General features: G+C 38.9%; 5 protein-coding genes across 11 annotated transcripts; 3 read left to right on the top strand and 2 right to left on the bottom strand.

Moving 5' to 3' along the window:
• Positions 1 to 9,886: 9,886 nt before the first annotated feature.
• LOC126383635 (cilia- and flagella-associated protein 69-like) lies at positions 9,887 to 24,622 on the bottom strand. 2 transcript variants are annotated; one of them, XM_050034207.1, is made up of 23 exons: positions 24,280 to 24,622; positions 22,935 to 22,994; positions 22,788 to 22,853; positions 22,304 to 22,413; positions 22,141 to 22,217; positions 20,989 to 21,159; positions 19,714 to 19,866; positions 19,300 to 19,474; positions 18,906 to 19,029; positions 18,718 to 18,766; positions 18,500 to 18,621; positions 18,184 to 18,415; positions 17,752 to 17,907; positions 17,546 to 17,661; positions 16,995 to 17,113; positions 16,106 to 16,187; positions 15,806 to 15,998; positions 14,959 to 15,096; positions 14,235 to 14,311; positions 13,667 to 13,864; positions 13,237 to 13,323; positions 13,054 to 13,137; positions 9,887 to 10,392 (listed from the first exon to the last, which is right to left on the bottom strand). In XM_050034207.1, the coding sequence occupies exons 1-23, from the start codon at positions 24,352 to 24,354 to the stop codon at positions 10,279 to 10,281; spliced, it is 2,778 nt and encodes a 925-aa protein (XP_049890164.1). In that variant the 5' UTR covers positions 24,355 to 24,622; the 3' UTR covers positions 9,887 to 10,278. The 2 variants fall into 2 exon arrangements, with proteins under 2 accessions (XP_049890164.1, XP_049890165.1); XM_050034208.1 differs by having other exon boundaries at positions 21,061 to 21,159.
• Positions 24,623 to 24,718: 96 nt separating this feature from the next.
• Positions 24,719 to 36,710, top strand: LOC126383636 (lysine-specific histone demethylase 2). Its single transcript, XM_050034209.1, has 21 exons — positions 24,719 to 24,894; positions 25,194 to 25,336; positions 26,790 to 26,911; positions 27,007 to 27,096; positions 27,232 to 27,343; positions 27,990 to 28,103; positions 28,187 to 28,225; positions 28,421 to 28,613; positions 29,496 to 29,680; positions 29,826 to 29,996; positions 30,343 to 30,417; positions 30,535 to 30,669; positions 30,819 to 30,990; positions 31,480 to 31,607; positions 32,833 to 32,964; positions 33,088 to 33,162; positions 33,312 to 33,428; positions 33,574 to 33,699; positions 34,355 to 34,477; positions 35,047 to 35,199; positions 35,640 to 36,710. Exons 1-21 carry the CDS (start codon positions 24,879 to 24,881, stop codon positions 35,721 to 35,723), a joined length of 2,505 nt encoding a protein of 834 aa, XP_049890166.1. The 5' UTR covers positions 24,719 to 24,878; the 3' UTR covers positions 35,724 to 36,710.
• A 135-nt stretch (positions 36,711 to 36,845) lies between these two features.
• On the bottom strand, positions 36,846 to 44,100 carry tekt1 (tektin 1). Of its 3 annotated transcripts, none has more exons than XM_050034214.1 (8): positions 43,402 to 44,100; positions 39,687 to 39,875; positions 39,418 to 39,583; positions 39,053 to 39,181; positions 38,787 to 38,924; positions 38,368 to 38,593; positions 37,707 to 37,903; positions 36,846 to 37,295 (listed from the first exon to the last, which is right to left on the bottom strand). In XM_050034214.1, exons 2-8 carry the CDS (start codon positions 39,850 to 39,852, stop codon positions 37,136 to 37,138), a joined length of 1,182 nt encoding a protein of 393 aa, XP_049890171.1. In that variant the 5' UTR covers positions 39,853 to 39,875; positions 43,402 to 44,100; the 3' UTR covers positions 36,846 to 37,135. The 3 variants fall into 3 exon arrangements, with proteins under 3 accessions (XP_049890171.1, XP_049890170.1, XP_049890172.1); XM_050034213.1 differs by lacking the exon at positions 43,402 to 44,100 and adding an exon at positions 40,957 to 41,052; XM_050034215.1 differs by lacking the exon at positions 43,402 to 44,100 and adding an exon at positions 40,957 to 41,052 and having other exon boundaries at positions 39,053 to 39,157.
• On the top strand, positions 42,610 to 53,765 carry LOC126383637 (nucleolar protein dao-5-like). 3 transcript variants are annotated; one of them, XM_050034211.1, is made up of 18 exons: positions 42,610 to 42,769; positions 44,696 to 44,815; positions 44,904 to 45,005; positions 45,099 to 45,251; positions 45,344 to 45,490; positions 46,892 to 47,020; positions 47,153 to 47,278; positions 47,364 to 47,465; positions 47,561 to 47,713; positions 47,804 to 47,950; positions 49,362 to 49,490; positions 49,624 to 49,749; positions 50,035 to 50,187; positions 50,278 to 50,424; positions 50,859 to 51,011; positions 52,483 to 52,602; positions 52,994 to 53,143; positions 53,229 to 53,765. In XM_050034211.1, exons 1-18 carry the CDS (start codon positions 42,718 to 42,720, stop codon positions 53,297 to 53,299), a joined length of 2,280 nt encoding a protein of 759 aa, XP_049890168.1. In that variant the 5' UTR covers positions 42,610 to 42,717; the 3' UTR covers positions 53,300 to 53,765. The 3 variants fall into 3 exon arrangements, with proteins under 3 accessions (XP_049890168.1, XP_049890167.1, XP_049890169.1); XM_050034210.1 differs by having other exon boundaries at positions 50,859 to 51,017; XM_050034212.1 differs by lacking the exon at positions 47,364 to 47,465 and having other exon boundaries at positions 50,859 to 51,017.
• Positions 53,766 to 56,727: 2,962 nt separating this feature from the next.
• Positions 56,728 to 69,052, top strand: LOC126384136 (probable C-mannosyltransferase DPY19L4). Of its 2 annotated transcripts, none has more exons than XM_050035073.1 (19): positions 56,728 to 57,098; positions 57,242 to 57,418; positions 59,121 to 59,242; positions 59,335 to 59,425; positions 59,583 to 59,704; positions 60,592 to 60,737; positions 61,044 to 61,167; positions 61,268 to 61,402; positions 62,886 to 63,017; positions 63,254 to 63,355; positions 63,460 to 63,533; positions 64,296 to 64,454; positions 64,604 to 64,723; positions 64,842 to 64,962; positions 65,147 to 65,203; positions 65,299 to 65,381; positions 65,464 to 65,596; positions 66,390 to 66,548; positions 67,860 to 69,052. In XM_050035073.1, exons 1-19 carry the CDS (start codon positions 57,008 to 57,010, stop codon positions 68,022 to 68,024), a joined length of 2,313 nt encoding a protein of 770 aa, XP_049891030.1. In that variant the 5' UTR covers positions 56,728 to 57,007; the 3' UTR covers positions 68,025 to 69,052. The 2 variants fall into 2 exon arrangements, with proteins under 2 accessions (XP_049891030.1, XP_049891029.1); XM_050035072.1 differs by having other exon boundaries at positions 59,118 to 59,242.
• Positions 69,053 to 69,788: the final 736 nt, after the last annotated feature.

Here is a 69,788-nt window from a genome sequence, read left to right as displayed (position 1 = left end):
TATTAATATCAGTGTACATTTTTGGTTCAGACCAAAAATCTTTGATTCTACTTTCAGACTACCCGAAGGTCTTAACATTCACACCTCTAGTCTGCTACAGCAGTAGACCTCCAGCTGTACTTACAGACAAGTACATTGTGGTGAGAATTAATTTATTCATAAGGCTAAAGCAAACTGACAGACATTGTGTGGCTGATCACTGCTATCTTTAAGCCTTCATAGTGTTACACTAGAGTTTGCTATTGCTGCTGGCTATTCAAGTTGACCTACCCTTGTAAGATTTTGGTTTGGCATTTGAATACCACGTATTCAATGCAATCCGATCAAGCTGTCAGAATTTGCTGTTGATTCTTTTGCTCTTTGTTCTTTGTAATTTATCACAGCGTGCCACCAGCCCTGTGAAACCTTGAGAACTTACGTGAGAACTGTCTGTAACTGCCGTGCATTTCAGCCTAGAAAGAGATAGAGCACAGTGTGCTACCAGCCCTGTGAAGTTTTGTACCTCACTGTTATTGCCCAAGTTTCAGCTTGAGTTAACTTTAAGATACAACACTATCTGTTTCTGCCATGCATTCCAGTTAGTGCATGTTGTAATCCTTGCAAGCAAATTTACCGTCCTAAATTCCTACCCTAATCTTTCATGCCTGCTTGTGTTTTAGCTACCCCTCCTCCTCCCCCACAGTGAAGGCCTGCACATTCTTTTGTTTGGCTTGTGTACTTATAAGTTACACTTAAAGGTGTCTGCCATGCAACACCATAGCCAACCACACATTTGATTTTTGTACAAAGACAACCTGTTTTAGTCTCACCTTCCTTTCTAGAACCTAACAATGGAGAACCCCTGTTTAGAACAGTTTATCTCTTCCATTACACAGAGCCCAAACCCTGGCTGTCCTGAACTCATCAGCAGGTTGAGTCTCAGTGAGTGCAGCAAAGAAATAAACTCTCTACTCAGTGACAATTGTGGTGCACAGACTGCATCCAATGGTTCATTGTTAAAATGCTCTGAAACCAGATTTGATTTGGCCATCATGTAGTTCTCTGTTGTCAGCCATTTTGTTTGTAGGCCAAACGGCCCTTTGATTACTGATACAAACTGATCAAGTGTTCTTAACGAAGATACCGACACCAGCTGAGGCTTTTACGGCTCTCCTGTGAGCAGTGCAGTTATGACCAAACCACACAAATCCATCCATTTCCGGTAGACAGCAGGATAGATGGGTCTAATTCAAACAAATGAAACCTGGCTCAAGTGAGTGAAGCAGTACTTTTCAGTTCACAGTTATGTGATGTCCATCCATCAACATTCCATTGAACTAAACGAAACTGTAGTAAGTATTTCTATTTTATACAACTTATATTTCCCCTTTATCACATTTCAGAGGGAAGAATTGAACCTTTTACTCTTAATTTTTCAGCCAAATACGTTTCTTTTGAGATTCAGATTTTACAAAAAAAGTTTTAGACTACCCCAAATTTTGCTTGTAATTCCAGCCAGTTTGAACATTGAAATACAACCCATATGTAAATATACATATAATATTTATGTCTTTAAAAGGAGTATGGTTACAGTTTTGTCGTTAATACGAATGTAATGTGTTAAATTCAGGGGTTTTACTTGTAATGAGGTATTTGTACAGTGTGGTATTTCCACTTGTACTTTCACCAGTGGTACTATATGATACATATTTCTTTGCTTCAATTTTTTTAATTGATATTGATTCACAAATCTGTTAAGCTCCTGAAGTTTGCAGACGACACCACCCTGATTTGGCTCATCTCTGGTGGGAATGAGTCCACCTACAGTTTGAAATCATTCATCTCAACCCAAAAAGCAAACACCTCTCTAATACTGTATATAGGAAGAGATGCAGAAAAGAAAGTAAAATAACTATATCGTCTTTCTATTCTTCTTTTAAGGCTACATTTTACACAGTATATTGCAGTGCTGAAGGTTTCTCACAGGGAAAATAAAGTTTGATCATTCATAACAAGCAGAGCCTGGTGCCTGGGAGGATCCATTTGCTGCCAGAATAAGGGGTCAATCAGCTCCTCAGTCGTGGATCATTAGATTTTTTATTTATGGAGACAGACTCTCAAACCTTTCCCAAATAAGGTAATGGTGTTTGGATTATATTAATCCAGGATCCAGTTTCTCACTGGAAATCTTCACCTCTTATTTACTACATTTTTTGAGTTTTTAGTTCCTTTTTTTTGTTTGTTTTGGAAACACTATAAAACGATACTGTTATTCTGATGACCCGACATGATACCAGTATACTTTAAGTTTCTCAGATAAAGCTGAATAAAGTATTTGAAAACAGCCAGAAAAAACGTTTAGAATAAACAAATGATTCACAGCTCACATGTCCTCTTCCTGTCTGTCAGCCCCCAGCAGAGAGGAATTAGTAAAACCAACATCAGTGACAGTTCCCACAGTGTCACATCTCCTCCTCTGGCTGCTGTCTGGCTGATGGAGGCCGATAAATCTAGAGGCTGTTTAGAAAAACTGAAAAATAAGAAACAAGACTTAAAAACTGTTAATTAAACTCCTTGCCCTTATCGCTTGTAGCAAGAATTAATGTTCTTAAATTAAATATAATGCCCAAACTTCTGTATTTGTTTCAGAACATCCCATTGCCACCTCCTATTAATTTATTCCCACTCCTAATCCCATTGCCACCTCCTATTAATTTATTCCCACTCCTAAAAAAAATTTTTGTACGTTTTTTGTGGAATAATAGACGACCGAGGCTACTTTTATCACTCTTGTACCTACCGTATGATCGTGGAGGCCTCAGGTGCCCCAATCCACTTTGGTATTATTGGGCAGCTCAACTGAAGACTATGATGCATTATTTTACAGATAAGTCCCTCCCACTGTGGATGAATATTGAAAACTGCTCAGTCCCTCTCCCTCTCCCTCAGTACATATACTCAGCAAAAGTCAAAATGCTGAAAAAAAAGACCAAAAATCCTATAGTCAGAAATATGATTATAATTTGGTATCAGGTTAAGAAGTATTTAGGTGAATCCTCCTCTCTGCCACGCTTCAGCCCGATATGGGGTAACCAATTTTTCCCTCCAGGCAGAGCAGACCCTGGTTTTAGGAAGTGGGCCGAAAAAGGTTTGAAGACAATAGGGGATCTCATGGGATCAGATGGTGGGATTTTGATGTCATTTGAGGAGTTGATTGCCAGGTATGACATTCCAAACAAACATCAATTTAAATATCTACAGGTGAGAAACTTTATTAGATCATCTCAAAACCAGTGTTTGTCGATCCCCCCGTTGTCCACTTTGGAAACGGAAATGAAAAAAGATTGCTTTGGAAAGGGAATTATCTCCAAACTATATAACATGTTAGCAGAGGGTTCCTCTGAGTCTTCTTTACGGAAACTTAACGCCTGGAGGGAAGATTTACAGGAGGACTTGCCCTCCGAGGACTGGGAAAAAGCGTGTGCTGAAGCACAAACACAAACTACCAATACTCGCCTCAAAGTACTGCAATATAATTGGCTAATGAGAACATATGTGACGCCAGAAAAGCTTAATAAGTATAATGATGCCATCCCAGACCTGTGTTTCAGGTGTGGAGAGGAGAAGGGGACGTTCTTCCACTGTATCTGGGAATGCAATAAAGTCCAACAGTTCTGGTGGTAGATTAAACAAGCTTTAGAGACTATACTAGGTATAAAATTAGTTCTTGACCCTAAACTATTTATTCTAGGTTTATATCCTGATAGACATCATATGTCTAGAAAAATAATTACTGCCCTGGATTTATGTTTACTGCTTGCAAAAAGAGTCATGGCACTCTCATGGAGGAGTACCAGTAAACCAAAATTCATTAACTGGATTAAGGAAATATCCACACCTTTACCTATGGAGAAGATTACTTACATCATAAAGGGGAAACTATCACTATTTCAAAACATTTGGGGTCCTTTTATGGAATATATGGAGAGTGTGGATTTAAGTAATGTGGGGAATGAAGCGGACGAGGCGTAGTTTTCAGTAGTCCTTTGCAGTGTCCTAAAATAATTTCTTTTCTTTTGATACTTGATTTCTTTATTCCGTGTGAATTGTACATCTGAGTTTGTACTTTTGAACCATGCACAATAGTGAAATAATTTGGGCTAACTCTTGATAATATAGATAGAGAAACCTTTGTTGTTATGGTTGATGTTGTTTTTTTATACTTGTACTTTCATCTAAGTGTTGCTCTATGTTATCTCATAACCTGACCTGCAAAGAAGGACGATTTGAATGCTGGACAATAATTTAGCTGCTCCTGACGTCCCCTTTGATGTGAGAGCACTCTTATCTCTGTATATTTATGTACTTTGGAAACATTTTGAAAACTCAATAAAGATAATGTTGGAGAAAAACTGTTAATTAATGTGACACAGAGGAAAGTAGGCACCAACACTGGCCCAAATAATTTAACTTTTTTGTTTTTTTGTTCATAGTTAGTTAGGCTATTTGAGGTGAATTGGTGAATTCTGAGAGCCAAGTTATGATGGCAGAATATGCCTATTTCAACATCTTTGTGCTTTTTATGTGTGAAAAAGAATTCTCAGTACCATGAGCACCAAAGAAGACTGTAATTCATTCAGATTTACCAGTCCTTCAGAAATGTTCCACATGGATGAAGCCTGAGAGCTTGAGAGCTGATTCAATATCACAAAAAAAAGAAAAAGAAAAAAACTTGAAAACAACAGTATATAGAGATCTGCACAGAGATGTGAGCATTTTTATTAGAGAATTATATCAATTTACAAAATTTTTTATTAAACAAAGTAAATTATTTGAATGTCTTTCGGTGGCACTTTACATTTACACACATTTCCTTTATTAAATTCGGGTACAAACATGAAATTTTAATTAAGCAAAATGAAGATGCTCTGATGAAAACAGCTTTCTCTAAAGCTGATGATTAAAGTCTGCTTCATAAATAATAACTTAAAAAGGGTGATGCTGCTTGAGGATTTAATTTGTATTCATAACATTCACATGTTAAAGTACAACAAATGTTATTTATTTTGAAGGAAAAGTGCGTGTTTGTGACTAATACCAAGAAATATAACAAGCCATATGCTGAGAGAATTCCTTACATAATTATTTTATTAGATTTTCTGTTTTTTTTGGTGCTTTTCTACAGTATAAAATGCAGGAAATGATAACTGCTGCAGGTCAAACTATCATGCTGAAATCTTTGTCGACAAACAATATGCGCATTTCTTACATTAACATTCAATCACTGATGAAATTAAAGGCAACCTGCAGAAAATATGCAGAGTGGTTAAACTACAGGCCCATTTATATTTGCTTATAAATGTTGAGATTGCAAAAAAATTGTAAATTGCTTGACCATATGACACATCTTCCTACTGGGACTGAACAGTGACTCACATTTTCCTGCTGGGACACTTAAATTTTCCATCAAGCAACACCACAAACACATTAACTCTCTCCACGTCCTCCATCACAAACCTTCTGCGACATACAAACAATCTGTCACATAAACCGCCCACAGAGCTGCAGGTCTGCGGCTGAGTATTTATCACTGATCTCAGGCTGTGTTGTGCTTCAGATGGACCCTCTCTGTCATCTGCCTGGTGCTGTACAGTGACACTCCCATCCCCAGTGTGGCCATCGTCATGGCGATGGGATCGATGAGACTGTTCTGTGGCTGCATGCGGACCTCGCCTGAGACCTGCCTCTGCAGACAGGATGGGCAGAAAGACAAACACAGACAGACAGACACTCAGTAGTTACACACACACCAGTCTGATCAGAGAACAGTTGAAGCTGACGCCACATTAAAGCCACAATGTGTGTAATTTAATATGATTACGGCAGATTTTGAAGTATTTTGTTTTTTGAAATAGCCTATGTGATGATTCAGGTCAAATTTGGTGTTCAGTGGTTTGGATCTTGGGATGGAGGGCTTCTAAGGGTGTGTGCACCACTTTGGTCCAGACTGAAATATCCCACCTAATGAATGGATTACCATGAAATTTTGAACAGACATCATCCTGAGACCCTGTGTCCTCATATGAGGACATCACATGATGGGTTTACCTGACCGTTATACTTCATTCTACTTAGAATTCTACTTAGAATGAAGTATAAGTATAATACTTAACTTAATACTAAACCTGTTGTCCTTGTTTGTGGACACTTTTTTGTCCTCTAGTGGTAGTAGGAGCACAGTACACTAGTCCATGTAAAAACAAGATGACAGCCGTCTCTGCCTGATCACATTTTATGCTTGAAACTTGTTTATTTATGATTAATGATAATAATGTTTGTGGTTTGATATGGCCACAAATTTTACCAATTTTAGCAACAGTAACAAGCTAGGACTCTGTTAATTAGGAAGTACTCATTTGAGGACATTGGAACTTAATTATTAATGACAATATTTAGTTTTCTATAGTTATCAGATTCTACTGATCCCAAATAGCTAGGAGAAAATAAAAATGCATACAAAACTCCAGGTCTCAGGAGGATATACATTTTTCCCCTCAGGATTCATTGTAATAACTTTGGTGACTTTCCATCTGGTGACATCATCAGGTCAAAAATGGAATTTTCCCAATACTTCATGACAAAATACCTGCAAAACTAATGACATTCCTATCAGCCTTGGCTGTTCTTTGTGTTTAGTTCTTATTAGCAAACGTTAGCATGCTAGCATAAAAAACAAAAATAGTGAACATGATAAAACATTATACCTGCTAAACATCAGTATGTTAGCATTGTCATAGCGAGGTTGTAAGCATGGCTGCAACCTCATCTCGTGAATAAAATCACACAAATTAAAAAAAATGAAAATTGAATTTCCTCTTGAGGGACTAATAAAGGAGTGCTTTCTTTTTTCTTTCTAAATGTTGCCATTGTACATCTCTGCAAACCACACGTACATTACATTCATACGTTATTATGTAGTGGACATGTTGAAACTCTAAGTATCAACAGTGCTGTGGTAAAAGTATGGTGGGGTTTAGGCACAAAAAACACTTGGTTCTGTGGTAAGGAAAAGCTCATTTGGGTTTTAAAGATATTGTTTTGATGGCATAATGACGTCTGTAGAAACCATCGATGTCTCTGTAAAAACCTGTGACTGGGCTGTAGCATGGTGGTGTTAGTATTTAGCTCAAAGCACTGCTGTGCATTAAGTGCAGCCTCACAGAGCTGGTAGAGTTGCTGTAGAGTCAGTCTGATTCATGCTATAATTGGCACCAAAGTGAAAAATGTTACAATTCTGCACTTAGTGGCTTTAAATTGCCGAAAATTGTTATGATGTTTATGTGCCTTTCATGATCTTTCAACAAGCTTATAAAGCTTTTAAAGCCTTTAAAGACCTATGCTCCCCAAATGGTGTATTTCCTCCACACAAGGCTGAATCTGAACAGATTATATAACGTAACCTCCTGAGATGAGCTGCACCAGCTCACTGTAAAATATTAATATACTTATCCAACATTTGTGCTCTCTAGATTAGAATGACTTATAATATGACATATTTCTCTGTGTAAATAATTTTCCAGTTGTGGAGACCAGTCAAATAAAATATAAAGACAGAAATAATACTTCTGTGCTCCCACCTGGAGGAGACGGAAGTATCCTGGTGTCAGTCGCCCCAGTCTGATGATCATTTCTGCTGCTGAAGCTCCTCAGACCAAACAACGACCTCCTGCAGGGGAAGAAACTGTCTTCAATCCTTCAATAGTTATTATGTCTAATAGTTAGTTCTTCATATCAGTTTTTCCCAAACTTTTTGGTTTTCCGACCCCTTAGAACAAAGCTGTTTCTACATGTAACCTGCTGTCACAGCTGTGAGCGCTTCAAGCAAACAGTGAATTTCTACTCTCAGATTATTCTATATTGATACTTTTTTATATATCTGAAGATTAAAACTATCCTGTATTTTGCTGAGGTAAAATCTGATAAAAAAAAAAAAATGGTAATTTTTCTTTCCCATTTATGATCTTGTGACCTCTGAGATTCATCTCAAGACCCTGTGGGAGTAACTCAACTAGGGTGTCTACAGGTATCAGACACTTAAATTTAATGCCTTTTCAAGATAATATATAATCACAGATAATGAATATGAAGGTAAGTGTGTAGTCCAGCACAGAGCATAGACTGTGTAAATAGAGGAGGCAGGTTTTATGTAGGAATATGATTATTAGAGTGAGTTAAATTAATCTACATTTTTCCAACAGGTAAGTATAAAGTAAAAGACATGATTAAGTTAGTGATAGCTTGAATCAGAAATGTGGACTTTCATGCAGAAGAGATTGACTTATTTTGACAAAAAGAAATACAAAGATGGATAAATGAGATTGTATTATTTTTTTTGTCACAATTTTTCAGTGACTTTTAAGGCATAATATTCATATAATTAAATTTAAGACATTTTAACACTTAAGAACCTGCAGACACCCTTTACCTGACCCATGAAACCACTGATCTTAAAAAAACATGTATATTTCTGGACATTTCACTGTCTATTTTATCTGCAAATAATCTGGAGTTAATTGAGCTACATCACAGAGAACTTTGTCTCTGGAAAAAAAAAAGTTTTTCCAAATTTAACCTTTTCGCTCAGGCGATAAATGCAATTGTTATTCAAGAAATGTTATATTTTAACTTGCTTTTCATCACAAGTCATCTCTTTCATAAGAGATATTCTTTTTATAACTTCTGGAGTAACCAAACAGCCTTTCCACACATTGAGGTTGCATGTAGAATCTACTGTCACCAGAAAAATACCATGAAATACAATTTTTATTCCTTAGTGTTTAGTCATGTTAATGTTTATCACCTGTAAGTACAGACAGAGGCAAATGATTTTTTTTTCACACAATTCTTAAACACAACAAAGTCATTACAGCTCCACTCAAGCAAAAGCTGTTAGAAAAATATCCCTTTCTCACTGTTGAAACCTGAAATTTTTAAGTGTTTAAAAATCTAAAAAATTATCTGTTATTTGTATGTATTTAGATGTCTTAAGAATGTAAATATAAAACTGAGTTAAATAGAAAATACTTTGAAGTCGTACCAAAAAACCAAAGAGCTTCTGAAACACCACCAGTAAAACAAAGTCTGTCTCGAAGTTTGACGGTAATGGGTCCCCAGGGAGTTGACAAGCATCCATCAACGCTCACCCTCACCTTTAACGACAGCTGCAGCAGCTCAGCGTCCACAGACAGACAGACAGACCGCATGTGAAGCCCCTCAGCAGCCTGAACAAACAGCAGCAGCCTGTCGTACTGAAGAGGCTCCTGTGTGTCCCCGCTCTTTTGTACAGTGTGACCGTGCCAGTCTGATGGGGCTCAACACACACTCACAAAGCTGCATGAAAAGCTTCGGCCTGTCAGAGATGATTTGGTCATCCAGCCAGTGAAATGGGTGAGAGCAGTGAGAGAAGAAGAGGCTCTGTGCAGCATGTTGCATGCTTGAGGGAACATGTGTGTTAATGCACTGCAGTGACTTATGTAACTAAAAAACACCATAGAAAAAACCCTTTTTATAAACTGCCCTAAATGGACCTTCTGGGTGGCACAAACACAAAGTAACTTTTGACATGAGCTTTAACCTTTACTGGACATAATTACTTTTTATGTTAAAGTGATGTAGTGGTTGCTATTTTGAGATTACATAAGGTCTTAGTTTCCATGATGCCACATTGATTGTTGTCACTGTTCATGTTGCTCTACTTGTTACATAAACAAAGCATGTTGAAGAATTAATGCATAGAATGATCTGAATGTTGTGGAAAAAGACAGTTGACAAATCAAATTCTTTAACTTTGTAATGTTTTATTTAGTCAATATTTTTTTGAGTTTTAACAGCTGCACTGTGACTCAGACATACTGAAATAAGACATGTTAGGCCACAAAGGCCTGTCAGTTCAATGTACTCTGTGTGTGTGTGTGTGTGTGTGTGTGTTTGTAAGGAGGATTGGAGGTGGACTAGACTACAAGGTGCTGATTGTGCACATCAAGTGACCTCATGTCTGCCTTTGCTGCCAAAGTCAAATGAAAACACGTCAGTATCTACAGACTCTGGGAATGAATTAGAAGCTATTAGAAATACGGGATTCGTGATAAGCACATTACCGTGCTGCAATGTTTATTTTGTTTTGAGTGTACATCAAAGTCTATAAGATTAAATAAAGGTACAAAAACAATGAAAGACTGGTATTTAACATCAGTCTTTAAACGATACAGTGCTGAAGTATTTTGAGTCCTGTGTTGTGGTTCACACTTCCTCCTGACCTGCAGCCTTGATGGGAGCTCTGGCCAGCCTTAGTTTCACTCCTGCAGGGCCTGAAGCACCTGTTCTCTCTACAGACATCACCTGCCCGATGAAATGCTGAAACACAAAGTAAAACACCAGCATGTGTAATTCATCAGTGAGTATGTCTCCTTGTTGTTCTGCACAGCTCTGCATCACCAGCTGGTGTGTTAAGACCTTGTAGATACATTAGAAATAATGTCACTTCCAGCTGTAAGAGGATTTAAAGGAACAGTTCACCCCAAATCAAAAATACATATTTTTCCTCTTAGCTGTAGTGCTATTTATCAGTCTAGACTGTTTTGGTGTGAGTTGCAGTGTGTTGGAGATATCAGCCGTACAGATGTCTGCCTTCTCTCCAATATCATGGAACTAGATGGCACTCAGCTTGTGGTGCTCAAAGCGCCAAAAAAATAAATTTGAAAGCCTAAAAGCAATGTCTCTTTTTAGAAATCATGACCTGGTTACTCAAGATAGTCCACAGACCTTGTTGTGAGCAGTTTCACAGGTGTCTGGCAGTAACATACCTATACAGCGGAGTAGAGACTAATTTATGGACTGAAGATTTGGAGACAAAGAAGACTCGCCAAGGGTGAGTGTCCATGCGCCATAGTGCTCCACGCCGCAACATAACGGCTTACCGGCGACAGAGAAGTCCGACTCCAGGTCTAGTAATTTCCTCTTTCATTGGCGTCATGACTGCCCAGTAGTACCTGGACAACCGAGGCACACAGGCACACAGGTATGTGGCGTGTCAGAGGAGAAACGAGCTCTCTCTCTGTGTGGCAGGTAACGGCCCACAAACCTCACCGCACTTTAGGGACTGTTCGTTACTTATGAAGGGACCACCGCACTTTAGGGACTGTTCGTTACTTATGAAGGGACTGTCAGGGGAGGAGGTTGGCTGGTTTTATTTTATTTATTTATTTTATTTTGATCCCCCCCTATGTTAATCACTTATTGATGCTGTTTTTGAAGTATGAATAAGTAATTTATTCCATTAAAATATCATTGATGTATTATAGGGAAGTGATTTATCTTTTTATAAATGACAAAAGGCACATCTGCCTCATTTTTGCTGTGGTATTGTGATACTACTCAGAACCGTGATACTTTCACTGGTATCGTACCGTGGGTCCCAATTTTGGTACCGTGACAACACTAGATGTCACAACCAGTCGCGCAGTGAGGCGGCTCGGGTGCCGCTTAAAAAAGTGTTCCCCCACTTTTGGGAGTGGGGGAACACTGCTCTCTCAGAGGCCCAAAGTGTTCCCCTACTTCTAATTTTACAAATTAAGCACTGGTTATTAGTTCGGCTAAGATAAGTCTGCAAAGGTATTGTCACTGCCATTGGTTTGCCTGATATTAAAATAAGACGGAGCTAGCTAACGTGTGCGCGTGTGTGCATGCATAATTGAGCTACAATTCTTAGAAATGTTTTAGCTTAATATTTGGACAACCACCGTCATTACAATAAATTAAATCTGTAGTCATTTAATACTCACAGGCCTACATTCAGCAGGCCTATATTTTGTGCTAGAGTGACGCTATGTCATATGAAACATTAACCATGAAAATTAACCATGTCATGTTAGCTTGTCGGTAAGGGGGGTAAATAGTGCTCCAAATTTAGGCTAACGTTTAGCATGGAAAACAGGGCACAAGCAAGGGGTCCCTTGTTCTCTTACTTCAAGATACCTGAATGAAAATGTTTTCGTATGATAAGCGTTACCCCTTTACAGACACATCCACTTCACTCTAATCCCTTGCAGTTTTGTGCAAAACCCACGCGGTTATTTTGCGTGCGGTATTTATGTAATTTCGCCTATTCTATTTTATTATTCCTGCATATTGGGGTCCTTAAACAGTCTTACAGTTAGATAATTTGGGGCTGACTGGAAAGCTGTGACTCTTGTGGAGTCACTGAGCCCCATGTATTCATGTGTGTGCCATATGTTTACACTCTTGCCTCATAATAGTCATCATTGCAGTAATTTCACTGTATAAGGTGAGCTGTTTTTGATATTTTATACAGGTGAATCGAATTGAATGCCTGCTATTGACGATGCAATAAAACATCCATCGGTTAAAAGTAATTAATACTCTGAGTAGTTTTTGAGAAGAGTACTTTGTACTTTTACTTTAGTATTTTTTAAACACCAGTACTTTTACTTGTAATTGAGTACAATTTAGGCAATGTAACAGTACTTGTACTTGAGTACAAATTTTCAGTACTCTTTCCACCTCTGCCAATATCACCAAGACTTGGAAACTCACACCAAAACAATTTAGAGTGAAAGTAGCACTACAGGTAGGAGGAAAAAATAGGCTATGTATTTTTTTTATTTTGGGGTGAACTGTCTGAAGTGAACTGAAGTACATTTTTCACAGCCTCAGCACACAAAATTAACATATTAGCAATACTTACTTCCTCAATGATGATTACTTCTTCAATGATTACTTCCCCCAAGTGCTGAGATTTCTGGCTCTTTTGTGAACCGGACACAACAAAGTCCCCCAAATTACACTGCAACTCATTTTGATGAAGTGGATGTGCACTGCCTAAGATATTTTTGCAATTCCTCCTTTCTGCCAGTAGAGGTCAGTAAAAGTCTGATTACTTCTTGACAGGAAAAAAGAGATTGAACTAACTTGCTCAATATACTGCTGGTTTTATATCCTATAGCCAAAATGACTGACAGTGTCTTAACATATCAATGTTGAGTGTCAGAGAGAGACCTTTTTATGAAGAACTGCAGCATCTTCATGCTTTGGTTTGGGTCTGGATGATTCAGTGTATTTCTCCCTCTGTGCTTTCACTTCCTGTGCAGGCAGAAAAACATAAAATCATTCTTCTTTAAAGTGATTCTTTGGAACAGCAGTAATGACTTGAGGTTGTAACTGCAAATGCTTAACATAAACCTTCAGGATCTCATGATTTGAAGTCCTGGAAACGTAACTGTCCCATGACTTGGCTGTGAGCTCCTGCTGCTTCCAGCGAGACTTTATCTGCAACACAAAGGCAAATAAGCGTGAGTCAGAGAGCAAATTATGAAAACAAGATGTCTGCTGTGTCTATATGGAGTCCCAGAGACAAATTACTCTCGGTGACAATATCTAGCAATGTAAATTTACTAGAAAGCAACAAAAAAAATGCTTAGAAGCTTATGCAAAAATACCCTACAGATGGTGTGCAAGATTTTTTCCAATCAAGTTTGTGTGGTAGTTCACGAAAACAAAAAGGATTCCTGAAAACACAGCATATTGCCCACAGCCAAACACATCTTCAGCTGACTTTCACACACTTTGTTTGGGTTTAGTCTTTGTGATCACTGAATTAAACCCTCTGCACCTCTGTGTACACGAGCTCCTCCTTGTCGATGTCATCCTTCTCCAGCTGCTCCAGAATGCTGTTTTGTTCTGCTACAACCCTGCTCGCCGTATCCTTTGAGACCTTATGGACTGTACTCAGAGCCTCCTCATCAGGGGTGATCGGCCTCACACCTTCCAGACTCAGCTCCCTGCTGATCTCTTCCCAAACCTCACTGACCTACAGACAGAAGCTTCAATGCGTATTGTGTTTTGTATTAAAATTACCCTTTAACATGTTTGGAGGGGATATGTTGATAATTTTATAATTTAAATAAACACCAAAGAACATTTTGTTACATATTTGTCTCTGTGGCACTGACACTATCTCTATTTGACTCATTTTACTTCTTAAAGTAACACATACACTACTTTTTTTAGCTCTGCTGTCAAAACTTAAAGCTCGTAGGTAGAGAAGTTAAATGTGATTACAATATCTTATCTATCAAATTATTCTGATGGTGTAAAAATCCTGATGGAAACTGGTACTAGTACAACAGATTTCATATCTAGCACTGACATTTTCTTTGCTTAATAGACTGTGGTTCTACCTTGAAGTCCAGATATCTCCTGATGATGCTCAGGGTCACATAATCTTTTCCTGACAATCCAGGAAGGCCCTGAAATCCTGCCAAAGTAACATATGGTTATTTTTTACAGCATAGTGTTGCAAGAAAATTATTCTCTCTTCCTGAGTAAAGCTTTCATAAGTGCAAGTGTGAATGAATCCATTGGTTTTAATATTTCAACATGCTACTGTATATCTTGTCTGTGTTTATTGGGGTTATTGTGATTGGTCTCTAACATTTTTTTTTTGCTGCTCTCTTGGCCAGGACTCCCTTGATGAAGAGATTGCTGAGCTCAGCAGGACTTACCTGGTAAAAAATAACTTAGATAAAATAAATTTTAAAAAGTTCAGCATATATCGCTTTTTGAAAATGTACTATAGCCTAATGCTAATTTTGACTAGCCTCGACTGTCATACTTTCCTGTTTATATCATTATTGTATTTTGCACTATAGTACTTCATAACTTAATAGATAATGAATCATATATTGACCTGCATGTCAAAACCACATCCACAGAGTATGAAAAGATTGATCAAGACATTTTAGCTAAAATTAGACTGTAAATGGTATAACAGCAAAAGCTTTGTACATCTACCACACATCCAAGACTATATAATAAAAACAGCATTATCTACATATTAACAGATGTATTGTTTGAATAAGTGACACTGTATTTACTGGTGTAACTCTTAAAAATCTGCTTTACCAAGTTTGCAGAAGATGAGGTAAATCTTTGACCGCAGGTTTTCTGAAAGCTCCAGCACTGCTGCACTTGGTGTTGTTGCAGGATATGACAGCTGAGTGTCCTCCTGGTGGTAATGACTGAGGATCGGCCTCTGGGGATCTCAAGGTCAAAAGTGAAAAAGCAGATAAGAGGAAAAGACATATGAATATCAGTTTTATTGTGAAAAAACTAAACAGTGTCACTGTAACTTTTAGAAACTTTGAGGTTTTATCAAACAGGATAAAACAGTGAAGAAAAAATGTGCTAATTTTGTCGTACTGCTATTAGCAGATCCTTTGGTTGGTGTGTGTTGGGCCCCTAACTGACAGTATTACACACTTTGTCCTTCACTTTCTACAGTGTTGCAAGAAGAGAAACCACCTGACATCCTTAAAACCGTTCAGCGAATGGCTGATGCCTGCTGATCAGTTTGACAAACCAAAACCTACCTGAAACATCCCAGCCTCACTGCTCTGCAAACTGCCACATAGTGTTTAAACTCAATTCCTGTCACTGCCTCCGCCTTCATCAGTCAGCCTGACCCATGGCTGTTACCTTGTCACATTGTCAGTCACCTTACCTGATCCATATCTTAGACTCCCTTTTTACTTTTTCTTTTTAAAAACAGAATGACTACGTTAGGGAATGAGAGGAAAGTTAAGGGCTGATATTTACTCACAGTCACACCTGTTGGTCTCATGTTCAGACACTCACTGTGATGATGTGACGGATAAGTGACTGCCATATTTTATAGATGTAAACACGTTTATGTACTTCCTCAAAGTCTTGTCATTGATCATTGCTGTTTAAAGTCTAGCTTCAGACTGACCTGTGATCCCTCCGTGTCTGGTTCGGCTGACTTTCAGCTCCTCCTCCTCGTCCCTCCACAGCTGCAGCAGGAGTCTGGGAGCCGTCTGACCGCCAACGTCCCTCCAGCTCAGGATGTGAGACACAGTGTTTGGGTTTTCACATAACTCCAGCAGGGTGGCAAGGACAATGCAGTGTACGCATCTGGGGCTTGACTGTGTGAGAGAGAGATGCCCAAAGTATTCAATATCAGTGCTTTACATTTAAGTGCATGTGGACACACAAATAGAATAAAGACAGGGGAAGTCAATCAGCTACTTACCCTGAGTAAATCCAACACAAGAGACGCCCCACCTTTAGCCAAAAAATAATCTTCTGTGGTGTAGCAGCCCACAATACAAGACCTGATGGGACACAAACTTAAGTCAGTTGTGGGGAATCAGTCAGTAAGTTTGTTCACGAAATTCTACAAAACCCTATAGTTACACTTCATGTGTTTTGGGCTGAAAAAGTATAAAGTGTAGAAAGGTATAAAAGGTGTCATGATGACCTAAATGATAGAGGTCAAGAGTTCAAGAGGTTCTTAATGTAATATTAGAGTAAGAGCTTCATATGTTCTTTACTTTAATTTGGTTAATTGAGGGTGAAGTTAATTATGATACAAGTTTTTCTAGATAAAAGAAAAACTTTACCCACAAAATGACCATTTATATATCAATTCCTCACCACGTGTTACATTGAATTTATGGAAAAAGTTTGCTTTCTCACAGGCCTTCACAGTGAACAAAGAATCCAAAAAGGTGAACATTCTTGATGAATTGAAATAAACAGGGTATGTATTTCAACTCGTGCAGTTTTCTTCATGAATTCAAGGTAACACTCGATGGGTTTTTGATATACAAATGATAATTTTGTGGATAAAGTATTTCTGTAAATACAAGTTAAAAAAACAAAAAAACAAAAACAAAACATCATTCATCCCCCTCTTAAATAAACTGCACTTTTGTTTGAAAAATAAAAATGAAGATAAGAAAAAACACCAAAGACATGATCTCTGTGTCCTCAACAATAACTACATGCCTGAATGCGACCAAGACTCGTTATGGATTAGATTGAAATCTGATTCCTGAAAACATGAGGACACAAGGCCAGTGTAACAGCCAGTTAATACATCAATCAGTCAAAGGATGCTGAGATTTAGCTGAACTGACCGCACACAGTCCACTGTGGAGAGGATGAGCTTATTGTGTCCCAGACCATTGTAGAAATTGTTGCAGCCTTTCCTCAGGAAGTGAACTGCCATCTCAACTCCCTCTGATCCAAACAGCTCCTGTGGAACAACACAACAGGACTGTCAGCACGGCGATATTGTACAAAACTTTAACTGAAAATGTAATGTTGTGATTCAAGCATCATATTATTTAGTATTTAAAATTGCAAGAAAATGGAATAACAGTATGTAATAATAATTTTTTTTTTCACTTGAAATGCTAAAGCAAAAACATATTATTTATGAATGTGTTTCTATGTTTTGTGTTTAGAATTTGTAACTGTCTTTCTTTTGCACTAATCTTAACAGGTATTGTTTTATTTCTTAATGGACAAAAACTTGTCCATCTTTCAAACTAATCTGAAAGATGCTACGATCACATAAAAGTCATATAGAGGCTTTAAGTTAAACTTCTTGGCTGTCCACAGTGACTTCTGTAATTCAACAGGTTGTAACAAAGTGTTTTTGTCAGGGTCATCAGCTCAGTCTTACCTTTCTATGCATGTCACTCTCACACAGCGCTGAAAGTATCAGTTGAATATCTGACTTTATCTCCAGGGTGACTTCATCCTCCTCATCAGGACTTGCTTCCATCTGCATCAAAATCCCTGAGAAAATAAACCACATATGTCTGTAGTGACCATGTTTATTAATAAAAATGTTTCTGCTGATGTTGTGCAAGTTTTAATTAAATTTACCCAAGAGCTGGTTGATAACTCCTTGATCACAAAGGTCCTCATTGACTAAGTCTTCACCTGAAGACGTCACAGATCTCAGCACTCTGATACAATGTCGCATCTGAGGCTTCTTACTGCCTCTTCCCCCTGAACTGTGACTCTGACCAAAGAAAGGATCTGGAGGAAAGATAATAAGTATCCTGTTGTTTCTGGAGGACTGTAACAACACAACAATTTATCATAGTTTCTTCTTTTGAAAACCTGTTAAATAATTACTTCTAACTATGTTACATTTTTGTTTTTAGCTGATCCACATTATCTAAGGGTGAGTGTGTAGGGACTCAGTGTTTTGTTCAAGGGCACTCTGACAGGTCCCATGGATGTTGGTGTTTGACCTCTGACCTTTCAGATACAGGACTGGCTCTCCGAAGCCATGTTTCGCAGCATCCTTACCTTGTGCAACACACCAGTCCAGCAGGAGCAGCAGACAGGAGTTTCCCTGACAAGTTATATAGTCATCCAACATGAGCGGAGCGATTGTGGAGAGTGTGGCTAGCGCCTGCAGCTGGAGCTCCTCCTGCTGGACAGGGGACCACTGACGTGAAGCTGAGTGCCGCTCAGATGAGGATGCAGGCGGACTCACAAGCGTCAGAAGAGCAGGCGTAACTCTTTCCTCCTTATACAGCTAGGAGAAGAAAACATGGAGGGTGTCACATTTAGACTCTTCGTGACAATTACTCAAACAATATGAACTGAGTGTGCGAATGACCTGCAGGGCAGCTGAGTCCTTTGACATTATAACCAACAGATTCAACAGCAGCTTCTTCATTTGAAAATCTTCGTTATTGTAGGTAAGCTTGAGGTTGCGGACCAGGGGGTTCTGACTTTTCACTGCAACATAAATGAAGCATTTTGTTGTCAGGAATACTGATAAATAACTCAAATTTAAAAATGAAACAGTGATGTATAAGGAAAGAGTGGCCTCACGCTCTGGAAAGGTGACCAAAGCTACGAGCTGTTTGGCAAATAAACTCTCCTGAAAATTAGAAACACACGTCAAGCAAACATTGTGGAACAAGTGAAACATTTTGCAAACCTTCTAAATATAGCAGTTATGAGTCTTAAAGAGCAGCAGCATTGTGTTTCCATTATACAGTTACCTATCCTGCACTCACATTAATCAGAGAGTTGAGATTTTCAGTGATGAGAGTTGTGATCACGAGCAGATCATTTCTGAGTTGGAGGTCAGAATGTCGGAAACCGCTAATCAGCTGGTGAATAAATGCTTCTTTCAGAGATCTAATGAGCAAAGAAAGAGAACGTAATAAATTTGTATCTATTTGTACAGAATGAGAGTGCAAAAGTATTCAAATTTTTAGAGAATGGAAGATTATTAATTCTTGACTCATATATGTTCCTATAAGGAGATTTAAATTTTAGGATTCTATCAATTTAAGGATTTGTCTTCCTCAAAGAAATGAAAAGTCATCAGTGAAGTCAACTCTACAAGCACATGCTGTCCTCATCAGGCACCTTTGAAAACATGTTAAAGCCACAGGGGACACCTACATGACACACTCGATGCTGCTGAGCTGAGCAGTGGCCTCCTTGCTGCCTTTCTCCAGTAGGTTCCAGAGGATTTCGGAGGAGTAGAACAGGACCTGACCGGAATGGTCGGGCTCGTTCATGTGGAGACAGATCATCTCTGCTCCACGTGCATTCAGTATTAATGCACAGTTCATATCTGTGTTTGTAAAATGATATGCAATTAATGTGACCAATGATAAAACGATCCATTGACCTGCTGACATTGACACAAGGACACTTAAAAATCACTGTTTTGATTGTTTGTCTGATTATTTGGTCATTAGATGATTTATGTTCTTGAGAGCTGGCTACTTTATCTAATGAAGGAGGTTGGACTGACATGTCTGACAGATCCCCTCCTACCTCCGTGGATCCAGATTAAAATCAGTTACTGACCAGAAGAGCTGGAGAGGATCTGAAGTGTCTGCAGGAGCTGCAGCTTGATGGCAGGCTGGTTCTCCAGAGCGGCCATGGAGAGGACCAACGTCTGAGCCAGGTCACTGCGCTCCAGCAGCTGTAGCCTGTAGCCTGGAGAAGTTGGCTGGAGCCCTGCAGAAACACATTTATAAAATAAATAAATAAATAACAGGTGTGAGCTACAAGAAACAAACTCAAGAGAAGACAAGATAAAAAATAATAAAACAGAAAGAAGAAGAAAAAAATACATTCTTGTTTAAAAGTGCCTCTTAATTGAAAATCGGAAATCAGGGAAACAACAACACCAATGACAAAAAGTGATACATTAATAAAACAGAAAGGAAAACTCAGTTAAGAAGAAAATTAGGACACAGGAAAGGTAGAATAGCAGTTTTAGTAGAAAAAAATGAAATGAAAAAAAAAAAAACAGATTAAAAAGACATCAAATTTAGAGCCTGACATTTCTGGAAGCAGTGCAGTTAAAAATGTAATGAAAATATACAAACAACTGTGTCAGTCATGGACAATGTTGTTTGAAGAAGAGCTGTTATTGATCCCCAGAGGGGAAATCCAGGTTGAACAATAAATTTCACACACAAAACACTGGCTGCTGGTACAGTAAAGAACTAATTTCAAGTATTACTATTTGTTTCCAAGACCCTAAATGGTATGGCTCCTAAATATATTTCCCACTTGCTCACTACTCAACCAGATCCCCAAGATGTTCAAGCATGTGACGCCTGAATGTACTTAGAATTAAAACTAAATCAGGTGAAGCTGCATTTGGTCCCTGTGGTGCTTTTCTCTGGAACAAACTGCCGGATAAGCTGAGATCTTCTGCTTCCGTATCTTCTTTTAAAAGCAGTCTCAGAACACTGCTTATCTCTGTCTTTTGGTAGTTAGTGTCTGTACTGTAGTCCATTTGTAAGTGCTAACTGTATTCTATGTATTATTGTGTAGATTGTAAGGCTTGCTGAAAGGTTATCTTATTTACATATATGTTTTTCATCTCATTTGTTTAATGTTCTCTATGTTTTACTGTAAAGCACATTGAGTTTACCTGTGTATGACATGTGTTGTACAAATAAAATTGAAATGACTTGACAACTGTATTCGGCAGGATTGATTAGTCAAAGAAAGAAAGAAAGAAAGAAAAGAGAGAAACAAACACAAAGAAAAGACAAAAAGAGAAAAACAGACAAAAAGAAACAAAGGCACAAGCATGCCACCACAAAAGCCATGAGAAAACCTCACTCAGTGAAAGTCTAGAAAATCGGTTGTCAGAGTGGAAAGTCCGAGGCTTTGGCTTGATGAAACCGGCCATACCCTCAAGCAGCTGTTTAGGAGCCACACAGCTGTAGAATGATCTCACACACTGAACTACGTGCTGTCTCACTTCAGCATCTGACATCCTCATCAGACAGCCTGCCAACAGAAACACATCTGTCAGAATCACTCGTCATCATCACTCCTGTCTTGAGAAATTGATGTCTTCTTTAAAGAACAAAATTAGTATATAACAATGTAATAAAAATAAAGAAACCTAGGTAAAACTACATAAGGGATTGTTATGATTGCATAAAAAGGTTTGGTCACTGCATTTCAAGTCCCACAAGCATGTGAATGCACCAAAAAACAAAACTAAACAAAACAGAAAAACGCAATGATAATGTACCTATGACACAAAATGCTGAGTAATCTCAGAAACCATCAACTAACGATGATAAAGCCTTTAGGGGCAACAGCCAATATTTGCCAATTATTAAAGCCAATATTACTGGGAGATCCAGTGTAGTCAGCGAATATCTGGGCCAAGACTTCCTCCTCTGTGCACCCTTTATTTTGGCCAATCTCTATTAACAGATATCTGCTTATGAACACAATTAAATATATTCAAAAAAAGCTAATATAAAGCTAACTTGTTGGCAGGTAATGGCCGATGGGTTCTGAGATTGCATTTCGGCCAATGTGTTCTGCTTCCTCACAAAGACTGTTGCACAAATGAGATTGGTCAGTACCACTTGGACTACAAACAGAAATCAGAATGTTTCTGATATCAAAATCTTGTCCTGTTCCTTACAGATTCTGCATACATACACAGATACTTGTTTATAGAGTTTAGGTGCTGAGTGCCACAGACGGGGTAGTAAAGTCGTTTAGTATTGAGAAAACTAATGCATTGCTTTTGTTTCTTTGTGGGATTGTTTGACAGTAAGAAAAAATATAATAATGCCAGCCTTTCCCTTTAAATTTCATGTCTTCATCTTTATTTTCATAACATAAGCAAAGGATGGAAATAACTGGCTGCTAAAAGGGGAAAAAACATCTACAAGCCTATGGAGTGTTATTGAAAATTGTAAATTGTAATTTGATGTAAAACTGTGAAATAATAAGTGATTTGTATACCCAGGTTAGAGAGGAACTCTATGACATCCTGAGTGTAGTTCTGCTCATCAGATACTTTCTCCTTCAGGAAGGGAAGCCTGAGAAAAGCAACAGTGATGTTCAGGTGATGTCACAATAAAAGTACAACAGTCTTTTCCATGTATGAAATATTTGGGTTTCTTACCTACAAATTTGAAGTGCCTCACACAAAATGGGCACATATTCAGGGTGATCAGTCACTTTCTCAGCACAGATGTTGAGTATTTTGCCAATGCCTGACAGCTCCTTCAAAAGCTTGAAATAATTTAAGAAGTACTAACATTTTGGTGAGGCCTATGTGGAGATAAATCCCAGTGGGAGGGTAAGCGATGCAGGAAAGAGTCATCACAATAACTGGGGCTATTTTTGAACAGGGAAAATGCTGACAGACACAGTGATACAGATAAATTAGAGCCTTGGGAATGACGTTTGGCTCTGTGTTCCGGTTGCATGAGAGCAAATCTAGTTCCATCGCTGTACCAGGGACAGTAATGAGGAAAATTTGACAATCTGCTGCAGTGTGTGACACATGAGAGAAATTTATTTTGGAAAAGAGAGACACTTTCTGGAAAGAGAAGCCTGCGCTATCAGAAGTGTACGTCAAAAGACTGAATCCAGAAAAAGGATACAAAGCCAATCTGGCTTCTCTTCAGTAGTTTCTTCAGCACAAAAAGATGCCTCTCCTTCAAGTTAGCCTTTAGTACAAACAGAATGTACAGTTTAATTATCTCACAACTTTTAAAAAAAATGTATGATGACACTAAAGTTTAACTTACTGTCAAAGGATCTTCAAGAAGATGAATCACCTTACTGAGGTCAAGACTTTTAACATTGACCTGTCGAGAAATTACAGTTTAGGTCGAACTTGACACTGTCTGTCTTCTTTACTGACAGACAAAATCAAATTTGTCACAAAAAATGTCATTTTATAAATGTATTGTGCCTATTCTGAAGATGTGACAAAGCATTTTGCATTAAAATATGCAAACATCTCATGTAATATTTGGTTGCATGTCCTCTAGTCCTTTTTCAGTTATTTGGCAAGCTACAACATTAAAATGCCTCTTAAACATTTATTTTATAGAAAAACATTTATGAATACTCTCGCCCGATGTCAGCTGGGATAGGCTCCAGCCCCCCCGCGACCCTCAAGAGGATGAAGCGGTTAGAAGATGAATGAATGAATGAATGAATGAATGAATATGTTGCTAGGTTTTATCATCCCTTCTTGTTTGCTACTTTAAATTAAGTAGTATATACACATGTATGTATATATATATATATATACACATATATATATATATATAAAATCAGGAAGTCACATTGAGATCAAGATCTCATTTACAAGTAAGACCTGAGTACAAAGTGAAATAAATAAATAAGGTGATAATGGTAATGGGGATAACATAGATATATGTAATAAAATAGCAAGAATAAAATACACATTCTAAATATCCTTGGTGTAGCTTTAAAAAGGCATAAAATACAGGCATATTAAATAAAACTATATGCAGATATGTAAAAATATATATTTACGAAGACAACTTCATGACATTATAATTTATAATGTTATTTACAATTATAAATTAATGCATTCTGAAATATCATTTGCAAAGGCATAAAATGATAAAAACTCAAGCATACAATGTCAGACAGTTACACCTAAAATCAATGGAACCTATAACCAATTTTTCAAATTGCCTTATTGATATCATTGTATCAAGTTTCAGTCTACTCTTTAAATATCATGTTATTGTTGTTTTATCGTTGTTTTGGTTTTTATCTGCTGTCTTTTTTTCAATAAGCACTTTAAAACTTTTGTCATTGTTCAGAAAAGTGCTCTATAAATAGTTATAATATAGTGTAACAACGACAGAGCCCATGTTGGCTGCATAGTAAATAGTTACCTTTGTTACATTTTTCTTGATACATTTATTTAAGTAAGATTTTGAATGAAAGAGTTTCAATATAATAGAGTATTTTCAAACTATGATATTGCTATATTTACTCAAAACTGCACCTACCTCTGCCTCTGTAAACTGATTAATTTTAACAGAGAACAAGAGGAGACACTTCAGCAGTATAATACGCTATGTTAACCCTACAAAGACAGACTGTTACCTCCTGTGAACGCTGGTTCTTATCCGATGCATGAATGTCAGGTTTTCTTCTGTGCACAACTTTTCTTGAATCCATGTCCAAATGTTGAGAAACTTCTCGCTTCAACGTCTTACTTTAAAAAAATGTCGGTTATTCTGAATTTTGCCTCATGAGCTGTGGCTCCAGTTGGGTTAACCGTAAGTCCAGAATCTGTTATTAACATAAATAATAGGTCCAATTTTACTTTCTAACGTCGGTGTTTGTTTGCCAATAACAGCTCGAGTTGTTTAACGTTATAGCGACGAAACTCCGAGAAAAATCTGCACAAACTCTCCGTTTCGGCTCCTTTTGACGTCGCACCGAGTCTAACGACTTATAACGTTACTACCATTGCCATGGTTACCGCGTAGTACGGCGAGCAGCGCGGCCCAAAATGAACCCTATAACAAAACGCCCATTTCCTTTCGAATACAGGAAGTGGTATTCTCGCAACAACAGCGCATTGATTTCCCCCCCACAACAATAAAAGGGAGGCGAATATCAACAATTAAAAACCTCTATCAGAAACTCACACAAACGCCACTAAATCACCGGGGCTTAAGGAAACCTTACAGTCAGTCATGCTGTCGGATGCAGGTCAGTGTTCACAACGCGCTGCTAATCATTGCTACATGCTAAATGTGACAGGCGGACATTGTTTGGCTGCTTTAAAGAGCTTGGTAATGTGTCGCCACATTTGCTGTGTTTACACAATTATTAATCTCGTGTTTCATTCGCTTTGGTCTACTTGTAATTAGTTGCGTTGATAGGACACATTGAAACATCATGTTATGTCCTAGAAAGAGACGTTATCAGTCACAACAAAGGCCTCATTTCAACTGAGCTACATTGCACTGTCCATTGTTAAAAGATGTATTGTTGACACTAATGTTTAGACTACTCCGGGAATGCCTCTGGTGCTCGGCGAGCCAAAAAGAGGAGCTCTGGGGAGTCCCCGGGGGACGGCCAGACCCTGCGTTCCTCTGGGAGGCAGATCAATGTCCGGGTGAAGCGCACAAACAATCCTCCACCTGGACAGGTAAACTGCAGCATGTGTGTTCAACCTGTCTGCCTGCTGAGCACAATCATGTCTCATGGTTCCTACTGGGTCCTCAATGTTATGTCAATTTGTTTATTCCCGAACGATCCTGAGTTTTTCAGGCAGATACTGATATTTGAGAGTTTAGACAAGCCAATGACAGTACATCAGCTGATATTTATTTTTCCAAAGATTATTTAGGGGGGCATTTTGGCTTTAAAGGTCCAGTGTGAGGAATTAGTGCCATCTAGCAGGAGAGTTGGAGACTGAAGGAAGCTGAAACTTCTTAACATGTTAAGCATTTAGAGGAAGTGGGTGACTAATGCAATAAAGCAAATGGCCTTTTCTAGAACAAGTGTTTTGTCTGTCCGCCCTGGGCTACTGTAGAGGCAACATGACAGATGCTGTGGAAGAAGACCTGCTTCCAAGCCCCCAGGAACATTGGCTTTGAAGCCAATTTTACATTGTGGCCACACATCTGATTACAACTTTTGAGTCAATCACATGATGCCCTGGGGCCCAAAAAGACTTTTCCCCAAAGACTTACACAGTGAAAGAGACATCTGTAAGTCAGTGGATACATTTTTTTGTGAGCATCACAACCCCCACGAAATGACTCGTTTCACTATTGGGATTTGAGCAGTTTGGTCTGATAACATTTCAAAGGTGTATAAGAGCTGGGCCACTCAAGAGGGCTAAGCCAGAAGTTACTTGCTCAGCCGCTCTAAGTCACTTGTCCAAAAGAAAGGGGCACTGTTGTGGTTTACAGGATACTCCGCTCAGTTGTTAGGCTATAGTGATATAAGAAAACATTTTTGACAGTTTCCCTTTTTAAAGATTTATGACCAATATACGTACTAAGAAGGAGAGGGAGCTTAAAGTTGAAGAAATGTCCTTCTTTGGTGCACCAATAATGAGCCACAGTGTCTTTTGTAAGCGTTACATGTCATTCCCTACACTTGTTCCTCCCATTTCCTGTCATGTCTCTACTGTAGGCATTAAAGAATCCCCTTCAATCTGGCCCCAGATAAGAGGAAGAAAGTGGATGATGTAATGGAGACACTGTCTCAAAATTACCTTTGGCATTTCTGTACTTCAGTTTCTTGTTATTTGTCAGCTGATTTATTAGCAGGTACCAATACATTGGAACAAAATTGGCTAAAAAAAATGTCTTCAACTTCAAAAAACAAACCTAACCTGCTCCTGTATTTCCTCTATAAACCTGATGTTTGCTTAACATGTGATTGTTTGTTTTGTTTCTTTCCCTCTCCTGTCTTTTGTTTGGTTTCTGTCAGCATGTCGGAACAACAGTGTTGTGTTAAAAGAGGGGATACGCTGATCAAACTTTTTCCTCCTTTTCCCCCCAAATTTAAAGTCTGTTTGACTGTTTGGATCAAGGAATCTCCAGTATAAAGTTGAGCTCTGTGGTGATTTTCTCCACACTCTCTTTCAGAGCAAAAGAAAAGCCACAGACACAGAGGAGGAAGATGACCAGTCTGAGAAAAAGTACAGAAAGTGTGAGAAGGCTGGATGCTCTGCCACATACCCAGTTTGTTTTGCAAGTGCATCTGAAAGGTAACATGTTTCTTGGTATTATATGAATCAGATCTTAACTCAGTCACTCTTCTTTTGAAATAAAGATTGTTTTGAATTCCTCTGTCTCTCCTCAGGTGTGCTAAAAATGGATACACATCTCGCTGGTATCACCTGTCTTGTGGTGAGCATTTTTGCAACGAATGTTTTGATCACTACTACAGAAGGTAAAGTTGACAGAACAACTACTCTCACAACATTAATAAACAAACATGTTTCAGTTTTTCCCATGGTGACATTTAAAGCTCTGTTGCAATCAAGGCAGCAAGATTAATCTTTTTTTTCTTTTTCGCCCTTTGCAGTCACAAAGATGGCTATGAGGTATTTGCTTCGTGGAAGAAGGTTTGGACTAGTAATGGGAAAAGTGAGCCCAGTCTTAAAGCTTTCATGGCAGATCAGCAGCTACCATACTGGGTAAGAATGGGCATATATCCTGGTTCCTATCAAATAGTTTCGCATGGTTGTTGTAAGTTCACAAGAGTGTTCACGGAGTGTCAATTTGCATCCAGGTGAGAACAGTCATGCTGCTCCTTTTCGGGTATTTACACTCATACCTGGGATGTGTCATTATGGATCCTACAGCATGCTGTGATTGGCTAGTACTTTTCAAGTTGATGCATAGGGGTCGGAAGTGGTCAGGATTAGGGCAATGAAGTCATGGTTAGGGCTAGTACTAGCCAATCTCAGATATTCTGTGAGATTAAATTGGTAAATTTACAAAAACAAACTCACAAATGTACTGTGGAGCTTTCACACAGGAGACTGGGGTCCTGTGTGAGTGAGCTTATTATTTTTTAGACTTAGTTGTCTTATTATTTCAGTTTTTAGGGCATATAAAACTGCTGAATACATACTGTGTCCACAAACTTTAGCAGAATGTCTGAATTGACCCATTCATGTTCATGTCATACTTCAGTGATGCAAGACGCCCAGGAATATACACCTGAGTTTAAATAGCTACATTGGGTATTTACACTTGTGTGTAAATGGCACTATTGGCTACGGACACCTGGATGCAAATAGTATCTGCCCAGTGTTAATTGCAATATGTTTGTTTCAGGTTCAGTGTACTAAACCAGACTGTAGGAAGTGGCGTCAGCTAACCAAGGAGATCCAACTCACTGCTTCCCTAGCAGCAACGTACCGCTGTGGAATGAAGTTCAACAACATCAAGGTAAACAGGAAATGGAAAAAGAATCAACCAGTCAGTCACATTCAGCTTTTTTTGTGATGATGATTTTGTGTCTTTGCCTGCAGAGTGAAGGACCGGACCAGTGCTCCCAACCCGAGGACTTGGTAAGACAGTGATTTGTGTATTACGTGTTTGAATCATGGCAACTATCACAAAATGAAAGCCTTGCTTCATGCGAAGACTGAAACAACGACAATTCATTTGAATAAGTTCCCAAGAATGGATCCAGTATGTGTGCCCTTGAACCACCTTTGATGACATGCATCCTCTTTGATCGCATGCTGTTTTCATTCTTGCAGAGAGTGGCAGAGGTGACTGACAGCTGGTGGCATTCAATGTTGATTTTGCCGCCTTTATTCAAAGACAGTCCAGCCAGCCCATTCCTCGCTGCCTACTACCCCGACTGTGTGGGGATGAGCCCATCAGGCTCTCCCAGCAACATTTCTCTGTCTGAGCTGAGGACAGATCACTGCAGAGCCGTCCAGCCACAAAGTAAGTCTTTGGGTATGAGAGGAGAGAGATGCAGCTACATGATGCAGCTCCTAGACTTGTATGAGAGAAGTACATGATGAGTGAGAGAGAGCCATTGTTTATTCTTGTTCTCTGTGGACGTAATAGGGCCATTGTAAGTAAAAAAACAAAACAAACAAACAAACAAACATGAAATTACAGAGCTAGGTGGAGAGAGTTACATTCAGAAAAACATGTAAAAATTTCTAAGATTAAAGTCGTACATTTACAAGAAAAAAATTAATATATTTTTTGAGATTATTAAGTCATACATTTGCAAGAAATTATTGGAAAAAAGTGTTTTTTTAATTTTATTTTTTATCAAGGAACCACATTGCTTTACTTGGCAAGGTTGGATCAACCTCATCACACCACAGATGATACTGGTTAAGGGTCCAGATACACCTGGGGCGGCTGGATTGCAAAGTGTAACTTGATTAGGTCATCCACTGCAGGGATTATACCACAGCAAATGGTGGTGTTGGTGGTGTGATGAGGTTGATCCCACCTTTCAAAGTTAAGTGATGGGATTTGTTGCCAAAAAAAACAACACATTTTTTCTGATTTTTTTTCTCACAAATTTGTGACTTTAATATCAGAGAATTTCTGTTTTTTTTTTTTTTTTGCTCATGGAAATTTATGACTATAATATCAGAGAATACATTAAGTTTTTTTTCTCAAAATTTACCTCTTTAATCTTTGAAAATCTAAGTTTTGTTCTTGGACTATTACCCTCCCTCCCTGGCTCCATATTTTCTTCTTTCTTTTTTTTCACCTACAATGGCCCTAATATGCCGCTGTATTGTAAGCCTCCTATTTAGAGACAATAGCCTGTGGTGTTGTAATCATGATTGTATCCCTCAGTTCCAGGCCTGTGTCCATACTTCCAGCCCTTCTACCAGCCTAATGAGTGTGGCAAGGCTCTGTGCGTTCGTCCGGATATGATGGAGCTGGATGAGCTTTATGAGTTTCCGGAATTTTCCCGAGATCCCACCATGTATTTGGCTTTGCGTAACCTTATTCTGGCCTCCTGGCACAAGAATTGCAAGGTACACTGCAAATAACAGTGACTTACAAAAACTGCATGTTTTTCATGTTTTCACCTTTAAGACCTGGAATATACAAAAGGAATGATAAGACTCCAAAATCGCCACACAGTCAGAACAATTGACAGTGTTTCCTGTTTTTAAAAAGGAGGTGCTGACTTCCCAGAAATGTGCTCTGCACATCATTGTACGGGGCTTGGTGCGAGTGCGCTGTGTACAGGAGATGGACCGGGTGCTCCACTTCATGACCAGGAAGGGCCTCATCAACACTGGTGTGCTGGCAGTGAAACGGCCTCTGCTCCCTGAAAAACATTGCTCTGTGAGTGTCCTCATCTTTGCTTAAAGGGGCCCTATTGTGCTCATTTTTAGGTTCATTCTTGTATTTTGGGTTTCTACTAGAACATGTTTACATGTTTTAATGTTCAAAAAACAACTCGTTTTCCTCTTACTGTATGTGCTAGAACACCTGTATTCACCCTCTCTCTGAAACAATCTGTTATAGCTTCTGTCTCTTAAAGCCCCACGTCCCAAAAAAGGCCAGTCTGCCATTCATATCTCATTATTTGAGACTTTGGCCACGTGTAATATGAACAACTGACATTTTAACAGTGTATATAGTGTACATAGTATACTCACAGTGTCTCCCACATCTGATCTTTTTGCAGAGGAACGTTATCATAATCGGTGCTGGGGCTTCAGGGCTGGCTGCTGCACGACAGCTGCAAAACTTCGGCACTCAGGTAACTGTCGAGGGCTCAAGTTAGTTGCTGTCACACACCTTCGCTGATCTCCTACTTTACCCTGTTTGCTGGTCACAGTGCTTTCCCTTTACACTCTTTATTTTCATTGGTTTACAGGTGGTGGTGCTAGAGGCAAGGGAGAGAATTGGAGGTCGTGTGTGGGATGATACTTCTCTGGGCGTCACTGTTGGCCGAGGAGCTCAAATTGTCAATGGTTGTGTGAACAACCCCATCGCCCTGATGTGTGAACAGGTATGATTTTTTTAAGAGCTGAAAAGTCTGTAAAGAATTCTACATATTTGTGCTGTACATTAAACTGATTTTGCAAATGCACTGTCTTGTGGCATCTTCATACGTGACTCTAGAATTTTTATTCAGGACTCTTCACTCTTGTGTTGCAGATGGGCATCAAGATGCACAAGCTGGGAGAGCGATGTGACCTCTTTCAGGAGGGGGGGCAGGTCACTGACCCGGCCATTGACAAGCGCATGGACTTCCACTTCAATGCCATCCTGGATGTGGTGTCAGAATGGAGGAAGGACAAGTCCCAGAGCCAGGACACACCGCTGAGAGGTGCTGAAGCTTTTATATCCCCAAACACAACATGATTGTTTTAATCTAAAGTGTGAGGTTCACTGAGGTTCAGCTTTTTTTGGCTTTCAAAATCAAAATGTAGTGATGATGTTTTGTGTTCACATTTAATGCTTTTGATAAGAAATATTCTATCTCGGTGAAAACTGTCACATAGCTGTTGTGGATAAGTCAGGCAAGAACAACTCCATTGCTTTCCTTTTGTCTTGCATAACCAGCTGACAACTTTGCCTTTTTGTGCAGCAACGATAGCAGCCATTCTCATGTCTTCCTACAAATGTATTTACATATAAATTCCAGATGTCATGGCTGGGCAGTTCACAAGTGTGAATACACACATTGCAGGTTAGAAAAGTAAAACAGAAGTAGTTTGTTACTCAGCAAAACTGTTTCCGTAATAAAAACATCTAGAACAGAATTTCAGTGTTTAGAGATATTTGACCTTTTAGTTTTGTGCATTTTATCTCACAGAAAAAGTCCAGGAGGTGAAGAAGAACTTTCTTCAAGAGTCTGGAATCCAGTTCAGTGAGTTGGAGGAGAAAGTGCTTCAGTTTCATCTCAGCAATCTCGAGTTCGCCTGTGGAAGCACATTAGACCAGGTGTGGAAACTAACACACTAAAGGGCTTCACAATTTTGTGTTGTGTCTTAAGTGTCTGTTGACACCAAAAACTTTTGATGAGGAAAATTCAAACTGGTTTATTGTTATGAATACATCCCACATTTCTGCCTGTTGATGTAGAATCAGAAAAGCAATCACCAAAGCAGATGACAACAACATTGCATGTGTCTGTGTATTTAAGGTATGGAGTCATTGTAACAGAAAATTATTCAGTCTTAAAGGGTACATTTGGTAGTTTTCAAACTGGACACTATTTCCCATGTTTATGTGTTTAAGAGACTAATGGGTGCAACAATTTTTGAAGTTGGTCTATTGTTGAGCAAGACTGCTGCAGACGGCAGTCATGAAACAGGCTGCAATGTAACCACTCAGGGTATGTTCGCACCATCAATGTACGTCCACGGAAAGTGCTTGTTTTTGCTACTGACAGGCTCAGATTGTTATTTTTAGTGTCTGACAACATTATGGAGAGAATCCATACAGAGAAAGACCTTTTTGTTAATGAGTAAGATCCTTTTTGTTTAACCAGAAACAGCCTTGAAATCACCATCAAACCCACCAGACTCCATTTAAATAAATAGTAACTTTAGCGTGTATAGAGCCAGCATATCTTCACATCTAACTGGGTAAATTAACAGTTTATTTCAACCAAACACAGTTGGGGATTGTTAGAATAGCAGAAAGATGAACCAAGAGAGTTTTTGTTAGTTTTACTTTGTTTCTGTCGACTTTGAAAGAAGAGTATTTTACAGTAAAATTGCTGTTTATTTTAATGGTGTAATGTGGGTTTGATGATAGAGATTTTGGGGCTAAAAGTCTGTTTCTGTAGGGATCCTTTCCGTAATATTGTCACACACCTAAAATAATAATCTAAGCCTGTCAGTAGCAAAACAAGGACTTTTAGTGGATGTAAACTGACAGTGTGAACATGCCCTCAGTGCTTACATTGCTGCCTGTTTCACAGCAACCAATACTGGACCAATTTCAAAAATTGTTGTCTCCACTGGTCACTTAGACACAAAAACATGGAAAAAAGGGTCCAGGTTGAAAAATACTGAACATACCCTTTTGAAAGGAAACATTTTAAGAGAACTCTGGTGACGTGTCTGCAGTTTGCACATATTGTGACATTTTGTATGTGTGTTTTGACAGGTGTTTTCAAGGAAATTGTGATGAAAATGTTCTCTTTTATATTTGTTTGTAGGTATCAGCAAGATCCTGGGACCACAATGAGTTTTTCGCCCAGTTCTCAGGAGACCACACTTTACTCACAAAGGGCTACTCTGCTTTACTCCACAAGCTGGCCGAGGGCCTCAACATCCACACAAAGTGCTCGGTTTGTATTTCAGTCTTTTAATTTCAGCTGCTACTTTTACCTTTCTTACACTACATTGAATACAGGGATAAACCCCAATGTTAAAAATCAAAGTCAGATGTACATTTTGTTTTTCAATTCCAGGTTCAGGCCATTGATTACTCAGGTGATGTTGTCAAAGTTACCTCCTCTAACGGGTCCCAGTGGACAGCACAGAAGGTAAAAACATGTTCAGAAATGTTTTAAAATGTATATCATAATTTCTGTCATTTCAAGACTTTATCCTAGAAAATGTATCATGTCAGACAATGTAGGATGTGTACGGTGCTAATTAACACATTGAGTTTTTACACCCTCTCCACTTTTAGGTTCTTGTTACGGTCCCATTGACTTTGCTGCAGAAGAACTTCATTCAGTTCAACCCTCCACTTCCTGAAAGGAAACTCAAAGCAATCCACAGTCTGGGAGCTGGTATCATAGAAAAAGTGAGAACTGTTTTGATGTTGAATTCATGGTGGTAAATATGTACAGACCCCTGGATGTTTAATCTTAAGGCAAAATAACTACAGTGGCCAAATAGAAAGTAGCTTCCTTGTAGATGCTAAAATCTTATTCTATAATTACTTTTAGATCGCTCTTCAGTTCCCGTACAGATTCTGGGACAACAAAATCCAGGGGGCAGACTACTTTGGTCACATACCACCAAGTCCTGACAAGAGAGGCATGTTCAGTGTCTTCTATGACATGGAGCCACAGGTTTGTTTTTCCTAATTTTTATCTACACGGCAAGACAGTATCTCACTGCGAAGCATGTCTTATTATTGAATACTCTGGCGCATAAGATACCTGTTTCTACCAGGGAAGACAAGATTGAACCACAGTGAACAACAAACAATGAAAAACAGTCATGGCTGCTAGTGATGAAGACAGGAAACAAATGTGTGCGGAGAAAGCCCCTGTGGTTGAGACTGCCCACGTCAAGTGGATTGACAATGCTCAGTAACTTAAGGCACCTCATTCATTTATATTCGTATAATAAATTTGGAAATGTCATTTAGATGAGAAATACAGAAAAAGAAAAAAAAAAGTTTTTCATAACTGTCAGCTTATGGTGGTCAATTTGACCTGGACAAACGTGATCACTAAAAGAGGTTCTACTTTATTAATGTTAAATACAAGCCTAACTACAAGAACAGTACTTATTTTGAGTGCTGTCAGCAGCATAACAAAAACACAGAAAATACAAAAACATGTAAAGATAAAGGAGCAGTAGAGGACAAAAAGAGAAGGACATTTCTTGATTTTACATTTTGACCACATCTTGATTATAATGTGCATAATGCTGTCTTTTGTGTGTGTGTGTGTGTGTGTGTGTGTGTGTGTGTGTGTGTGTGTGTGTGTGTGTGTGTAGGGGAAGCAGGCTGTCCTCATGTCTGTCATCACTGGTGATGCTGTACCTACTGTCCGAGACATGGAAGACAAGGAGGTGGTGGATGAGTGCATGAAGGTCCTGCGTGAACTTTTCAAAGAGCAGGTAATGTTGTCACAAGGTAACTGATGAATTTTGACCAGTAAGACCACCAATAAAAGCAATAAGAAGTGAGGCACAGAAATGTTGTTTTCAACGTAATAGTCCCAGGAGCTAAAGTCACTTTTCAAATTAATATAGACCCCTGAAAAGTGATGGCTTGTAAAGACATACCTTTTTGCTTTTTTGTGATTGTAAGTAACTTAGTACTGTGTGACTCTGATGTTTGAATGGTTGTTAAAAAGGAGATGTAAACCTCCACCATGATAGGTCTTGGACCATCAATTGAACAGAACAGCTATAAAAAGGTATGGGCTAAGAACTAGTCCAGGAACTAAACCTAGACCCTGATTCCTTCAGACTAAATGCAGGTAAAATCCCTGAGTTCCTAAAAAGGCTCTTGCTGTATAAAAACAATCAAAACACATGAAGTCAGTACTTTATGTGGCACATTTTCTATTAACATCAAACACACCTGTTACCTTTTTATCCATATTTTTTCCAGATTTTCTTGTATTTTTATTTATTTTTTTTTATTACTGTTGTTGTTATTTACCATCTGTCAACATTTACAGGAGGTCCCAGAGCCGCTGAATTTCTTTGTCACACATTGGGGCAAAGACATGTGGTCCCAGATGTCTTACAGCTTTGTGAAGACAGGGGGAAGTGGAGAGGCCTATGACATCCTCGCTGAAGACGTGCAGGGAAAAGTGTTCTTTGCTGGAGAGGTAATGCTGTCTTTACCATTTTTTAAATCAAATGTGTCTTGAAATGTCTTTAAGTGAAAATGAATTATTTTTTGATGTGGACAGAATTATTGCTGAAAAGCTACTGATCATTTGGAGTTTTCCCCACTGAAGTTTCCATATTAACAGGCCTTTTCACAGTAGACAAAGAAGATAAAGCACAGGTATCTCTAATAACATTAAAGATGGCTCCGTTCTATTCAACTGTCACAAACAGTGAGCCATGACACTGTAAGAGTGAGAAGCATGCACAATAAGCATGCACAATACCAGGACCCTGAAGCTGAAGCAGCTGAAACAGAAGTTAGCTGTCGTTAATTTTATTCATCAACTTACTCATCTTTATGAAGTTTTCAAATTGCAGACTTTAAAACATATTTTCGCTGTTTTTCAATTGATTTGTTGTTGGTTTTTGTTACCAGGCCACCAACAGACATTTCCCTCAGACTGTGACGGGAGCATACCTGAGTGGGGTCAGAGAGGCCAGCAAGATGGCTGCCATCTGAACTCTGTCAGTCCCTGAGCACTCACAAACACCAGCATGGACACACGGGTTGCACTGAGCAACAGACCGTTAAACAACCTGGACTCCATTACCCTGAACTGCTCCACTCTAAACGATATTTCACTGTACTGTGACGTGTTTGATCAGCAAGACGCTGTTTGTCACTCTCTGATAGCGGGGTCAAGTCGGGCTTTCCGGGGCCCTGCTCTATATGTTTTACACAACAGAAGCGCTTTATTATTTATATCAAAAATCCAGCTGGTAAAACGTTTGTTGGCGAAGAAATGCAAAAAGAATAACAATGCATGAATAATGGATAATCCCTGTGCAGCTCTGTCTGGGTCTGCTGTGCTGGAAAACAGGATGTTACCTTTAATTTGAGTGTAATGAGTGGTGTACGTAGCACTTCTGTGATGAAATAGTCAGATTTTTTTGAGAGAGAGATTAGGGTTGCATGAAACATTGGTTAACTCTCAGTTGTCTAATCATGGTTGGTACAAAGGGTGAAGTGAAATGGGAAAACGGTGAGATGTATAGTAGAAATACTTCTGTGGTAGCACTTTTGATTTAAAAACAGTAAGAAATTAAATAAAAATAGTTATGTGTATGACAAGATGAATTCTCTGTAGGACTGAGTGTGATCAGAAGATTGTCCCCTTACTGTCTCAGGGATGTGATCAAGACAACGACACCTAGCAGAAAATGATAGAAGGTGATAATGATTGTGATTGGTTGACATGGATTAAAAAAACAACAACCAAAGGAGGAAATAAGCTCTCCACGTTTCTCTTTATTAGTTCCTGAACAATGAGGTTTGGGAACAGCACAACACTGTCCTCACTTTCTGTGATTAATGTTGACTAATGAAGCTTTACATGTCATGTCTCTGTCTGGATCTGTACATCTCAGTGATCATGTCCTGTTTGTCCAGCATTACAGTGTTTGAGTATTTATCTTGTATGTGTGTAATAAACTGAGCTATCAACTGCCATACTGACCACTTTCAACCATGGATCAATATTTGGCTCCACAAATCAGTGCTAAAATATTTAGCAGTAAAGAGTTATGCCAGTCTTTAACAGGCTGACTCTCCAGTACTGTTCTGACTAAAGATATCAGTAGAGCTGAAAAAAGAAACTAATCAATTATTTGATAGGGAGAAAATTATTTAGCAATGATTTGAATAATTATGGATAATTATTAATGATTGATTGATGTGCTCCTTCATACTGATTTTAACAAATACGCGACCAAAATTTGAGAGAAATGATTCTATTGTGTGCAGAAACTTTTTTTTAGGTGTTTTATTTAAATGTGAAAAACAGGAGCAAAAACAAATGTGTTGTATTCAAATTTTTGTTTTGAGTTTATATGAATAAATAATATGTGTATGTAGGTAGAATGTCTGACTACTCAGAAGTTATGTATGATAATGGGCTCCCTGTGCTGGGTACAGATGACCTCATCAATGTAGAGAGAATTGGCCTTGATCTCAATGCTCTCCTGCAGCTCCAGCTGGCAGCGAACTAGAGCCCTCTGCTCCTCTTCTGACTGAGACGCCGCCTCACGCAGTCTGAGAATGCAGAGATAAAGAGACACCACATAACTACTTGTCCTAAATGGTTATATCTATAAACAATATATGTCAGTATGGGAAGCACAATATTAAAAACAGAAAGACAATCTTTTATAATCAGCCACATCATCCACTATTTGAAAATCTTCATTATGCTGTTATACATGCTTTCTTACACTCGTTACATTTTTACTTTTTTGACTTATTAAAATTTCCGTTTGCATAAACATTATGCTTGAATTCTTCCCATTTGTTGTATTTATTTCTAGATTTCTTGGGTAGTTTGTAAACTAGCAGATATAATAATGTGTGTATGTGTGTCAACACTGGCATAATTCACTGTATTCCTCTTGAAAACATTTGTTGCCTTGACCCTTCACATCAGAGAAGAGTGTGTCCTGGCCTTACTTGTTGATATGAGTGGTGAGCTGCTGGACCTCGGCGAGGAGCTGGGACTGTGCTGGATCATGGCATTGCTCTTTGCCAGGCCTCTGCCGGCGCAAAGCCAGGCGGGCCTGGGCCAAACTTAAAGCTTGTTCACTGTTTGTGATGGCCACTTGCAGATCCTCAGGAATCCTCTGCTGGCTTGCAAACTCAGACAGAATCTATAAGGGGTAGAGGTGTAACACCACACCAGGGTCATCTAGTATTTTCAATTCATAATAAATTAATAGGAAACTTAAATCAAGCTATTAGGTCAATAACACAAAACTTCTATTCAAATAATCAACCACATTATTAACCACCCATCCATCCTACCTACCTGACTGCCCCAGATGGTTACATTGTGGCCTGTTTCGCAGCTGCCAGCTGCAGCCCTACTTCTATACTGGACCAGTTTAAAAAATGGTTGTTCCCATGACCCACTTAGACATAAAAACATATGACAATATGGTCCAGATTGAAAAAAAAAGGAGTTCCCCTTTGATGAAAAGATCATCACTAGCCAACTAATATTCAAATGTTAATACAAAACTCAATACTGACATTTACTGTAACATCTACCTGACTTTCCCATCACACTCTCTTTCTCTATGCCAAATATATAACATACACTCATCTGTGCTACCTTGGTAAGTTTATCTTCCATCTGGCTCTTGGCAGACTTGATCTTCTGGATATTCAGCTGGAGGGCTGCTGCTGTGTCCCGGACCTGCTTCTGCATGTCAGTGGCTGTCTGCTCCAGAACAGACTCCACCTGGGCCCGCAGGGACACAGAGTTGGTTTTCTGCTGCACTGCTTTGGCAATGTTGAGGTCTGAGATTTTCTCCCACTGCTTTGGAGTCACTGTCAAGCTGAGAGAGGGAGAAGTTTAAAAAACGTACAGTATGAGGACCTGGAACTAACAAAATGTCTTTGCTCTTCCCAGATCTGTGTAGAAAATGCAACTAATTTCAAATAATTTTAAAGGGTCTTGAAAACTGCCTTTTCACAGACGTTATATAGTTTTCCTGTCTTCATGGAGAAAACGAGAACATATCAATTCACCTCGGCAGTTCAGTATTGGTGATCTGCAGGTTGTTGATGGTATTGGTAGTCCTTAAGGCACAGGAATTATCAATGCACTGAGCCTTGGATTTCTCCTTCAGATCCTTCTCTAGATGGTACTTGGCAGATCGGTTCAATCTGGAACACAAAATAACGTATTTTGTCTTTTTTTTTTTAATGGCAACCATATCTGCTTATTTGATTTTCCTTCCAGGTTTCAAAAAAAGTCAAGCACAGTCTAAATAGTCGAAGTCCATCTTTCTTACCGTATCTGCTCAGTGATCTGCTCTAATACACTCTGCAGAAGAGAAGCCGCTCCCTCAATAACCTCCTTCTCCTTTAGCAGCTCTCTTTCCACATCATCACGTAGCCTATCAGAGGGGAAACGTTTCATTCTGCAGGCCACAGAACAAAAAGAACATTACTCATCTGCTTATCTTTACCGCTGCAGCAAGTTGTTTGTTTCTCATATGTACACTTCATAGTAAGAGAAAGTGGTGTGGAAACTTCATGTTATTGAAAACTAACAATAGCTCCCAAATCTAAAAAAGGGTGAGATGTATGAACTTTGAGTTGTACAATAGCAAAATATTATGCTTTTGTCTTCTGATTGTTCAGGATTCAGCCTAACCTCTCCTCCAGACAGAGAGTGGTGACTGTAAGAGGCTCTTTGCAGGCCTCCAGTGCTTTTACCACTCTGCTCTGCAGTGCTATAAGGACATCAGTCTCCACAATAATCTCCTCCAACTGCAGTTCCAACTCCTTCTTCAGATACTGGATGTCACTGACTCTTTGATCTGAACATCAGAGGAAAAAACACAACAGTCCACTTCTGTAATCTTTATAACATCATCCTGTAGTGCTAAACACAGATCACCTAATTTGTGTTCTCCTACTTACCTAGTCGTCTGTTGTCATCACCTTGCATTAGTTTGCATGCTTTGTCAGCTTGCTGCATTAGCCTCATGCAGTCTGCTCTGAAGAGCTTGGAGTGGTTCTGCACAGCATCAATATTCACAAGACTGGGTCCAACACCCTGCCGGGAACTGCGATCCGGGACAGACATTGTTCGTCCCAGGTGGTTTATCACTGACAGTGTAGGTAGGTAGGAAAAACATAATCAGGAAATGGGAAAAATGTGGCTGCTTGTGGTGACTGAGAACTGGAAACACTTCAGAACCATTTGAGAAAGCATATCAGACTATACAGGTTTTATTAGACACCCACTAATCTATGTTAGAAATGTGAGAAAGAAATATGAACACTTAAATACACCCTGTGCAAATATTTTGTTAAATTGAAAAAGCACTGAACATTGAGAACATTACAAAATGATATCTGAAAAGCCCTATCCAGATACTGAATAGTGGGTTAAGTTAATGGTAAAGTGATGTCTTTAAATATGTAACATGTAATTTAATGTAAAATAAAGAAAAGAATAATGTCATGTCAAAAAATATTTGAAACTTTTGCTTTGTTTTGTTTTGTCTCCTACCTTATTTACATTATGATCAATCTGGAAATCCATCGGTAAAAAACAAAACAAAACAAAACTTTTTTTTTTCTTCCTTTACAACTACAATTGCAGAATCTGTCTTGAGAGATTACATTATGATAGATATACTCAGTGGAGTAATTGATGAGATGAGTGCATTACTGGATGGGTAGGTTGCTGAGGAGCAAGTGGGTTTACTCTCCTTTACAACTGCTTATTAGCTGATAGGTGGGGATATTGCAAATGCCTAGAAAAAGAGGTTGGTACACCCCTTAAACCTGCATATGACTCGATATAACGTTAGCCCTACAAACACAAGTCTCTCTCTTGTTTCAAGGTTACACAACTATATGCAGTTGTAGGCTATTGCTTTCATTTTTTGTAGTTCAACTCTGTGTTGTAAAATGACAAATAAAATTAACCTTCTGATCTTTTACTATAATAGTAGCTAGTCATGTAACGTTAGCCAAGACTGTTGACATACATTTTTAGAGTTTTACAACTTGCTAGCATTTCACGTTAGCTAGCTTCGAAATTAACGTGGCCGTTACTGTAACTCGGTTTGAGACGGACACCGGTTGTTTTCACTGGCGTTACAACTTTACCCAAAAAGACATTACACACAATACGGCAAAAACAAAACAAAACAACCAAACAAATAAATATTGATCTTACCGTACTACTTGTGGTTGAAAAACAGCCAAATGTGTCGTCATTAATTTTGCCTCTCAAATGTCAAATGTAAAACAAACGGTTACTGTGGCAACGGATAATACACGTCACGGCCGGATACGGTCAGTTTTTCAGTAGGCCACATCTGACCAAGGAATGTTTAACTTCAATGTACTCCACTACAAGTAAAAGCTCTGAATTCAAAACCAAGATAAAGTGAGGTAGTCTTTTAAAATCCCATACCAGTGAAAGTCAATCGTTACAGCAACTCAAGAGACAAAAGCAAAATGAAAAAGTACTACAAATAAGAAAACAAGTAAAATAAAATAGGAATAAAAAAAATAATAACATAAACAGTTATGGGCTATACACACTGTGCTCATTCAGATATTGTATGTCCATGATGAATGATTGCTCAGGGTAATTGTAATACACACATGGTAGTTTGTAGCATTGAAATATAAAAATATGTAAATATTACTTCACAGTAAGTAGAAAAATAATGTTGAACCATACAGTTATGAAGGAAATGTAGGCCTATAAGGATATGAAAAATTGGTTGTTTTTTTTAACTCTATATTGAACTTTGTAGGTAGGCTACAAATAAACAAGGCACATTTTCAAGTCCTGTTCATCACATAGCTTCTGCCTCAGGCTGAGCAAACACATATAAAAACCATATACAAAATGACAGAAATAGCACAAAAATAAAAATATAGAAAACATACTAATAAAACAAAAACAGGGCTTTTTTAAATTAGCTTAAATATATTTAGTAATGAAAACAATTTAAGAGCTTGCTTGTCTTTAACAAGTTTCATTGATTAACTCATTCTTCCAATGGTTCAAACTGCATTTAGTCTTCAAGTATCTTTATGAATGAAAAATTCCCCCAGTGAAAAGACAATATTGAGAACAAAGTCCACAACCTTATTTTCTGTCTTCACTGTCAAAGGTGACAACTCAATATCAACACTGCATGTCACTCCAGAAGTACTGCACTGATTTACAATAGAAAAATTAATATCTCCCTTTCTCAAAATGTACAATTGTAAATGTACCAAAAATGTACCTCAATCTTAAGAATTTCTTCGTTAGATAAATTTCATTTAAAATTTTGAATTTCACCTCTCCTCCTCCATTGGAGAAAGTGGAAGTGGAAATGAAATTATTCTTTTTTTTAACTTCTTCAACATCAAATTCCTTGAGAATATAATTTCTTTTTACTGGGTTAGGGAAACATGCCTTTAGGAAAAAGTTTCTAATAACTCTGTTTGCACAATTATTGTCACAGAAGTAAATTCCTTTGATGTAAAGCTGCCTCAGCCTAGCAGAGACCTTAGGGTACAAATTGTCTTCTTTAACCATTGATTGGTATGGCTTTTATCATTCTTTTATCTAGTCTAATAACTAAAGCTTTGGACAAAGATAGTGGAGTAAAAGTACAAAAGAATTGCATAAAATGGAAATACAAAAGCAAAGAGTACTGTATCTCTTTTTTCCACTGTAAAAAAAGTAACACCTGGGGACTTCACAGGGGATATGCTGGGACAGGAACATACCAAAGTACATACTCCGATACAGTGGGTGGCGGTCATTAGCGGAATGCACCTTTTTACCATGAGGTTGTAACCCGTCAAAAAAAGACAGAAGAAGAAGAAACACGCCTTGCGCCTTCCCTAAAGAGAGTGAAGCGGAAGAAACTAATCTAAACCTGAAGCGGGACCATTTCACAGTCATGACTTGAGAGAAAAAAAAATAAAAATGGACTGCAGCACAGCTGACGTGCCCAGTATTGTGGTTCACGACTCTCCAGGTAGTTAGACTAACAATGTTGTTTTTAATTAGCGCACGTTATAGCTGAGGAGGCAGACGTTTAATGGGACTGCGTTGTAATGCTAGCTAAAAGCTAAATTAGCTTATAAATATAAACGTTACAATAACAAGATCTGCGTTGCCGCCATTTTAGACCAAACAGAGAGATCAAAATGATATGTGAGATTACTTAATATGCCATTTCTACTTGTGATAAGTCATGAATCTGCTCAAAACTGCCAGTAAACTACGACTATGCCAATGGTTGTCCCCTTTTTTACCTGATTGAACGGTAGAAGTAGCTAACAGGACAAACGGATGACAATTTAAAGGAAACACCAGCATTAAAGGGTCTCTGGTAGGTGTTGGACCACCATGTGCTGTCGTAACAGTTTCAGTGTGCCTTGGCATTGATGTCCAAGTCTCTGAAGTCACTGGAGGAAGAAGCACCCTTTCTGTTTCTAGATAAACATCGTTCTTTCAAAAATGACCCCCTGATTTGGTGTTTTGATGATGGTGGTGGGAAGCGCTGCTCAACACGGCAGTCCAAGCTCTCCCATAGGTGTTCAGTTGGGTTGAGACCTGGTGGCTATGAAGGCCATAGCATATGATTCACATCATGTTCATACTCACCAAACCATTCAGTGGCCCCTCATTCCCTATGGATGGTATGGGTGGCATTGTCATCCTGGAAGAACCATTTGCTTTGGGATAGAAATGTTTCATAAAAGGATAAAGGGCTAAGGTCATCCATGGTCATCCTTGAGTTGACTGTGGACTAACTTAGCCCCTTTTCACACACACATTATTAACCCATGGTTAACCTAAGCCCAGGTCTATATGACTTACATGGCATATCCGCAAGCCCTAGGTTAAATGTCAGCTGAAACACGTAACTTGTGTTAAAATTCTAAAATTAAATTATTTACTCAGCCTTCTTTTACGCTGGCAATTTTTAGACCTGGATTAAATCCATTTTCAGGGGATAACCCTGCAGATTTGGGGCTAACCCTGCTCTGGAGCATACTTAGCAAGCCCTAGGCTAAAGTTGGGGCTAGCCCACTTGGGATGCATGAGGATGTGCCAGTGTGAATGCCTTCTCGGTCCCAGGCTAACTGCTTCCTTAGCCGTTGACTAAGAGCAGTGTGAAACACCTATGCAGGGGTAAAGTATTCAGGCCTTTACTGTTCTCTTGGTGTACACCACACATGCACTTGCCCACTTGTAAAGAATGTGAGGGATGACTCATCTGACGATCACTTTATTTTCCACATCACTGTTGACCAGTAGGTTTTTGCACAACTGAACTCTCAAATGTGCATTAATCTTTGGAATGAGGGGTTTATGCACTGCAACTTTACTGTAATATTCCTCTCTTTGTGGTTATTGATGGACTTGTTTTGCTGATCACATCCTACAGTGACATTCTCAGTCACCTGAGAAGAGTTGCTCTACTATTTTTTCTTATATCGCACTAATACACAAGCATCATGGTCATAAAATGTGTGCTGTCAACCACAAGTTCTGGCCTTATTTACTGATGTCTTTCTCACAGATCTAAATGTAGGTGTCACTTAAGTCACTGTTCCTATTAAAACCCTAGTCCCTTGAGCAGTCTTTGTATCTGAAGCTTCTGTCTTCCATGCCCACAGTCCAAAGACATGCAGGTTGGGGATAGGTTAATTGGTGACTCTAAATTGGCTGTAGGTGTGAATGTGAGCGTGAATGGTTGTCTGTCTCTGTGTGTCAGCCCTGTGGTAGTCTGGCGACCTGTCCAGGGTGTACCCTGCCTCTCGCCAGCTGGGATAAACTCCAGCCCTCCGCGGCCCTCAAGAGGATAAGCGGTTATGGACATGAATGAATATTTGTGACCATTGAAAGCAAAGAGAACTAAAATTTTGTATGTTTATATCTTCTCCCATTGTAGCTTCAGATGACTCCTCGGATGACAAGCCTTTGATAAAAAGGAAGACAATCTCTGCATCACCTAAAAAAACAAAAGACAACACATCACTCAAATCTAATGGCACAAATACCAAGAAAGCAGGTGGTTACATTATGTCATTTCCATGTTTCAGCTGTTTTCTGAGTTTTGTGAATGTCTTTAAATCTTTTGATATATGTAATTGTTTCAGATTTAAATAGAGATGACAGCTCTGACAACGAGCCACTCATTAAAATCACGAAGATGTCCTCCAAAGCTGCAAAGAAAATATCTGTTGATTCAAAGCAGCAAGGTACGATAAATTTATCTATGGTTACGCAGCATCCACAGAAAGTTGCTGTTCTCTGTAGCAGATACTTATAATTGACTTCCTTTCCTTACACAGAATCACTGGAAGAAGATAATAGCTTAGATGATGAACCTTTGAGTGAACTTTGTGAAAAACTGCACCCCCAACGTCAGAGAAAGTCATCTGGTGGTCCATCTAGAAAAGCAGCCCCAGTGATGAAATCCAAAAGGAATGCAGCAAGGAAAAAGGGTAGGTGTGGATTTCAGAATTCATCTAAAATGGGCTGCTCATGGCACTTGTACCAAAAATTGACAAAAATAAATATGTTTTGTGTGTTCTAGTTAAATATACAGAGTCTTCCAGTGACAGCTCAGATGATGAAGCATTGGCAACAATGAAGACGAAGCTGACAAAGACTCCTAAACAACAGAAGACTTCAGCAAACAGCAAGCAAACACAGCCAAAACTTAAAGACAAATCACCAGAAGGTAAGCAGCAGTTTCATTAGACTGGCTACAAAGTATTCATTTAAATTAAGTATGAATCTCTTGGATTAAAAAAAAAAACCCTTATCCTCAGACAGCAGCTCAGATGATGATGATGATAAGGATGTGTCTGTAGTGAAAGAAAAACACAAATTCACAAATAGTCTTTGGCCTTTAATAAGGTCCAGTTTTTAAGCAATGACTGCATTCACCTGTGGATGGACAATAACCCCTCTTCCTAGTTGTATGCGATGCAAACAAGCAAGCAAGCGAACATCAGATTGTTTAGTGTTTCCTCATGAAGTTGCGAAGAAGCGACATGTTACTTCTTGTCAAAAGTGCTTGCCCTGACTCTGTTTTAGTGAAGCTACGCCTATCTCCAACCTATTTTCAGAGCAACAGCAAGCCTCTGCTTTGACCCGCTCAGGGCTTTATGGGCCCCTGAATGTTGTTGTTGCTCGTAGTACATCTTGACACTTTTTCCACACACCATCCCCCAGGGTTTGCTTGCTCACTGTATATTAGGAAGAGTTTTAACACTGGAGAAACAATTTTACATTTTTTTTTAATTAAATTAACTTTGATTAGTCTCCCGTTATCTGCTGAAGTGTAGTTGAAGGTATAATATCCAGGAAATGTCCATTACTGTTTGTAAACAGTATCATCAGAGAAAGTGAAAGCCAACCCCAGAGTCACTGTCGTTTGCTATGTTTGGGTTTTTCAGCACTGTGTTCCCGATTTTTGTAGCTTCCCTTTGGGTGTGTGTTGCTCACAGTCTGGCACCTCATCACTACCTTTTTATAGAGTCCCGACCTCACCTATGCACTGTGCTCAGGAACGTCTCTAATGGGAATTTGCGTTTCCTAGTACAGTGAGGGTATGAGCTGCCCTACTGTTCTTCTAAATGGCTAGTACTCGTTGCCTTCGTTGGTTGGGTTGGTCAGGTTTAGGCAAGAGGAGTGAGACTGATTACGGTTAGGGTAAGAATGTCAGGGTAAGGCAGAGTATGTTATCCTAGCAAATACAAATTCACATCCTAAACATAGCAAAAGAAGAATAAAATAAAAGAATACTGGCAGAAGGCAGAGTTTCAGCAGATAAATAAACTGCCAGACATTGAGAGTGGGTCATAAGTGATGATTGAGAATGATAACTTTCAGAGTCTTAACATTGTTGTTTAGAAAATCCTGCACAATATACCTTTAACTATAAATTTGTTTAATATTTCTGAGTCAACTTTAGCTGACTCCAAGTACAGGAAAATACTTAAAGTAATATTAGGATATATAAACCAGAAAAGCTGTAGTTTACTGGGTTGTATTTATTGTTGTAGTGTATGACCATTTCACTGGACTGAATTTGAGATTTATTGACTAGTATTTATCCCACTGTGTCTCTGATCAGGGGATGGCAGCTCCTGCTCTGATGATGATGTACCTCTCTCGAAGCTCCTGATAAAGTCATGCAGTGAGGAGAAACAGTCACATGAGGACACACACAGCTCCATCAGTGTTTCAAAAAAGGACAGAAGTGGTGAGGACAACATATACAACACACCACCAACAATACTGCCTGCTGAAGTAAAACATTTTCAACTTGACATATTTGTGACCTTTGCAAGCAGAAGGAATTAATTTTGTATGTTTATATCTTCTCCCATTGTAGCTTCAGATGACTCCTCGGATGACGAGCCTTTGATAAAAAAGAAGACAATCTCTGCATCACCTAAAAAAACAGAAGCAAAAGACGACACGTTACTCAAATCTAATGGCACAAATACCAAGAAAGCAGGTGGTTACACTAAGTCATCATATTTCAGCTGTTTTCTGAGTTTTGTGAATGTCTTTAAATCTTTTGATATATGTAACTGTTTCAGATTTAAATAGAGATGACAGCTGTGACAATGAGCCACTCGTTAAAATCACCAAGATGTCCTCCAAAGCTGCAGAGAGAAAATCTGTTGATTTAAAGCAGAAAGGTACAATAATTTTGTCTCTATGGTAACGCAGCATCCACAGAAAGTTGCTGTTCTCTGTGGCAGATACTTATTATTAACTCTATTTTCTTACACAGAATCACTGGAAGAAGATAATAGCTCAGATGATGAACCTTTGAGTGAACTTTGTGAAAAACTGCACCCCCAACGTCAGAGAAAGTCACCTGGTGGTCCATCTAGAAAAGCAGCCCCAGTGATGAAATCCAAAAGGAATGCAGCAAGGAAAAAAGGTAGATGTTAAAAAGTGAAAATCAAAAATCATCTTAAATTCTTTTCTCATAGCACTTGCACTAAAAATAAATATGTTTTGTGTGTTCTAGTTAAATATACAGAGTCTTCCAGTGACAGCTCAGATGATGAAGCATTGGCAACAATGAAGAGGAAGCTGATGAAGACTCCTAAACAACAGAAGACTTCAGCAAACAGCAAGAAAACAAAGCCAAAACGTAAAGACAAATCACCAGAAGGTACACAGCACTTTCAAACGACTGGCTCCAAAGTATTCATTTAATTCAAGTACAAATCTCTTGGATTTTAAAAGACCCATCATCTTTAGACAGCAGCTCAGATGATGATGGTGAGGATGTGCCTGTAGTGAAAGAAAAACACATATTCACAAATAGTCTTTGGCCTTTATTGAGGTCCAGTTTTTAAACAATGACTGCATTCATCTGTGGATGGACAAGAACCCCTCTTCTTAGTTGTATGCGATGCAAGCAAGCAAGCCAACATCAGATTGTTTAGTGTTTCCTCATGAAGATGTCCTAACCTGCTCTGTGCATCAGCTAACAGGCTAAGCGACATGTTACTTCTTGTCAAAAGTGCTTGCCCTGGCTCTGTTTTAGTGAAGCTACGCCTGTCTCCAACCTATTTTCAGAGCAACAGCAAGCCTCTGCTTTGGCCCGCTCAGGGCTTTATGGGCCCCTGAATGTTGTTGTTGCTCGTAGTACATCTTGACACTTTTTCCACACACCATCTCCCAGGGTTTGCTTGCTCACTGTATGTTAGGAAGAGGTTTAACACTGGAGAAACAATTTTATATATTTTTGAATTAAATTAACTTTGATTAGTCTCCCATTATCTGCTGAAGTGTAGTTGAAGGTATAATATCCAGGAAATGTCAGTTACTGTTTGTAAACAGTATCATCAGAGAAAGTGAAAGCCAACCCCAGAGTCACTGTCATTTGCTATGTTTGGGTTTTTCAGTACTGTGTTTCCGATTTTTGTAGCTTCCCTTTGGATGTGTGTTGCTCACAGTCTGGCACCTCATCACTACCTTTTTATAGAGTCCCGACCTCACCTATGCACTGTGCTCAGGAACGTCCCTAATGGGAATTTGCGTTTCCTAGTACAGTGAGGGTATGAGCTGCCCTACTGTTCTTCTAAATGGCTAGTACTCGTTGCCTTCGTTGGTTGGGTTGGTCAGGTTTCGGCAAGAGGAGTGAGACTGATTACGGTTAGGGCAAGAGTGTCAGGGTAAGGCAGAGTATGTTATCCTAGCAAATACAAATTCACATCCTAAACATAGCAAAAGAAGAATAAAATAAAAGAATACTGGCAGAAGGCAGAGTTTCAGCAGATAAATAAACTGCCAGACATTGAGAGTGGGTCATAAGTGATGATTGAGAATGATAACTTTCGTATGAGTCTTTACATTGTTGTTTAGAAAATCCTGCACAATATACCTTTAACTATAAATTTGTTTAATATTTCTGAGTCAGCTCAAGTACAGGAAAATACTCAAAGTAAAATCAGGATATACAAACCAGAAAAGCTGTAGTTTACTGGGTTGTATTTATTGTTGTAGTGTATGACCATTTCACTGGACTGAATTTGAGATTTATTGACTAGTATTTATCCCACTGTGTCTCTGATCAGGGGATGGCAGCTCCTGCTCTGATGATGATGTACCTCTCTCGAAGCTCCTGATAAAGTCATGCAGTGAGGAGAAACAGTCACATGAGGACACACACAGCTCCATCAGTGTTTCAAAAAAGGACAGAAGTGGTGAGGACAACATATACAACACACCACCAACAATACTGCCTGCTGAAGTAAAACATTTTCAACTTGACATATTTGTGACCTTTGCAAGCAGAAGGAACTAAATTTTGTACGTTTATATCTTCTCCCATTGTAGCTTCAGATGACTCCTCGGATGACGAGCCTTTGATAAAAAAGAAGACAATCTCTGCATCACCTAAAAAAACAAAAACAAAAGACGACACATCACTCAAATCTAATGGCACAAATACCAAGAAAGCAGGTGGTTACATTATGTCATTACCATATTTCAGCTGTTTTCTGAGTTTTGTGAATGTCTTTAAATCTTTTGATATATGTAACTGTTTCAGATTTAAATAGAGATGACAGCTCTGACAATGAGCCACTCATTAAAATCACCAAGATGCCCTCCAAAGCTGCAAAGAAAAAATCTGTTGATTCAAAGCAGAAAAGTACAATAATTTTGTCTCTGTGGTAATGCAGCATCCACAGAAAGTTGCTGTTCTCTGTGGCAGATACTTGTTATTGACTTCCTTTTCTTACACAGAATCACTGGATGAAGATAATAGCTCAGATGATGAACCTTTGAGTGAACTTCGTGAAAAACTGCACCCCCAACGTCAGAGAAAGTCACCTGGTGGTCCATCTAGAAAAGCAGCCCCAGTGATGAAATCCAAAAGGAATGCAGCAAGGAAAAAGGGTAGGTGTTAAAAAGTGAAAATTAAAAATCATCTTAAATGCTTTTCTCATAGCACTTGCACCAAAAATGAATATGTTTTGTGTGTTCTAGTTAAATATACAGAGTCTCTCAGTGACAGCTCAGATGATGAAGCATTGGCAGCAATGAAGAGGAAGCTGACGAAGACTCCTAAACAACAGAAGACTTCAGCAAACAGCAAGAAAACAAAGCCAAAACGTAAAGACAAATCACCAGAAGGTAAGCAGCAGTTTCATTAGACTAGCTACAAAGTATTCATTTAAATTAAGTATGAATCTCTTGGATTAAAAAAACCCTTATCCTCAGACAGCAGCTCAGATGATGATGATGGTGAGGATGTGCCTTCAGTGAAAGAAAAACACAAATTCACAAATAGTCTTTGGCCTTTAATGAGGTCCAGTTTTTAAGCAATGGCTGCATTCACCTGTGGATGGACAGTAACACTGGGGAAACATTTTTTCGTATTTTTGAATTAAATAAACTTTGATAAGTCAAAAAAATAATATTTGTGTATTGTGGACAAGACTAGTTTCATATCTGTTGATTCAAATAAGAAAGGTATGATGATTTTATCTCCATGGTTACGCAGCATCAACAGAAAGTTGCTGTTCTCTGTAGCAGATACTTATTCTTGCCTTCCTTTTCTTACACAGAATCATTGGATGAGGATAATAGCTCAGATGATGAACCTTTGAGTGAACTAAAAAAGAAACTTAACCCCCAACGTCAGAGAAAGTCACCTGGTACTCCATCTAGAAAAGCTGCCCCAGTGATGAAATCCAAAAGGAATGCAGCAAGAAAAAAGGGTACCGGTAGGTGTGGATTTCAGAAATCATCTAAAATGGGCTGCTCATGGCACTTTTACCAATTTATTTGTTCTAGTTAAACATATAGTCTTCCAGTGACAGCTCAGGTGAACTGCTGGCAACAATGAAGAGAAAGCTTGAACACTTTAAATATTGAATTAAGACCATTGCCAGCATGGAAATATGTGGTTGTTGAGTGTTTTGTTGTCAAAAACAATAATCCAACAGCAGATTTAAGTACTACAGAAATCCGACAGGATCCCTGTCACAGAGCAACAGGTGTTTCAGATGAACAAATGACTGTGTTAACTGGTGACACAGCTGGAAGCGCCGTAGTTGCTCCTCGCGGCAGCAACTGTTGATAACACGAACAGAACATGGAGGTGTCCTCTCAAAAGCATACATGTTAATCTGTGTTTATTATCCAGCCAACCATTTACGGAAGTTACTATGAGCAACTATGGACGCATTTGGCTGAAAGTCACCAGTTAATGTAGGCACTCGGTAAACTGTAACGTATTGACTACCACTAGACTGAGGACAGGATCAAAAATTCTTGTAAGCTTTAAACAGAAGCATAATTCATGTTAGCATAACAACTGTATCATTGAGCTCTGAACTATGCAAGCTAGCAAGGCAACAACACAAACAGCAGGTACATTTCCTTGTTAGGATGTAACGTTAGTTTTGTGGTTTGTCAATTGTAGCGCAAGCCTCATATAGAGTGGTCTTTTGTCCTTGTCTTTGGCTGTCATTGTGTCATGGCATTTGACATTCTGTACATGATCACAGAATAGAATAGAAATAGAATAGAAAGAACTTTATTTATCCCCAAAGGGAAATTCAGTTGTCCAGCAGCTCAAAAAAGACAAAAAACAACCACACTTAAGGCCCGGACATACTCGGGCGTACTATAAGCGGAACGGACTCCGCGAGGAATGTCCGCAGTCATTCGGGCTTCCATAGTCGAGCGCACTTCCGCGTTGTAGTTTCCTGTAAAAATGTCCGTGAAAAATCCACGCGATGTGAAAAATACATGCCAAGCAGTCACTGGTGCGCGGAGTCCGTTCCGCGTATGTTCCGCCCGAGTATGTTCGGGCCTTAACCCTCATCAATAACAACACAGTGCTATTAATATAGACTAAAATCATGTTAGTAATAATAATGTAATGTAGTTGTAACCATCTAGTGACTTGCATATGTATAATCTCTCTTTAGTGTACACACTAGGTTTCTCCACCAAATACGTGTATATATCTGGCCACTTGCTAATGTCTTCTACCCACTCACTAATAGCACACATATCTGTGAGTCGGTCACCATTTGTCAAATTGGTGGTTAATGCACCTGCATAACTTCACAAGCTACTGCACTCCACCACATTTCCATTGCCATATTGCATGCGCACTTTTGCATATGTCATCATTGTTGTAAAAGGGTCTATTCATTGTATTTGACTGTTTATTCTCAGACAGCAGCTCAGATGATGATGTTCCCTTGGTGAACCTTATTGCCAGAAGGAAGAAACCAATGAAGAAAAACACAAAGACGACAACTGCATCGAGGAGCAGAGCGTCAAGAAAGAGACAAGGTACTGTAGCAGTCATCATGACATGAACAAAGCATATGATATGGAAGAAAACATTTTTTTAATCCTTGCGGCTGTGTCTGTTGTGTCCCTGTGATTAAATAATGATGACCCTTGATTAGTCTTGTAAAAATAAGAACCGCACACACAAACCGAAGGTGTCACCTCAGAGGAACAGGAACACAACTCCCAGAAAGCCAGTCTTGGCAAGTAGAGGTAACAGAAATGAAAATGCATATCATAACACCAACAGTGTAAGACTGTTTCTAGAGGCCAGATAATGTTGTTCCTCAGCAAAACCCTTCACTGGACAAACGAATATTCAAGAAAACGTAGTATTGTGAAGCATTTTTCTATATTCTGTCAAACGTGTGTTTCATTAATAATTTTTCAGTGTCATCAGGCAACAGTTCAGACGATGAACCCTTAATCAAAGCGGCTAGACACCCACAAGTGACCAAACTCCTGAGAATAATACTAAGGAGGTGTGATGGTGAAGAAGGTGTGGACACAGGAACAGGGAGCCTGAACAAAAGCAGTGCAGGTACAGATTACATAATCAAGTCATTATTGATGCTGCAATAAAACTTTAAAATAAAAAGTAACATTATTCTTACACTCCAAAACAGCAACAGCGATTGATGAAAAGACCTTGAAGCAGGAGTCCGAGGGCTCAGAGGAATCACCAGAAGAAGAATAAGCGGACGTTACAGAAGTTGATGATATGGCGTTTTATGACCTTGCACTATCTGGATGGGGAAGTTCAAGCCACCAAGTGGCTACAGAGTTTGAGGGACTTTCTTAAGTGTTGTATATCTTTTGGAGAGACAACTCCTAATAATTACAATAAGTGTTTATGTAAAGTTCATCAATGTGTTTTATATGCAGGACATACATGTTTGTTTAAGGTGTTGGTATTTTTACTCCTGTTTTTAAGTTTGGTATAAAATGTTGTAGGTACCTGATTTTATGCAGCCTTTTATGTTGTTTTACCATTTGTGCCCATTGTTGTTATTGACTGTCTCTGGTTTTAGTTTTTTAGGAGAATAATTTTACATGCATTAGTTTAAATTATAGTACATTTCTGCCGTCATGTGAACGACATTTTCAGCATGTTGTAGTGGAAATCTGTTGTGTTGGATTAAACTGTTTTCACCATGAAATTCATATCAGATGAGTCCATCTCTATTTCAGATGACTTGCCACACACCCACAATTCCTTGTCTTTATTCTTGTCTGAAATTTTCATTCTGTTGAAATTGTAAGTCAAGTCAGTTGTATTTATGCTTCCAAAAACCACACATTTGTCTCAGAGGGCTGTCAAAGTATTTTTAGAAAACGACATCCCTTTTTCGTGAACATGATGTCTCAATGATGCCTTGATGGAATTTATTAAAATTTGGCACAGGCGTCCACTTGGACTGAACAATTAACTGATTCGATTTTGGTTGTCAAAGGTCACTTTGACCACAAACAAGAATTGGCTATAACTCAAGAATCCATAGCTAATGTCAAAATTTCACACAAATGTCTAATAAGATGAAATGATGTCAGGACATTTTAGATCCAAAAGGTCAAAGGTCAACATCACTGACATCATAATGTTTTGTAAAAACAATTTTCTGGGCAATACTCAACATCATATCTCAGGAACAGCAGCGGCCACATTTGGTCAGATCCTGAATTGGTGACACTAATCTTGGGTGTCCACTTTAAAACTGTGGGGATTGTATCAATCTTCTGTGCTGCAGGGGGAAGATGTGTGTGAAGATTCCAAGTTTAAGAATATGTTGTTTTAATGCAGCAACGGCCATATTTGAAGCATTGTCGTTTCCCATGGCTACATATGAGTCTGGACAGACATGGATGTAAACTGCAACTCAATTGGTTTGCAGAGGCATTCAACTTTGAGGTAGTTCTTGTTCTTTTTTAACTTGCTTTTTAAAAGTAATCCTACATTTTTATGAAGGGCCTATTTGGGATATAGTTGCAGCAGGGCTGTCTGCACACCCCCATGTAGCTGTTAAGTTGAAACAACCTGGCTTCAGTTGTGTACTTGATCCAATTAGGACTGTACTGTAGTTCTTGTTCAGATTAAATATCTACCAAAAAAACAAACACACCACACCAGGAATGGCAAGGCAAAGCAAGTTTATTTGTAGAGCACAATTCGTACACAAAGTAATTCAAAGTGCTTTACAGAACAAGAAAATGCATTAAAATCACAATACAAAATAAAAACATAAATAATCATTATAAAATGAACTTTAAAAGAGAAGAGTGCAGATAAGATCCTTTCAGTCATATGCACAGTGAAATAGAGCTGTTTTGAGCCTAGATTTGAACATTGTCAGAGTAGAGGCCTGTCTCACATCTTCAGAAAGACTGTTCCAGATTTTAGCTGCATAAAACTGGAATCCTGATTCCCCATGTTTAGTCCTGACTCTCGGCACCAGGAGGAGGCCAGTCCCTGAGGTCCTCAGAGTCTGAGATGGTTCGTATGGCACTAACATGTCAGAGATGTACTTTGGTGCTAGGCCGTGGAGAGACTTGTACACAAGCAGAGCTGCTTTAAAGTCTATTCTCTGAGCCGTAGGAAGCCAGTGTAGAGATGTGCTCGTACTTCCTGGTTCTGGTCAGGACCCGAGCAGCAGCATTCTGGATGTACTGCAGCTGTCTTACGGCCCATTTGGAGAGGCCAGTGAGCAGGCAGTTACAGTAGTCTAACCTACTAGAGACAAATGCATGGATAAGTCTCTCCAAGTCAGGTTTAGACACTATACCTTTGATTTTGGCAATGTTTTTTAGATGGTAAAAAGCTGCTGATGTTATTGACTTGATGTGGCTGTTAAAGTTCAAGTCTGAGTCCATTATTACCCCGAGATTTCTAACCTGATTTGTAGGTTTTAGAGAGAGAGACTGGAAGTGACTGCTGACACTTTCTCTTTGTTTCTGTGGACCAAATACGATGACTTCAGTCTTGTCTGAATTTAGCTGGAGAAAGTTGTTTTGCATCCACACGCTGACCTGTTGGATGCAGTGACAGAGTGAATCCACTGGTCCATATTCACCTGCTGTCAGTGAGACATAGATCTGAGTGTAGTCTGCATAATTGTGGTAGGACACATTATTACTTTGTATTAACTGGCCTAAAGGCAGCATGTAGAGATTGAACAGCAGGGGTCCCAGGATTGACCCTTGGGGCACCCCACAGGTCAAGGCCATGTGGTCTGAGACACAGTTACCAATTTCAACAAAGTACTTCCTGTCTTCTAGATAGGACTTGAACCAATTTAGGGCAGTGCTAGAGATGCCCACCCAGTCCTCTAGTCTCTGTGAAAGGATCTCATGACAGTGTCAAAAGCAGCACTCAGATCTAGCAGGACTAAAACTGAGACTTTGCCTGCATCAGTGTTCAGGCGGATGTCATTTGTCACCTTAATAAGAGCGGTCTCAGTGCTGTGATGGGGTCTAAAACCTGACTGGAAAACATCAAAGGAGTTGTTCATTAGGAGAAAGTCAGTAAGCTGTTGGTAAACAACTTTCTCAAGGACTTTGCCTAAAAATGGCAGATTTGAAATGGGCCGGTAGTTGTTCAGTACTGTGGCATCAAGACTGCTCTTCTTTAGGAGAGGCTTTATGACCGCAGTTTTCTAGGCTTTTGGGAATGTTCCAGATTGTAGTGACATGTTAACTATGTGAGCGAGTGGTGGTAACAAACTGCTCAGCACACACTTTAGAAATCATCAGTGCTAACAAATATGATCATTATTAAACAGTTATCATGATTATTATTATAACAGTCATTTTTTTCCTGATAAATCAAGTAATTAAAAAAGGTGACATCTTGAAATTGCTTGCCCCCACGTCCAAAGATGATCTATACGAATATTTAAGGCTGCAACTAACGAATTAAAACTAAAAATAAGTATATTAGTTTATATTAATTTATTACTAATTATTACTGTTAATTATAATAAGTAATTATATATATGTGTGTGTATAAATGTGTGTGTTTGTTTTGTGTTTTTTCTTTTTGCAACGAAGTTTGCTCACTCTTCTTCTTCTTCTTCTTCTTCTTCTTCTTCTTCTTCTTCTCTGCTTTCTGTCGCCAACCTCAACTTCCGCTACGTCCCGGTATCAGCCCAGCAGCAGCAGCAGCAGTAAATGTACAGTCCTCCACACAGTGTACACCACAAACACTGCAACTGTCAAGCTGCTGGTTTGTAACTTCATACAAGAACAGTTAATCTAGACAAAAGGTAACTTGTAACTAATACTAGCTGCCACCTGCCTTCGCAAAAGTAAAACATTCATTTAAGGGCTCTTGGGTTAGCTAACATCGTTAGCTAGCATGCTGCTGCCTCAACACATCAGACAACTGCTCTCGGATTAAATTCATCTCGTCATGACCGAGTTAAGATGTCGAAAAACAGACACTGTGGAGGAAGATAAAGAAGAGGACGAGTGCCCGAATGAGGCTGAGTTGAAGACCACACGTAAGTCTAGCTAACTTAGCAGTTTGCTAACAGAACGGTTAGCTTCCTGTGCAAAAACATCCAGTAACTAAACACAAACGTCACGTCTGACATGGTGAAGATTGTCATCATATCAAACAAGTCTGTCTTTTTCACCTGACCAGATACTAATGAGCCGGTGAACACAGGGGAGGATGAGGGCTGTGTGTCCATTGGTGGAGATGGAGATGAAAAGCAGCAGAAAGATGAGGGTGAGGTTAAAGAAGAGGGCGCTCAGCATCAAGAGGAAGAATCAAACAGACCAGAGTCATCTGTCAAAAGAACCAAGAGTTCCTCTACATGTAAGTTTATGTCCTAAATTATATAGTGTTGTGCAGTGTTGGGGAAGCTACTTTGAAAGCCTAGCTTTGCAAGACTTCTCATTGGAAGAAGTTTAACTACAGACAAGCTATCTTTAGGAGAAATCTGGTTTGGTTAATTAAAGCTCCTCAGAAAAAGTAGTTCAAACTACTTCGTGCACACTTTATAGAGTGTTTTGCAAGGGGTGTCCACTTGATCACAGGTCATAATTGCAAGCAATGTCAGCTTTAGTTTTTTATACAGTTTCCATAAGTCAGACACCTGCCTTCAAGAAAGTAGAGTCTATGTCGGAGTTTTGCACTAAGATTACTCAGGTAATCTTGAAAAATAGCATGCAACAGTTTCTCTGGACATTTGTTAATAAATAGCAACAATCAATAGTTCTGACTAATTGTGGTCAAAGGGGGTTCAATTACATAGAGGCAATGGTAAAATAAAAATTTAAAAATCATCTGTTTTCTTTTATGGACCAAAACTGTTTGTATTTTAAGACGTTAACTACACAAAAACTGGCATAAAGGTTACCACTTGAATCAGTATACAAATTGAGTTGAACTACCAGCAAGCTACTGCAAAATGTATTTATATTACTAGTTTAATTACATGTAGTTCATTACTTCCCAACATTGCAGATATGTTTTTATACTTTCAGCACTGTTGCTCCTACTCCTTGACTGATGATCTGGTGATCTTTTTGTAGGGTTGTGGCACTTGAGACAGCTGTTGAATAACCACAGAATCAAAATTTAATATTCATGTATTTGCACTATTTATTTTGTTTAATTTTAATGTTGTTGGTCATTGGTGCTTTTATTTATATTGCTATTTATTTATGCACCTACATCTCTCTTCATAGTCCTGTCTATTATTTATTTGTCCAGCTTTGTTGTCTTTAAGATGATGCTTTAAGAAAAGAAAATTCATTCATTTGCTGTAACCTCTTATTCTGCTGGGGGTCACGGGGGGGGCTGGAGCCTTTCCAAGCTGACATTGGGCGAGAGGTGGGGTATACCCTGGACAGGTCGCCAGACTATCATAGGGCTGACACATAGAGACTCCAGCTACTCACACTGACACCTATGGGCAATTTAGAGTCACCAGTTAACCTAATCTGTATGTCCTTGGATTGTGGGAGGAAGCCGGAGTACCCAGAGAAAACTCACGCTGACACAAGGAGAACACGCAAACTCCGCACAGAGTGGCTCCCCCACTCGTGGGTTTGAACCCCCCACCCCCACCCCAGATTCAAACCAGGAATTCTCTTGCTGTGAGGTGACAATGCTAACCAATGCGCCACCGTGCCACCAGAAATGAGAATACTACATCAGAATTCACCTAAAATGATTTGTGATGAACAGCTAAACATTTTGAGATGCAGTTTTTCCATATCTGTGCATATGTATCAACATCACAACAGATGTTTCTTTGTTTATGGCAGTGTCTTGTTTATCTGTAGAGTCCAGCCCTGTATAAGCAGTTAAAATCATTAATACAGATTCCTTCTTAGAAAGGGGAAAGAGACTAGTGTCTCCAGTGACTCTATAAACCCTTGATTATGGTTTAGCAGGATAGTTACAGAGTGAAACCACCTGAGGGCCTTTAAAGGCAGAGAAAATGGGTCCAACTTACTTAGAAGTATTGTTGTGATATGTGATGTGATATTATATTTCTGCTCCTCAGCAGGTTTTTTGCAGCGCATGGTGAGGGTGTTCTTTGGATGTCTGGCAGCAGTTGCCTGCGGCATGCTTTATGCTGCTTATCTGTCTGCATATCATGACAGAAAGTTCTGGTTTTCAAGTAGACAGGTACGCTTTACATGAGTCTGCTTCTATCAAATTTCCACTTCACTTAATGCCATGAACATATTTATCCTAAAATTCACCTCCATGTGTCTCAGGAGCTAGAGCGTGAAATCACCTTCCAAGAAGGCAGCGGGCTCTATTATTACTACTACAAGCACATGCTGACTGCACCATCTTTTGAAAGAGGTACATGAAAACTTTCTGCTTCTTCTTAAAGAAAGAAAATTTAAGTATTTAACTAAATACAGCATTAAAACGGACACTAACTTAAACTAAAGGGCTATGAATGTCAGTCTCTCTCCTTGTCAATCAAATCTGTGCTTATGTGGTTTTTGTTTTCCAGGGTTTTATGAGCTGACGCTAGATAACAGGACTGTTTCAGGTCAGACCATCAATGCAGTGGAGCGTTTTTCTCTGTATCCAGAGCTCATTACAAGCCTTATATACAGACTTACGGGCAGCCAGGTAGGTTGTTTTTGTCTGTTTGTCAAATAAAGTGCATTAAGTACAAGCATTGTCAATTTTGTCCATGCTACAGTACATTTATGTCTTTCTTTTTTTTTTATCAAATGGTAATATGTGATGGAAAATGTAAGTACTTTACAAGTCACATGACGTTTTTTGTGTTCAGCACAAGTTCAGCTACAATAATACCTATGTAGTATATATTTCATGATTATACTTATAAAAAATAACAGGTAGGTTAAAGTTTTGTAAAAAGTAGTTTAAGAACTGTGCTAGAACCCATTTTGATGAACTGTTTGGGTCACTTGAGGTGATTCTGTTAAGCCATAGGAATATATAAAGCATTAACACTTTCATCTACTCCATTGATGTGGACAATTAAATAGTTATCTAAAAATGTATGTCCTGTTGTTTTGGAATAAAGAGTTGGCAGTGGGAGGAGGGGTAATCCCTCTGTACACTGACCATGCAAAAGGTGCTGTTCACAAGTGAGGACAAGTAAAGGAAGGGAACCCTCTAGATAGCAAATCTCACAGTGAAAGCCAAGAATGAATGCAAATGCAAAAAATATCACTCTCCGTGTAGTTAAGAGTCTCATCTGCTACCAGTGTAGAGGGCTTTTCCCCTCATAACACAATAAATGAATCACTGCATTGAGCCAGAAAGAGTGGAGAGGAGTCAAACTTTTGTATGGCATCACTTGTATAACTTAAATTATGTCAGTTATCACAAGGCTTCGTTTTAGCACTTTGTTTTGGGGCATTGGAGTTCTGGTGTTGACTTTTTTAGTATACAGCCATTTAAAGCAAACAGTGTGTAGAGTTTTTGCTCATTTCATTTTTGCCTTGCTTGTTATAAAACCTTGATGTTTCTATGTCTGCCTTCAGGATTTTGTGGAGCCGATCTACTTCTATGTTGGAGCAGTTTTTGGCCTCCAGGCAATCTACGTCACAGCTCTGTTTGTATGTAGTTGGGTGATGAGCGGCACCTGGGTTGCTGGCATGTTGGCTGTGGCCTGGTATGTGATCAACAGGTGAGAGGAAAATTTGCTGGCCTGTTTCCCATATTTCAGTGTGAGATTTCTTTGAATGCCTCATGTTTCTTCCTCCCGTCAAAGTCAGATCAGCTTAGCTCCCTTTATCAAGCATCTTATTTTTCTTAATTTTTCTCCCTGTTGCTCCTACTTTTTGATAACAAATGCCTTTAAACGAACTTGAAAAATAGGACACTTAACAAGCTGCTGTTTAGACAAATAAAAATCCCATGTTCACTCCTTTTCTTTCTGATTTATGGTGACTTGTTCACTCTACAACTCTTCTTTGGGACATTTCTTCCTCAGACCAGATACAACCAAAGTGGACTTTGCCATTCCTCTGCGGGACAACTGGGCTCTGCCTTACTTCTCTTGCCAGGTTGCAGCTTTGACTGGATTCCTGAGTAATAACATCAGCTCTGCCACTGAGGTGAGCCTCTCATGAAACCATTAAAAAAATCCTGTACTATATCCAACTTAGGTGGAACTCTGTATTTAAGCACACATGAATAAAATGTATCTCCCTGTAGATGTTTTGCTATCTCACCATGAGTGCCACCACCTTCACATTCCTCCTGGTCTGGGAAAACAGCCACTACGTGCTCTTCATCCAGGGCCTCTGTCTTTTCTTGCTTGACTCCTTTGACCTGGTGCCACCACGTAAGGTAAGAAATTCATGGCACCTGAGTAAGAAATATTCCCACACATAAAACAACATTTTGTCATTTTTACACTGTGGCTGTTTTGCAAATAAACATACAAGATGTAGCATGTTAATTAGTGAGCTTTAAGGCCCAGACACAGCAAACCAACATGAAAGACCTAGTGGCGACGAAGGCTGACTATTGTGTCATCTTACATCGTTTGTGTCTCAGCCAAAAAGTTGCACTTGAACACACTGCCAACTTGCAAATACATTTTGTGCCTGCGGAGAGATAATAACTCTCCATACCAGCAGGTAGTGGTAGTCTGTATTCGTCATTCAAAAAGGGAAACTAGAAAATCGACAGAATGGATTCAAGATGCTGGTTATCACATTGACAACACAACCTGATGTTAAAAGAATAAAGGATATTTACTGTGCGCTAGCAAACAATAACACAAACGATTACAGTTTCTGGTAAAGAGCTCAATGGCTAAAAAAAAATTCCCTTCTGTTTTCATTCCTTTTAAGGGTCATTCTGAGTGATAATAATAATAACAATATAATACTGTGAAACCGCAATATTTTCTGAGATGGTTATTGTACTGTGAAAATGTCATACCGTTGCAACCCTATTGTGCACTGAGCTGAACTGCCAATCAGTGTGATTTGTCTCACCAATGAGCTTCGCCAGTGAGCGGCGGCAGACTCATATCAACAGGTGATAGATGCTCACTGACAGCCCTCATTCACCTTGTCAGGGTACTTTGAACTGTTTTTATTTGTTTATTTATTTCGATCCCCATTAGCTTCCACCTCAGCGGTTGCTAATCTTCCTGGGGTCCACCACAAAAATCTGCTGTTGGCAGGCAGATTTTGTTACCTTCAGACAGAGCCAGGCTAGCTGTTTTCCCCTGTTTACAGACTTATGCTAAGCTAAGGTAACTGGCAACAGCCTATAGCTTCATATTTAACTGCCAGATATTAGAGTGGTATTGATTGTCCTATCTGACTTACGACAAGAAAGCAAATAAAAGTATTTCCCAAAATGTGGAACTGTTCCTTTAACCACTGAAATAATGACTGAAATCGGCTGTTGTACTTTTATGGTTTACTGAAAAAGCTGCACTGTTTTGGGCTTGAACTAGTTAAGAGAAACACGTTTTGTTGACTGAGGAAATTCTTGTTTTGGCTTTTGATCGTTGCCTTTATGACACTCAAACATGAATTAAAATTAATCTCTCTGCCAGTTATTCATTAGCATAAAATTTGTAAAAAGAGCAAAGTACAGTTGTTTTCTTTTCAGATATAAAGGGCTTGGATTGCATGTTCTTCATGAACAAATGCTTTCCCAAAATTTAACTGGTGAAAATACCTGTTTGTTTGGTATGTTTACATCCTGCGTTGCGCACACAATCATCCTCAAAGACATTCATTTTTTTCTTTCTCTTCTATCTCTTGTTGTCTCTTGTTCTCCCCATTATCCCTCCATTTGGGATGTTCAGATGGCTGACATTCACAAGGTGTACCTCAGCTCTTTGTTCCTGGCCTACTTGTTCCAGTTTCAGAACTCGACCCTGCTCAGCTCGCCTCTGCTCAGCCTCCTGATTGGCTCAGTGCTCGCGAGGTACTTCCAGGTAGAGTTAGCTGCTCTCTCACATCAGAGCTTCATCAAATTACATATCACCATTTCAATTTACATTGAAACCCAGATGGGCGAGCTTTAGTGCTGATACAATTATTTAAAACATTGTTTAACAGATGATAATTAGTGACTTCTGATAACTGATTTATCATTTAAAAACTGATAACCTTCAGTGTTTGAATGTAGTGTAACACCATCTAACTGTGGTGTTCTGCATTTCTATTGCAGCAAAAGATGAAGATGGGACCTCTTGTGGCAAGAGTGATGAAGCTCTTCCTCCATTTCCATCTAGTTTTTACCACAGGGATCACCTTCAGTTATCTGGTCAAGGTAAAAACTACAAGGACTGGCTGTCTCCATTTAGCCACTTCAAGTCAAGAGCATTCCTTAGTGGTTATTTAATTGTTGTTAACCATCACTGTTTTCATTTACAGAAACTTATACCTGTAAGTGAGAGTGACTTCATTCTAAAATTCCTTGAGGTCAAATTTGGGCTTAACACAACAACGTGAGTCACAGCTGTTGCATTTAAGGTTCAGTGTGTAAGATTTAGGGGAGTTTAGTGGCATGTAACGGTTAGAAGTCCTTTAGTGTTCATTGCAAAGGAGGTTTTTACCATGAGCTGAATTACTCGCAGAGGTCTTCTCTTCTCCAAAACAAACAGACCCGGCGATTTAAACCAATAAATCACTAAATAAAGCAGTGACATGTTACAAATTGGTGTTTCTCCCCTGCTGTTTGGCATGTCGGAGACAGGCTCCTAGCCCAGGAACTGCAAATGTGTACTCACAATTTTTCTGATCCAGATGTTCAGGAGGTTTTATCGTGAGCCGAATTATCTGCAGAAGTCTCCTTCTCTCTAAAACAAACGGACGTGGTGATTTAAATCACTAAAAACATTGAATGAAGCAGTTCCACATTAAAAATAAAGTGTATTCCTCGTGCCCTTGTCGCAGAGGGATTGCAAACTTTGGGGACCTTTATAAACATGGTGGTCTCTGTAGAGGAGGACCTGCTCCCCATGTAGATATAAAGGGATTATTCTAAGGAAACGAAAACACAACAATTCTTGTTTTCAGGTGATTATACACCAAAGAAAACATACTTACTATAAAGTATTCCATTTCTACCAATATATCCCCCTAAATCCAACACACTGAACCTTTAAAAGGTTTTGAACAGTATCCACATTTGTTAGTATGCTATTTTCTATCAGTATAATCTAATCTAATGTAATCTAATTTCAGTTTTTTCTTTCCTTCTACGTCAGTGACTTCATCACCAACTTCCTCCAGTGCCAAGAGAATTTTCAGACACCTGGTCAGGACTTATTTCTGCGACTGACGCAGGCCTCAGTCCTTCCCTTTTACTTCCTGGTTCTCATTGTCTGCTTGGTGTCCACCCTACAGACCATTTACAGAAGACTCAGGTGAGACACTTGTGCAGCGCACAGTGGATTATATGACAGAGCTGGTGATCTCAGCTTGAAGTTTTGCTTTTAAGGGCTTCTGTTTGAGGCTCTAGTCAACATTTATTGTGGTTCCACTTAATGACGACAGCATCTTTACTTGTATACAGTGGCCAGCCAATGAAAACCAACCTCAGACTTGAAGATGGAAGAATAGGAGAGCAGCCAGAGGTCATTTATCATGTTTTCCACACGTTGCTTTTTGGAGGCCTGGCTCTGCTATTTGATGGGTGCGTTCAGCAGCATAAAAGTGTATTTTAGAATTCGAATTTTTGATATATTTCTACATGAACCATTGCTGAGTTGTTCAGTTATGGCTCAACTTGACATCACTTCTTTTTCATGCAGGATGAAATATTTATGGACCCCGTACGTCTGCATGTTTACAGCGTTTGGTGTGTGTTCTCCTGACCTCTGGATGACTGTGTTTAAGTGGCTCAAACTGAAGTCCATCCACCCTGTAGTACTGGTGAGTGACCCCTGATGTTCACTTTTAATGTTACATTGTAGCCTGTTTTGCAGCTGCTGGCTGCAGCGCTCTTGCTCAATACTGGCCTGATTTAAAAAATTGTTGTTCCAAAAACAAGGGGAAATTACGTGAAATATACAGATGTTTTCTGTTAAAGTGTTAATTGTTGGTTTTTGCTCTCCAGTCTCTGATCCTGAGCACAGCGGTTCCCACTATCATCGGTTTCAGTTTGTGGAGAGAGGTAAGATTTTCAGCTCTTTATCTTTTAAAGCTCTTCATATTGGACATTAAAAAAACACATAATACCTTCCTATGGTGCTCTCTTCTGTCTTGTAGTACTGCCCTCGTGTCTTAGCAGAGTTGTCTGATCTGCAGGAGTTTTACGATCCAGATACAGTGGAGCTTATCAGCTGGATCAAGTGAGTCATCAGATCTCTGTATTGTCAGAGATATCTATGAAGTCTTTATTATGGCATCTAACGTCTTCTTCTTGTGTTTCAGGTCACAGGCTCCGGTGGCGGCTGTCTTTGCAGGCAGCCCTCAGCTTTTGGGAACGGTGAAGTTGTGTTCAGGTTCAGCTGTAACCAGTTTACCGCTTTACTCAGACATTAACCTGCTGAGGAGGACTGAAGATGTGAGTGATGAGAAAGGAAAAAATAAGACTCCTGGTACTGGAAAAAAACAAAAAACAAAAAAAACAGACTAAGACCAGAACACAAGCCCAAGTAAAAAAGCTAGCTAGCTCAAGTCCTTGGGTAACAAAGAGGTAAAGAGGCCAATCTTGAAAAAGATTAAATCCATTAAATGCCCTCTCAAAATTTATTACAGTAATATGTAATTTATGCTGTAATGGGCCTTAAAAATGACAAACTGGGGCATTCATGATGGCCCAGGGGTCTAATGCACCAACCATAAAGAAAATGCCCCAAAAACACAATATAGACCACATATATAGGAATAAAGAGCAACGACTGTCCCAATTTACTCAGTGTAGAGGTCTATGGTGGTGGCTGGCAGTCTAAAAAGGAATCTGAGGCACTTTGATTGTAATTAAAATCCTTTATTCACAAGTCAAAGCATGTTGGTGTATCCTAAGTGAATAAATGATTTTTAATTATAATCATCTGCAACTGCATCAAAGTGCATCGAATACCTTTTTAGACCGACAGCCCAGACAATGGACTTTAACACTGAGTAAGCTGGGAGAGTTATTGCTTGTTATTCCTATGTGACTATTTGCCCTATCCATGAAGAGCGCCTGATGTTTTACAATTTACCTACACTTAGTGTCTTGACCCAGTGCAGCACATCCCAATTATTTCTTTCAGACAAAATATGTATTTTATCTGTCCAACTGATTCAGATTTTCCTTATCGCAGATTAGTTGAAATAGCAAACACAGTTTTCTTTTTTTCTTCACCTTGCAGACTTACCAGGTGTATGCAATGAGATCTGCAGAGGACATCTACAAGATACTGACCTCTCAGAAGACTAACTATGTGATCATTGAGGAGTCGATTTGTAACGAGCTTAGTCTTAATAAAGGCTGTAGGATCAAAGATCTGCTCGACATCTCCAATGGACATGTAAGTTAAAAGAGTACTTCACTGGAAAAGTGACTATTTGTATATCAATTACTCACTACGCATTACCTTGAATTCATGAAGAAAACTTTATTTTTCTCGCATGCCTCCACTGTGAACGTAGAATCCAAAAAAGGTTAACAATCTTCATAAACTGAAGTAAATGGAGACCACATCAGACAACAGCAAAACATCCTCACTCAACTCCTGCAGTAGAATCCAAGTCTCATTTATCCAGTTGTATGCTCAGTACTTCCCAAAAATATGTATTTTCACTAAAACATTATGATTGAAAACACATCAGTACAGACAGTCTCATGCAGGGCCAAGTAGCATGCCAGGCCGCATGCATACATTGATTGCTGCTCAAGCGGAGGTCATATGCATGCGTGTGCTCAGGCACACTCAGGGCATGCCACCCTAAGGTGGAGGTGTTTTAAATATTAAGGTTTTACCAAAAATGCATGTGTTTGGGAAGTATTGAGCATACCACTGGATAAACGAGATTGGGTTATACTACATGAGTTGAGTGAGAGTGTGTAAATTGATGTCTTTATATAGTTAAGCTTTAGCTGTTAAATGTGGTCCCCAATGATTTAAGCTCATGAAGAATGGTTGCCTTTTTTGGATTCTTAATTCACTGGAGGCATGCAAGAAATACAAAGCTTTCTCCGTTCATTCAATGTAAAATGGGGTGAGTAATTGATATACAAATGGTCATTTTGCGGGTGAAGTTCTTTTCTTATACTTATTGTTTCACCTCAAACTGCAGATTTCCATCTGCATGTCCAATAATGAGTGTTTTAAATTGTGCAGATGGCTGCTGTAAGGTGTAAATCAAGATTTTAAGTTCATCAAAGTCGTTTTCGATGTTTTTCAATCAGACCAAGTGTTTATAGAATACTGTGTAGCCCATCAATGGAGAGCAGTGAAATAAATACCATGGGAGCTTGCACAACTTAGAGCACTTGCATAATATCTGCCAGTAGACACTGAATAGGCATGGTATTCAGGTATATTTACTTTTGTGCTGATAGTTAGATGAGATAATTGATATCAATCTAATTTCTTTATGACAAATACCACTGGCAGCCAGTCAGCTGGGCTTAGCATTAAGACCGGAAATAAGGAGAATGGCTAGCCTTGCCCTGTTAAACGTTAACAAAATCAGCACCTCTAAAGCTCACTATCAAGATGTTGTATCTCATTTGTTTAACCCATACAATAACCAAATTGTGAGCTTGTGTGCTTTTAGGGGGATTAGTTAGGGAGTAGTTTTTGGCTGTTCATCCCATATCCTCTTGTCTCATTCAGGTTGTTTATGACAAAGGAGAGATTTACTCTTTCTCCAAGCATGGAAGATTCTGCCAGGAGATAAAGATGAACTACTCACCCTACACAAACTACTTCACTCGAGTTTTTTGGAACCGCTCATTTCATGTGTACAAAGTGAACTCTGTCATATCCTTTCAGTACTGACAGCAACTCCAGCCACACTGAGCCTGGCTCTGCCCTTCTCCAGTGTTTCACATCATATCCACAATGTTACACAGAAGATTCTGAAAAGAAGTCTAATCACTGGTACCTTCCACATCATGGTGTAGATGGTAAAGCTGAAAATTCAACTGGGATCAGCTGAGCACATTGTACTGCTTTTGGCCTGTTTACTTATAATCAACATAAAATGGCCCTGTTTAGGTTGAAATATGCCATAATAATCACTGTACTGTTGTTTTATAAGCCATGTGTTAATGTTATTTTGATGTATTTAATGAAGGGAGAGGTTGATATGTGAACTCCATGTGCTCACTTGGCACAGATGCAGAGAGCAGCTGCTCTGACTTTTTTTGGGGGCTCTGCAAAAGGCAATGGTGTATGATCTCTGCTGTTAAAAAGGACACCCACCTCAGTTAAGAGTTAGTAAATATGATTCTCTGGGTCTTTCATTAGTCGTTGAATATATTTGAAGCTCATGAGCACACCAGCAGCACTGGAAGATAAAGAGCCTGTGATACCAGACATGAAATGTAGAGTTGCTTTAAACACCATGAATGAATATTTGTAGACAGGCTAGTATTAAAGTGTCACATGTGCTCTGCCTTTCCCATTTCATTTTTTGTTTCAGAGTCACTCTGTTTTATATCCAAATATCAACTGAACAGCCTAGGACAGTATAAACAACATCTGTGGACTTTGTCTCAGCCTATAATGGTAGTGCAGGCTGGATGTGAAGCTGCTCACCTCTGTAGCTTTGTGTTTACCATTCTCTTCATCTGGAGGCCTTATTTTGAGATGTTTGAATTGACTGACATCTCTTATGGATCACACCCTCAGCTGTATCCGAGACTGACAGGTCCCCATCCTCTGGTTCTTACGTCAAGTATTTGGTGGTAAATTCCTTCTGGTGCTATCGTTCAATTCTCACCAATAACTGCTCCTCTGCAAAAGGCCATGTAGTGAATGTTAGGTTTTATTGAATTATGTAAAATAAAGGCGTGTATACAGTGTGTTTGCCATTTTGTGTTGAGAATTTTTAACATGCTTATTATGCTTTAAATGCCATTTTAATGTCATATTTTTGTGCTAAGGGGAGGGAATAAGGTAAAGAAAAAGAAAGCTTTATTTATTTAAAGAACAGCATAAGTTTTTATTTTGAGTCCTTTGGTCATTTTAAATTTCCATTTTAATGACATCTTTTCCTCTGCGATTTTAAATGTTAAGGCCATTCATTCTCATGCTATGCTCACATGCATTTTTTTTGTTTGATTAGATGTTTTTTACAGGACTATGGGGATGGAAAATACCAGAGCTCTATTATTATTATAAATACTTAGAATATGGTAACCGTAACTTCACATAATTCCTACCAGCTCCTTCCAACCTCAGTCTTTGCAGAAGTGTAATGAGCCAAAGTGAGAACATCTTTGTGGGATGGCAGGACCTAACTTTCCCCATCCATGCTTTAAATTGGAGTCTTGTTTCTCTCAGTGTCCATATTAAAATAGCAATTTCTCAGTATCCATATTCCAATATCCACTTCTTTTTCAGTTTACTATAGACCTCCTGAAGTCCTTAGCGATGATTTTATTTATTTATTTTATGTGCACAAGGTAAAAAATATTGCAAGGGATTTTTTGAGTACTCAGATCTTTTGCTTAAATAAAAGTAGCAATACTACAGTGTAGAAATACTCACAAGTAAAAGCCCTGCATTCTAACTCTTATTCATATAAGGGTACAAAAG

This window comes from Epinephelus moara, chromosome 22 (genome assembly GCF_006386435.1).
Source record: "Epinephelus moara isolate mb chromosome 22, YSFRI_EMoa_1.0, whole genome shotgun sequence".
Taxonomy (NCBI): domain Eukaryota; kingdom Metazoa; phylum Chordata; class Actinopteri; order Perciformes; family Serranidae; genus Epinephelus; species Epinephelus moara.
The sequence above is the reverse complement of the archived record's forward strand: the minus strand, read 5'-3'. Positions and strand labels throughout refer to the sequence as shown.

Coding starts and splice junctions, on each gene's coding strand:
- LOC126383637 (XM_050034210.1), top strand. CDS start 42,718: ATGGACTGCAGCACAGCTGACGTGCCCAGTATTGTGGTTCACGACTCT. Junction 45,006..45,098: donor TGTTGATTCAAAGCAGCAAG/GTACGATAAATT, acceptor TTCCTTACACAG/AATCACTGGAAGAAGATAAT. Junction 47,021..47,152: donor TTCAAAAAAGGACAGAAGTG/GTGAGGACAACA, acceptor CTCCCATTGTAG/CTTCAGATGACTCCTCGGAT.
- tekt1 (XM_050034214.1), bottom strand. CDS start 39,852: ATGTCTGTCCCGGATCGCAGTTCCCGGCAGGGTGTTGGACCCAGTCTT. Junction 38,594..38,786: donor ACCAATACTGAACTGCCGAG/GTGAATTGATAT, acceptor TCCCTCTCTCAG/CTTGACAGTGACTCCAAAGC. Junction 37,904..38,367: donor TGGAAGATAAACTTACCAAG/GTAGCACAGATG, acceptor TACCCCTTATAG/ATTCTGTCTGAGTTTGCAAG.
- LOC126383636 (XM_050034209.1), top strand. Junction 25,337..26,789: donor ACAATCCTCCACCTGGACAG/GTAAACTGCAGC, acceptor ACTCTCTTTCAG/AGCAAAAGAAAAGCCACAGA. Junction 30,670..30,818: donor TCGCCCTGATGTGTGAACAG/GTATGATTTTTT, acceptor CTTGTGTTGCAG/ATGGGCATCAAGATGCACAA.
- LOC126384136 (XM_050035072.1), top strand. CDS start 57,008: ATGACCGAGTTAAGATGTCGAAAAACAGACACTGTGGAGGAAGATAAA. Junction 60,738..61,043: donor GCCTGGTATGTGATCAACAG/GTGAGAGGAAAA, acceptor TTTCTTCCTCAG/ACCAGATACAACCAAAGTGG. Junction 63,534..64,295: donor TTTGGGCTTAACACAACAAC/GTGAGTCACAGC, acceptor CTTCTACGTCAG/TGACTTCATCACCAACTTCC.
- LOC126383635 (XM_050034207.1), bottom strand. CDS start 24,354: ATGGATTCAAGAAAAGTTGTGCACAGAAGAAAACCTGACATTCATGCA. Junction 22,414..22,787: donor AGAGAAGCCAGATTGGCTTT/GTATCCTTTTTC, acceptor AATTATTTCAAG/CTTTTGAAGGAGCTGTCAGG. Junction 10,393..13,053: donor CTGCAGTTCTTCATAAAAAG/GTCTCTCTCTGA, acceptor TTTGTGTTTCAG/CATTTCATCGGGCAGGTGAT.